This window comes from Microcebus murinus, chromosome 4, assembly GCF_040939455.1.
Source record: "Microcebus murinus isolate Inina chromosome 4, M.murinus_Inina_mat1.0, whole genome shotgun sequence".
NCBI lineage: Eukaryota > Metazoa > Chordata > Mammalia > Primates > Cheirogaleidae > Microcebus > Microcebus murinus.
In genome coordinates, this window is record NC_134107.1 from 52,910,041 (window position 1) to 52,980,360 (window position 70,320).

General features: G+C 51.5%; 1 protein-coding gene across 7 annotated transcripts; it reads left to right on the forward strand.

Annotated features, from left to right (window-relative positions):
* The first annotated feature begins 6,254 nt into the window (after positions 1-6,254).
* Positions 6,255-44,918, forward strand: LMO1 (LIM domain only 1). Of its 7 annotated transcripts, XM_076002198.1 has the most exons (7): positions 6,377-6,439; positions 9,750-9,924; positions 10,879-11,138; positions 30,865-30,927; positions 39,959-40,172; positions 42,849-42,974; positions 44,552-44,918. In XM_076002198.1, the coding sequence occupies exons 3-7, from the start codon at positions 11,114-11,116 to the stop codon at positions 44,655-44,657; spliced, it is 534 nt and encodes a 177-aa protein (XP_075858313.1). In that variant the 5' UTR covers positions 6,377-6,439; positions 9,750-9,924; positions 10,879-11,113; the 3' UTR covers positions 44,658-44,918. The 7 variants fall into 7 exon arrangements, with proteins under 7 accessions (XP_075858318.1, XP_075858314.1, XP_075858313.1 ...); XM_076002199.1 differs by lacking the exon at positions 9,750-9,924 and having other exon boundaries at positions 6,349-6,439; XM_076002197.1 differs by lacking the exons at positions 6,377-6,439; positions 9,750-9,924 and having other exon boundaries at positions 10,577-11,138.
* The last annotated feature ends 25,402 nt before the right edge of the window (positions 44,919-70,320 follow it).

A 70,320-nucleotide genomic window follows, 5' to 3' on the forward strand; every position in this document is an offset into this window, starting at 1 on the left:
GATGTTAAACATCTTTTCAGGTGCTTATTGGCTTATTTGCATATATCCCTTGGAGAATGTCTATTCAGATGGAAATACAATGTATTGATTTTTTCTCTGATGAATTGAAATGTAACTTTAATCATATATAAAATTCCTTTCTGTACTTGAGTCTGTTTATTGGCTCTTTGTTCTTCTCATCTATTTATCTCTTCCTAGCTTACACCATACTGTTAGATGATGGTGGCTTTGTAGTACATTTTATTATCTAGTAATGGAAGTTCTCTTCAATTAGTGTTTCTTTTCATGTGTTTTCTTAACTAGCTTCAGATATTTTTCAATTGAACTTCAAGTTAAAGTTCTAAACTTTTTTATTTGTGATTCTAATTGAAATTGCATTAAATCTGTATATTAATTTTGAAAGGATTGGTGTTTTGTAATACATCTTCTTTTTCTGAAACATAGCTGTCTTTCTATATATTCAGATATTGTTATATGTCTTTCAATATGATTTTATAACTTTCTTCACAGAAGACCTTTACCTTTGTGGTAGTGATTGTTTTTATTATATAAAAACATTATTTTTAATATCTTATTTTTTGGAGACAGGGTCTCACTATGTTTCCCAGACTGAACTTGAACTCCTGGGCTCAAGTGATCCTCCCACCTCAGCCTCCTGAGTAGCTGGGACTATAGGTGGGCCCCACCACACCCAGCTCTGCTTTGTTTTTAAATTATTCCTGGGAGATTTATAGCTTTGTCACTATTTCTTCATTTCTATTTCTAATTTATCATTGCATATAAAAAGAAAACTATAGATCTCTGTCTATTTATCTTTTATTTAAGCTACCTTCCCAATTATCTAGTTAATTCTATTAGCTTTTTTTTTTTTTTTTTTTTTTTTTTGAGACAGAGTCTCGCTTTGTTGCCTAGGCTAGAGTGAGTGCCGTGGCGTCAGCCTAGCTCACAGCAACCTCAAACTCCTGGGCTGGAGCGATCCTTCTGCCTCAGCCTCCCTAGTAGCTGGGACTACAGGCATGTGCCACCATGCCCGGCTAATTTTTTTTTTATATATATATATTAGTTGGCCAATTAATTTCTTTCTATTTATAGTAGAGACGGGGTCTCGCTCTTGCTCAGGCTGGTTTCGAACTCCTGACCTCGAGCAATCCGCCCGCCTCGGCCTCCCAGAGAGCTAGGATTACAGGCGTGAGCCACCGCGCCCGGCCTATTAGCTTTTAAACTAAATTTTATTGGGTTTTTCTTGATACATACTCACATAATTTGTAAATAAACATACTGTTGTCTCTTTAAAAACTAGCTACTTATTCTGAATAGTTCTTTTTTTGTCTTGTTGAATTAAGGTCTCCAAAGATGTTGAATAATAGTGATGACATGGGCATCCTGTTTTGTTCTCAATTTATGGAAATAGCTTCAGAATGTCATTGTTTATATATTTACTATTGGGTTTTGGTAAACAGTCTTAACAAATTGAAGTAGTTTTATTTTATTTCTGTTTTGCTTAATATTTTATTACCAATATGTGTTAAACTTAAATGATTTTTGACATATATTAGTATAATCATATTTTATCCCTTTATTTGTTGATGTAGTGACCTATACTGATAGATTTTCTGATGCTGAATCATGTTTGTGGTGTTAAAATAAACCCTCCTTTGTCATGGTGTATCAATCTTTTGATAATTTTTCCCATATTCAATTAGGTAATATCTTATTTCAGATTTTGCACCAATATCCAAACCATTCTGTAATTTCTTTTCTTTTAAAATTCAATCCTTATAAGGTTTGGTAATTAAGAAAATGTGAGCTTATATAACAAATTAGGAAGCTTTCCAAAGTTTTCTCTTGTGTGGAACAGTGGAAGAGTTTAAATAACATTAAAATCATCTATTATTTAGGTTATATGAAACTCATTTTTAATTTAATCTATGATTTTTTATTTCAATTGTGATAAAATACATGAAACATAAATTTCACCATCCCAACCATTTTTAAGTGTACAGTTCAGTACAGTATGCTAACTACATTCACATTGCTGTGCAGCCAATCTTCAGAACTCTTTTTATTTTGCAAATCAGAAATGCTTACCCATTAAACAATAACTCCCTACTCCCTTCTACCCTCAGCCCCTGGCGACCACCATCCTACTTTCTGTCTGTATGAATTTGATTACTCTAGGTACCACACATAAATGAAATCAAACGTATTTATTTTTTTGTGACTGACTTATTTCGCTTAGCATAATGTTCTCAAGTTTCATCCATGTTATGTGTCAGAAGTTCCTTCCTTTTTAAGGCTGAATAATATCCCATTGTAGATAAATATCACATTTCATCAATTCATCCATTAATGGACATGTGGGTTCCTTCCATCTTTTGGCTACTGTGAATAATGCAGCTAAGAACAAGGGTGTACAAATATCTCTTCCAGAACCTGCATTCTTTTGGGTACATATCCAAAAGTGGAATTGCTGGAGCATATGGTGCCTTGTGATATTTTAATGGCAGAGTTATAATATCTTTTTTAATCTCTTCTGTTTATTAGCCTATTCAGGATTTCAACTTCTTCTATGCTCAATTTTGATAATTTTCTACTTTGCAAGAAGCCATTCATTTCCTCTAGGTTTTCACATTTATTTTCATAGGCTTACACATATTATTGTCATAATTCTTAAATTTTTTCTGTACCTATGATATAACTCTTTTCTTATACCTAATATCATACATTTTTGCTTTCTTTATTTTCTTAACCAGGCTTGCCTAGAGGGGTTTTTATGTTTGGTTACTCATTTCAAAGAACAAGGTTTTGGTTCTAATTTTCCCTTTTAATTATTTTTTTTCTATTATTTGTTTATTTTCTATTTCATTAATTTCTGACTTTAACCTTATTAATTTCCTTCTACTTTTTTTTGGCTTAGTTTGTTCTTTTTCTCATTTCTTAGATTAAATATTTAGTTCATTTGCTTTCAGTCTTTTTTTTTTTTTTTACATAAAAAGCATTTAAGGCTATTTTTTACCCTGTGAGTACAGCTGTGTTCCATAAGTTCTATATAGTGTGCTGGGTTCCTTTTTTCATTACTAGTGTATTTGTAATTTCAGTTTTGATCTTATTTTTGATCCAATGCTAATTTAAGAGGATGTTTCTTAATTTTGCAAGCAGTTTATGCTTTTAGCTTTGAAGTTAGCTTTGTTTGACATTAATATTGCGGCTCCTACTCCCTCTCTGCTTGCATTCTCTTGGTATAGGTTTGCCCATTGCTTTATTTTCAGTCTCTTTTGTCACCTTGTTTTGGGAGTATTTCTTGTAAACAGCATTTGGCTGTATTTTATTTTTAACTCACTCAGGCAATCTGTTTTTTGATAGGGAAATTCACTCTCTTCGTGTTTAGTGTAATATGCTGATGGACTGACCTCCACTGCCGCTGGGCAAAGCTGGCAGTTGCACCAGAGCTGCTCCCCTATGATTGTTCCAGTCCACTCTGGCTCACACAGCCACAAGGCATACAAATGCCAAATACCAGATCTCACACATCACAATAATTAGTCCTAAATTCTGATGCTCTGATTCTCCACTCCAGGATCCTTTTCTCCAAAAAGTCCTAGAAATGCTTGCACTTGTAACCCAAGTGCCCTCTGGACACCAGTAGATTTGGAGTTCTGGATAGTCATGTCCTCTCTAACAATCCTAGGGGTGGGAGGTGGGGGTTGATGGGCTGGGGGAAGAGATACATACCTCCCATATAATTAGAGCTGCTGCCCGATGCCCCGCCATCTTGCAGCCAATGCCACCAAGTTGCTGACCCCAGCTGCTTTTTTCCTTCTTGGCCCAGCAAGGTGACACCTTAGCTTCTAGTGACCAGCTCTTTCAGATGGGGCTCCCATAGCAAAGGGCTCTTCATTTGCACCACTGCCATCTTCTTCTCAGAGTGCTGATCAGGAGTAGGTTAGGCTCAGCCTTGCACTGTATCTAGAACTGTTGCTCCCTCCAAACTACAGGCATGGCTGCTAGGTCCAGTCCACCCAAGATCTCCTCTCAGGAGGCTCATTATCTCTCCCCCAGCAGGACTTGTCCTCAGTCCTTGGGACAGGTCTCTTCATGTCTCATTCCCAGCTGTGGACTGAGTTCAGTGTCTTTCACCAGGCGTTGGGGCCGCTATAAACGCAGAGATGGGGCTGGGCATCTGCTGCAGTATTCCTGACCGCTCCATGATGGTTAATCTCTCTGAATTTTCTCTTGCTCTCTATGAAAATCTCCTGATTTCTTTTAAGAAATCACACAGGGCCTTGCTGCACGAGAGTGGGGGCAGGGAGGCTGGATGATCACCCCTCAGTTTGGCTTCTCTGAGAGTGAACTCTGGCCAAGCAGAGATACCCAATTGCAGGGCCATGCTATTCTATAGGGTGCCTTTGTGGAAATTAGCCAATGATTTCCTCTCTGCGTGGGTGCAGCCTATGCCAAGCACATGGCTTGCAGAGCAGAGAGAGGGCAGACTTTTAGGTCCCACTTGCCCCCTTGACCAGAGCCCTAGTACAAGGAACAGCCAGCACTCATCTAGGCAGTAGCTCAGTGCTAGTGAGGAATTGAGAGCAGCCAGTTTGGGAGATCATTTTGAAGAGTCCCTCTGAGCACTCTCCCTTTTCTTCACTAAATTGTACATAATTCATGCAATCATTTCTCAAACTTTCCCAGATACTATGTGGGTCCATGTGCAAGGATGGAGGAGGGTGGGAGGAATCAGGATGAGCCCCCCCTTTCCACCCCTCAATCAGAATGTGTTTTGATAAGTGGGGGCTTGGGGACAGCATAAGGGTGACTAACCGCGCCTCCCCCACCAATTAAATTTTTTAAAAAGCTGCTATGGAAAGGAGCGAATATTAGTTTCCTGATTTATAAAGCCAAATGGATTAAGCTCATTCATTGCCCGAGGAAACAAAAAGGAAATCTTCAATACCACTGTGCACATTGAGAACAGGAACAATACCAGTCTTTAGAAAGCAGAAACCTAATTTGGGGGAATCAATTACCCTCTGTGTCCCTGCCTCTGTGGGCTCTCTCCCTGGCTCTCTCAATAGAGATTTCCTGGGAGGTAAAATGTGGAGAAGTTGGTCAACCATAGGCACACCCTCAGAACAGCCTTGAGACAGGAGACAGAGAACTAGACGTGGGGTGGAGGAGAGTTGGGGGGAGTGTGCCTGGGTGTCAGGCATGCGTGGAAATGGAGGTAGGGGAGGGCTTTGGGATAAAAGTGGAGAGTGGGGCAGTACTGGGAGGGGGGTGGGAACCTGGGGCTTATAACTGGGGAGTGAGGAGGGGCGGGGCTGGGGGAGAGCAAATCCCAGCCAGTGCATGAACAGGTTATGGGGAGGGGGATGCTGTGGCCCATCCTGGCTTCAGGGGCACCCACAGCCTCCTTATCCTCCGTGATTTCTGTGATCTGCGCTTTCCCCCGTGGGGCTGAGCATGCCGCGGGCAATGATGACAAAGGAAAGGGGATATGGGCGCCTGTCACAGCAGCCATGGAGTCACAGTCGCAAAGTCGCACACAGAAGCACTTTCGAAATCTCACACACTCCTGAACTGGGTCTCCATCCCTGGCCCACAGTCCCCGGACTCAGAGTCACACCCAGCCATCCGAGGTACTAGTGTAGAAATGCAGGCACGGAGTCCCCCCCCCCACAACTTCCCCCCTCACAACACAGGCCCGGAACCGCACACTCCCGCCCCCCCCACGCCCGTCTTAAACTCACACAGGGGTTCACCGCCCCTCACAGCCCTCAGTCTGGCAGGCGGTCACACACACACTGGCACGCTGACACACACGCACACACACACAGAGTCCCTCACGCACACACTCTGGCTGTGCTTTTGTGTTTTGTCAGAATTAATGAGAAAAGTTCCCGTGCCCTGCGGGTAATTAGTGTCCTTGGAGTTAAATAAGCTAATGGCGGGCACCTCTGGCCCAAGCAATTATGTTTGTGTATTGAATAATTGATTCAAAGGGGGGGAAGGGCTGCTAATCAGATCTGAGCATAATGAATTGATTTAATTAACAGGGGAATCTGAGGGGCCCTGGGAAACGCAGCCTTCACTGCGCCGAGGCGAGCGCGGCCGGCGCGGAGGGAGAAGCGCGCGGCTGCGGCTCCGGCTCCGGCCCGGCCCGGGCAGCGGCTGCTCGCGCGGCTCCGGCGACCCCAGCCCGGCCGGCGCGCCCCTGCGCCCGCCCCGGCCGCGCCGCGCCCTCCCCGCCTCCTCTCGCGCTCCCTGCCCGCGGGGCTGCGCTCCCGGCGCCGGTCGGTCGGCCCCGTCGGCGGCCCCGGCTCGCGGGGCGCGGAGCCCGCGCAGGCGGCCGGCGGCGGAGTCGAGCCGCGCGCCCCTCTGCGTCCTCGGCCCGTGTCCGGCTGGAGCGGCCAGGGGACGATGGTGTTGGACCAGGAGGACGGTAGGTGCCCGGCGAGCCGTGCGGGTGTCCCGGGGCGCGGGGGGCGCGGGGCGGGGGCGGCGGCGGGGCCCTGCCGAGGCCACCCCGCTAGCGGCGGCGGCTCCCCCACGCCTGCACCGGCCGCCGCGGGCAGGTTGGCGGCTTCCGGAAGCGCGGCGGCTGGGTACGTGCGCGGGAGCCTGTGTTGGCGGTGCCAGGCTCAGTCCCCGAGGTTCGTCAGCGGCATTAGGAGCCTCACCGCCCCCAGGAGCACGCCAGCCAGCCCCGCAGGCTCCGGACGGGAACTTTCTCACTGGCTCTTGCCGCCTGGCGGGCTTCGGGAGCGACCCGCGCCGCGGGCTTCCAGTCAGTGCCCACTGTCATCCAGTCTCCCGGCCTCTCTGGGTGTCTCCACGACGTCCCGCACTCTACTGCAGAACGGATCCTCCGGGGGATGCCCAGAGAACCTGCAGGTGCAGGGGTGAGGGTGCAGTCAAACCAGCACGGGCCTGGGGTCCCTCCGGTCTGGGACTTAAAGCTGCGGGATGGGTGACATTGTTTCTGCCCCTGGCAAGACTGGGGAGGACGCTGCCATCAGTTCACCCAGTCCTGGTGTTGGGAGGTGCTGCGCTGGCTGGAGTAGGTGGGTGGACCATATAATCCAAAATATCAGGTTGAAACAGAGGCGGGTTTGCCTTGAAGCTAGTGAAGTTCAGGGTCCTTCAGTTGCCAGGTCCCTGGTGGTAATTTTGCATTAGTAATCTTGTGTTCCTTTTCTTAAAGAGCCCCCTAAACTGCAGTAAGCCTCACAAAATCTCGTCCCACCTCTGGGTCCAACTCATGCCCTTTCCACTGACATTCTCTCAGAACTCACAGCCCTGGCTGGCCTGTGGACCATCCTCAGGGCCTGGGACAGTCCATTAGTGCCTGGAAAATGACACAATGGGGCAGGAGGTTGGGAATTTGGGATTGAGAGGCAGCTGCTGGTCTGCGGAGAAAGTGTCTGCCTGCCTGGCCTTCCTCTCTGGCCCCACTGGTCCCTTATCCCACTCTACCACCTCCCACTGTAGTGATCAGCTGTCCTCGTTTGCCCAGGACTGTCTTGGTTTCAGCACTGAAAGTCCTGTATCCTAGGAAGCTCCACAGTCCCAGGGCAAACCTGGACAGTTGGTCAGCCTACACCAACCTTCTCAGGGCTGTTGTGCAGAGGAAGGTTGACCTTTATCAGGGAATGGGGGAGACTTGTTTTCTGGGATAAATATTTGGCTTAGGCTTCCACAAGGCCTAACAGTTTATGGCTGCAGCTTCTGAGAAGGGCTGTCCAGGTTCTTCAGAAACCAAAAGAGGAAAAGTTTGCCAACTGAGCACTTTTCCACTCTAGCTAGTTGCAAATTCCTGTGCATTGGTCACTTTTGTGTAAGTCGGGAGAAAGGCCAGGCATCTGAACATGGCCAGCAGGGCCCCTGATTGCACTGCAAATTCTGTAAGTTCACTCTGTCCTGTCAACTGTGGTGGCCACAGAGAAGAGGCCCTTGTCACCCTGAATACCTCTCTGAGCATCACCTGTAATTCCATCCTGAAGGCAGTCGCACTGTGTTGAGCAGGCCCTGAGGCTGAGGCACACCTGATGGTCTCCACCAAAGCGTTCTGGAATATCTAGTCTGCCTGGGCCCTTGGGCACGAAGTCCCACTATCTCCCACTCCCACCTTCAATCAGGAACTCTTCCTCAGGACTTTCCTGCCAGGTGCAGGGACAGATTGCTGGGACCTGCCCAGAAATTTGTAAGGCAGCCAGTAGCACCCCCTTTCTCCTCAAAGTAACCTCAGGGGTTGATCAACTGGCCTCTCCCTGCTGTCCCCAGAGGCATTTCAAGAGCATTTTGAAGCACTCTTGGCATGTCAAAGTGAGACTACATGCTCATCACCTGTGGAATGTTCTGGGCAAAGACTACCTCCCCCATCCCTGAGGGATCTGAGGATTCCACTCTGATGTGGGCGTGTCCCTGGACCTGGAGGCAGCTTGGGTGGGGGTGAGCAGGGGGTGGGAGTTACTTGCCTGCCTAGCAGTTACCTATGAGCTGAGAAGGAGGCCACCGGATCTGATGAGTGAGGCTCCTATCTGCCTCTGTCAACCCAGCAGGCCGCTTCCAGGCTGGGAACTCAAGCCCCAAACCCTCCAAGACTTACTGAGCAGCTCTGTAACCCAGCTGTGGAGGTCCCCTCCAGATCAGTCTGGGAAAATAATGCTCGCAGCTGGGGGCACAGAGAGAGCTGCCTGTGGGCATAAGCGGCCCTCACACAGCATGAGTTCCCTGCTGAGATTCCCTGCCTGCCTCTGCAGCCCCATTGCTTAGCACCTCAGGCCTGCTCCAGTCTCTGGGTTTGGGGCCCTGACTCCTCAAAGGGGTGCCAGCCATGTGGCTGTTAACTGGGTACCTTGGAGGCTGGGGTGAGCTGGTATTGAAACAAAGAGTCCCAAGCACAACACGTAGACAAAAGAGTGGGAGAGTGGCCATGGCTAGTTGAATCCTGATTTGTGGTTCAGGGCCAGATTCTGAAAGTGAGGAGAAGCCACCCCTGGAAGTCAGAAGTAAGGCTGGTGCCCGTATGGAGTGAATGCCTCCAGGTAGAACAGAGGTTTGTGCAGCAAGAAGCTGCCCTTTGCCAGCTTGTCAGGCCCTGTGCTCACTGTACTCTCTGGCCCCCAGCTCTGGCTAGGGCAAGGGACTGGCACCAAAGATGCTGGTGGCAGTGGTGCCAAAGCCTCCTCCAGACCCTGAGGGCACACCTCTGGCTGCAGTGACAGGGGAGAGATCAAGCTCACAGTCCTGAGGGACGGTGAGTCTGAGCAAAATGATATATTTAACATCAAATATACTCAAGGACTATTAGGATTAAGTATTCAAGATGAAGGGGAAAGTGAAACCTCTGAGCTGCGGATGAAGCATCTCATTAGAAGTAGTGGCTTTCCTGTTTCCTCAAAGCCTGACTTCCCTGCCTAGTAGGGAGGAAGATGAGCAGCAGCCCCCCATTCTCCACCCCTGTCAAGCATTGGGACCTCCCAGGGTCTAAGGGGCAAGCACTAGCCTCCAGGTCTCCTTTGTACAAGATAATCTCCTCCCTCCCCCACCAACTGTCTGGAGTGCCACAGTTTACAAAGCACATTCACATGCATTATCCCACAGCAACCTTGGAGACAGGAAGAGTAGGTCTCCCACTTCACAAACAGGGAAACTGAGGCCCAAAGAGAAAAATTGACTTGCTAAGGCCCACTGTTGGGAATTGGCAGAGATGAAATAAAATCCCAACTGGTGATTCTTCTCTCCTTCAGGGACTTCAGCTTCCTTCTCTTTGCCTGGGTCTAGTCCTCTGAAGTGACTGCTGGGACCAAGCCTCCAAAACATCTGTCTGGAGCCCTCCTTGGCCTGGAGAAAAATCATTATTTCCATTCTACCTAGAACTCTATAGTGTCTAGGGAGAAAAAAAATACCTCTTGGGACTTAAAAGTAGGTGGCCTTCTTGGAATAGGCAGCCTGGACACCAGCCTCAGGGTTCTAGAGGGAAGCAGGGTCCAGGAGGAGAAATGATGGACACTGTCTCCTTTCCTGCCACATGTGTTACAGGGAATGGGGGTTTTGTTCACTGCTGTATGCCTAGTGCCTTAGAATAATGCTTGGCACATAATACATGCTCAGTAAATATTGTGGAATGAAAAAACCCGTGCTTGCTCGGAAAGAAGTTGAGACAAGTTCTCCTACTCCACGGAATCAGGATGCTCTTGGTGGGGTTGGCGGGGTTGGGGGCGGTGCTGGGGTCAGGGATACTCAGGGTGGGAACGTTTGTGCTCTGAAGAGGGTTAACTTTGCCAAACAATGTGGGAAGCAACCGGAAACCCCGGGCAGAGCTGGTAGGAAGGGAAGGGACGCGGATCAGAGAAATATCGCTCAGGCAGAAATCAAGGCTGAGGGGCTGGGAGTAGCAGATGGGGTTGGTCCACCAGACAAACTGCAGACCAGGACCCCGGGACTGGAGCGAGCCACGCGCCTAGCTGGGGCCGAGAGGCCTCCAGGTGGCGCTGCGGAGCCGGACAGCCGCGCGTCTCCACTCCCCATTAACCCGGGAGGGAGGGGGCCTCGGGAAATGTGTGCATTTATTCAGTGGCAGGAGTGCAAACCTCATACATTGAGGGAGAAAGGCAGCGGGAGACGGCCGCCGAGATTCCCCCATCTCTTTGAATATAATTTTAGATTGAGATTCAGATTAAATCCGAGGGGAAAACACTTTATGAGGCTGAAAGCTGTGTCGTTGCCAGAGCCAGGGTTATGAGCTATCAAATGCAATTACATTAAGACAGATTATACTGGGCAAATTGAGCCATTTAGAAGGTGAGAATCAAAGAAACGGCTCTGATCCTCTGTTCCCCCTTCTCTCTCCCTCTCCCCTCCCTCTCTAAATTGCAGTTCGTAGTTCCTTGCAATTCTGAGGCACAAAAGTAGGTGAGACTGCTTTTGTATCCGCGAAGTGCTTCACTCCTGAATGTAATTCTAGCTGAGTGCAATCTAGGTTAAGAGCCGGACAAGCGGGTAATTAGAGCCCGCTCGCTGCTCGAGGACCGGCCGCCCCGCCGAAGCGCGCCCCGAGTCGGCGCCCTTCTCCCAGCCGAGCCGAGCTGCGGCTGGACACGGAGCGCCCGAGATGATGGTGCTGGACAAGGAGGACGGTAGGTGGCGGGCGGGGGTCCCGGGCCCCCCAACCCTCGCCCCCTGCCGCGGCGCGCGGGAACACACACGCGGGGACACAGGCGCACACACGCCCGGCCGCGCGGGGACTGCGGGGCGGGCGGCGCGCGGCGGGCAGGGGCCGGGGGCAGGGGGAGGGCCGGGCGGGACTCGGGCGGGGGCGCGGCGAGCGAGCCCGGGGCCGCGCGTCCCCCGGGCCCCGGCCGCGAGCCGGGGAGCCGCGCGCCGGCCGTGCGATGCGCCGCGGGGCCGCGTGGAGGCTCTGGCTCCCCTCCGGTCTCCGCGCCGTGGCGGTTCGCGTTGAGCCTTTCCTCTCTGCGGCTGCTCCTCTCACCGCAGCCATCAGCCTCGCGCCGGCCGCGTAACCCGAGAGCGCTGAGCGCGGAGCAAATCAGCGGCTTCTGGCGAGAACCGGACTCCAGAGCTTGGGGCGAGTGGGAGCGCGGGAGGACGGCGCGATCCGGAAGGCCAGGTGGGCCCTCCGGAGGACAGCTGCCCGCGAGCGTGGCTTGCTGAGAAAGAGAGAAGCCTGTGTGCTGGCCCACTACCTCCCTGTCTCCCTGAGCGCTGAGGCGAGAGTTTGGCCCGGAGGGAGAAAGTGTCCCACCACTGGCCAGTGGCATTTGTGCAGGAGCGGCCTGCGAAAGTGGCTTGGACCTTTCGTGGTCAAGAGCCTCAGTGCGCCCCAGAAGACTGCAGGGCCCGGGAGAGATCAGAACAGAGGAGCCCATGGCTGCTGGAAACCACTAGCAGGTGGTCTCATAGACCCCAAAGCCTTCCTGGCTGGGAGTGCCTGCAGTAAGTGTCCTAGAAGGCTGGGATCCCAGCCCATTTGGGGGTAAACCAAGTGGGTGCTCTGTGACCCAAGACGAGCCCCCAGGGTCAGGAGAGTGGTAGTTCCATGGCATCCCAGGCCCTCCTGCTCTGTCGGTGTTGTAGGGAGATCTGTGTGTGATTGTTGGCTCCCACCGGTCGCCTGGGTTCTGCCACTGGTGAGGAACCAAAAGGGCCCAAAGCTGTGAGTCAGCGGGAATTCTCCTGGAGTGATGATGGTGGCCACCCTTTGACCTTCTACTCTGGACCCTCCGCTGGGCCTGTGGCCTCTGCCCACGATGTTATTGACATGGTCACTTGGTGAACATGCAAAGTTAAGTGACTTGCTCAAGGTCACACAGAATGTTCAGTTTGCGGCTACCATGTGCTGATGCCGGAGCTTACCCACCACCTCCTGAGACATCTGGCAGGCAGGGGCATTTCAAGTGTCTGGCCTGGGGGTGGCATGTGGGGGGTCCTGTGGCTGGAAAGCCCAATCAGGCCATGTCTTGGTATGCCTAAAGGAAGAGAGGAAAGGGAGGAACTAAGCGCTTCAGGGCTGACTGGAGTGTGACATCTATCTTCAGCACATTCTTATCTATTCATGCCCCTCCTCTGGAGCCCCATTTGGGCCATCAGAAACTTCATAGAGAAAGAAAAGGAACAGAAGGGTTCTGAGGTCAGGCCAGACAGGGAAGGAGGCGGCCTTGATTTAGCACCTTTCATCATGAGCTCTCTGTGTTACCTTGGAACAGTCATGCCCATCTCTAGACTTCACTTTCCCTCTCAGCAGTAATGAAGGGCTTGGAGAAGCCATTGCAGAGGGTCCTTCATTAGTACCGGGGGATATTCTCACTATGGGGCATACGAAGAAATCAGGTACATCTTTAGCAGAGGTTATCTGGCATGCTTGGCTCCCCAGACCCAAGCCAGGAATTCAGAAAACCCAGGCTCTGTACCTGAGAGGCCTCAGGCTAGGGAGATTGGAGTTATGCTGACAAGATGGCACCCCCACCTCCACCCAGGGTCCTGAAGCTAGATCTCTGTCCAGCCACCCCTTGGGCTCTCATACTAAGGGTTTCAGATGAATCCTGAGTGGGAATGGATCTCCAGGGGTCATTTTAGCCAGCTTCCTGCCTCTAGACTGTAGTACACTTCAAGCACCCTGGCATGTTTCCTCTGGTTTCTGCCAGAGCTGTGGAGAGGAGCTTGAGATGCCTCTTTGTCCCCCACTGTGTCCAGTCCACACAATTGGTGCCTGCTACCACTGATGCCACTGGGCTCTGGGGTCCAGTACAGCACAAGGAAGGCAGGCTGCTGGGGTCCTGGCCTGCTGAGCTGTCCTACAAAAGCAACCTTTCTGCCCATAAATCTATGCTCCCCTCCTCATCAAAGTCTGGCCTCCCTGGTTCCAGGAAACCTTGAACGTGGCACCTTCGATTGGGGGAGGGAGAAAGGCTCTGGATCCACTCACCTGCCCCTCCAAACTGACTGCCTAACTTCTTCCTAAACACTTATGCCCTCCAAGCAGGTGGCTATCTGAACTGGGTGGCAGCATTGCCTGCCCCCTCAGGGTCCCAAAGGGTGTGTTCCTCAGGGCTGCACACAGCACCCTTTGTCTGGCTGCAGCAGGGACTCAGCACTCCTATTAACCACCCCCAATGCCTTTTCTCCACCTGACAGCATCTTGTCGGGAGAGGCTGGGGCTCCTCTGGTTGAAGTCGGGTCTGCCAGCTGCCGAGGACCAAAGCTCCCGCTCAGCTGGGCTGCAGGGCTTTCATGTTGTACTTCTGAAAGATAATAAAATATCAATCGTTTGCCGTAGCAACGGGTTTAAGAGACTTTCTGAAGTATTGAATCGTCAGAAAAAAAATTTTTTTTTTGCTTTTAAGCACAGTGCATTATTAATAAAGTAATCCATTAGGTCGAGCAGTGAAGGGTCACCACAGAGATGGAAAGATCTGTTTTGCAAACGGTTAAACTTCGGGTTTTAAGATTAATTGCTTTCATTTGGATGCCTGCTCTTGGCCTAGCCATCTCCACTTTACTGGAACTCAGGGTCCGGGCTTTCTAAATGCTGCCGGGTCTGCCTGTCAGTGAAAGGGAGCCGAGCTGCAACTTTCCGGAGAAACAGCCCTTCTTCCCCTGGCACCTGCGGCTTGCGCTGGTATGAGGCTGTGGGCTTTGGGGGGAGGCTCACAGTCCCAGGGGAGCAGAGGGAGCTACCGCCCTGAACTCTGCCAGTCAAATTAGCCCTTGGGCTGTTGGAGAAGAGGCCCCCCCCAGCAGAGGGTCCCAGAGGCCCCAAGAACAGTGAGAGCCTTGGGCTGTGGGGAACCGGGAAGGAGAGGATGCTGGGGCATCCAGCTGGGGGCGCTGGTGTGTCCCCAGGTGCACTCAGGGAACAGGGCAAGTCTGAGTGTAAACCGCCTCTGCAGAGGCCCAGCACGAAGGCTGCGATGACCAGAGAAAACAGCGGGCAGGTTGTGAAACTGAACACCAGACATGATTCCTAGAGCATTTTTAGTAAGTAAAAATGCCCAAGGAGAGTGGAGCTGGACTGAGGAGGACCAGAAAACAGAGTCTTCCATTGTTAATGACCACCAGGAGCACAGCCTCCACGGCTGAGTCGGTTGATCCTTGATAGCAGGTGCTTGGCTGTGCTTGGGTCCTAACCTGTACCACCAGCAAGACCTTCTGGGCAAGCCCCTCAGATTCTGGCCAGGGCCTTCCCAGTCCTGGAGATGGAGGCAGGGAGTGGGCCCTGATGCTGTCCTGTGCCAGAGACCCCACCCTATCAGCAGGAAGGCAGAGCCAAGCAAGGTAAAGGCTTCATGGGGCTGGCAGGGTGGCACCCAGATCCTGCACTTACCCAGTGCCTGGAAGATGGGGGTGTCACCATCTGCATCTGCCATAACCAAACCCAGCAGCAGCCTTCCTCTGCTGGGAATGAGGAGTCACAAATCTTGAGCAGCATGTACGGCTGCTCTCCTTTCTACCCAAACTCAGCCAGGCAGAGAGTCTGTAAAGATGGGTCTCCCCCCGCCCAGCCTTGGGTAAAGAAGCAGGTGCTTCTCTGTGTTCCCTGCTCTTCCATTCATTTGCCCACACAGAGCACTAAGGGGAACGGGGAAACAACATAAATTGGTCTGTCGTCCAGAATCCATGTCTCGCTAATGTACCCAGATTAACTCAACTGTAAATTGTCTCCTTGGATGGCGGTGTCTTGCTAAAAGTTTCCCATATGATTCATGATTTGGATTGCTTTTAACGGCTATTGGCTAAGCAGGCCGGTGACTGTACAAGGTGATGCAATTGGCATTAGCGAGGGGAGGCACGGGAGCGTGTAATGCAGTCAATACTGCATTAACTACTGATGCCCAATTACAGGGAGCGGGAGAGAGCCTTTCAGGAGCATTAGGACTGGGGGACGCTGAGATCACTGGCCGCTGCTCGCCTAAAAGCTTCACCCTTTGTGTGCCGGGCTCAGCATGGGCATGGCCCCTCACTTGGCCTCTGCAGCTGCGGGAGCTGCCTTTCTCTCTCTCTCTCTGAACACGTCCCACAAAGATGCTTTTAGCACATGGAAATGTGTGTTTTCCTAGAGCTGGGGCCTGCCTCTCGTCCCTCCTGAGAATTGGTCCCCCACCCCATGTCCTGGAGTCAGACCAGACGGCTGCCCTACACACTGCCATTTAAGGAGCCTCTCAGCAGGTACCACTGATGAGCAGGACCAAGAAGAGGTCTGTTTTGGTCACTCACCCTTGGACCAGATGGATGATGTCAGTGAACATCGGCGGCTGAGCCTCTGTGGTCACGGGCAAAGGAGATGTTAGGTTCTGCCATGGCCTGGTGTGAGACTGCCAGAATTGGAAAGTGGCCGTGGCTGGCTGGGCTGGGCTGTCTTTGAGCAGAAGACAGAGCTGTGGTGGTGCAGCTAGGGAGGGTGAGCCATGTTGGGGTCTGAGTAGATGTGGGCCCAGAGAGTTAGGGACTCCCTCCAGAGCTGTGCCCACCAAGGGCAGAGCTGCTCACATGTAGCAGGGAGGTCAAGATTGTTGCTTGGATCCATCTCCAGGGGCCAGAGGGCCTCCCAGAAAGCCCTGATCATGAGCATTAAAAAGATTGAGGGAGTTAGGGCAGAATGTGCACTAAAGAATGAGGGTGTCCCAGTGTGCCAGGTACCGTGTGACCTGCTTCCAGGAATATCAGCTGGACTGGGGCTGCGGATCCCAGTCATGGCCCTAGCCAGCCTGCAGACAGCCCAGGAAATGTGGTTCTATCCTCAGATATAAGTCCTCCTGGAAGGTGCTCACCTGTTCTCGGCCTTTTGGACTGAAGAAGCCCCAGAGGTACATATGGCATGTAGCCCATCTGCCTACCTGCCCTGACCAGAGTTGGAAGACATTGGGGAATGCAAAAGACCCTCCTACCCCTGGCTTAGCTTTTTGTGGTGCTGCTTGAGTTTTCCTGGCAGGTTCTCACTCAGGATAGGACTACTCCAGTGGAGTAAATTTCTACTGGCTTGCAGGAGCTAATTTTGTGCATCTCTTCCCAACTCCGAGTTCAGAGATATCACATTGATAGTTTGAAATCAGCCATGGTGGGAGAATTTGCACCATGGAAATTGGCAAACACTACAGATGAGGGCTTTTGGTGAAACGCTGGTGGTTAAGCATTTATCAGCACACTACTGGATTGCATTCATCTGAGACTCTGGACTTACCTTTTTCTGTTCTGCCACCACCATTGTCCCATCACACCTACCATCTTTCTATTGGTGCTCATTGCAACCAGACTGAGCCAACCTCTGCCACCCTGGCATTCTGCCTGAGATCTGCTACCATTTCAACCATCACGCTCAGCTATGCAGGTCTGGTATGTGGGTTTTGTGTCCCTTGCAGACCCAGCATTTGCCTCTATACCCTTGTCCCCCTTGCCTGGCGTGCTGTGCCCTTTCCCCCTTTAGTTGGCTGTGGCCCCTCACATACCATTCCAGGCCATGCTCAGGGACACATCCATCCAACCTAGCAACAAGCTTGTCCCTCATTCGTCGGAATATATTAATTTTGTGTTCTGTCTAAGGCAGGAGCCCACAGTGGCTGATACAACTGGGGGTGAATTAAAAGCAGGTGGTGTAAGAAGAGTGAGATGGCTGGTCCAGGTTTCAGGGGCAGATGCCAGTGTGAAGGCCTTTCAGGTCAGGTCACAGTCCCTGCCCCATCCCCTGGAGAGCAAGTGGGCTTTCTTGAGTGTCTTGCACTGTCTTCAGGTGCGGTCTGCTAGCATGATTCATAGGACCTAGGTTCTAATTCCAGCTGACTGCTGTGTAATTTCATACAACTTACTGGGCCTCAGTTTTCTCATCCCTTCAATGGGTACAATACCTAACTGGCACCTAATGTCCACATACACGCTTGGTAAACCAGGGAGCCAGATGTCTGTGATTACGGTTGCAGTATGCTCTCTTTGGCTTTAGCCTCTCAGGCTCTAAGGGTCATAAAAAAACTATCATTTTGCTGAACCCCTATTTAAAAGTGAGGCATTGTGCTATGCATTTTTATCAATTAGTTATTATTACATAACCAACTACCCCAAAACTAAGAGGCTCAAAATAATAAGCATTTATTTAGCTTAAAAATCTGTGAGTCAGTGATTTAGGCTAGACTTGGCTTGGCAGTTGTTCTCATCTCAGCTGGGCTCACTCACACCTGGAGGATGGAGGTGGCTGATTGGCTGGATGCTGGGGGTGACAAGACTGAATGTTCCTCATTATCCAGTGGGCTTGTCTGGCTTGTTCTCATGGCAGAGACAGGTCCAGAGGGTGTGGAAACACACAAGGCTTCTTGGGGCCACGGTTTGGCACTGGGGTGTTGTACTTCTGCTGTATTCTGTTGGCCAAAATAAATCACAAAGCCAGCCCAAATGCAAGGGGTGGGAAAACATTCTACTCTTGAATGTAGGAAGTGAAAAGTCAAAGGGTGTGGATGCCAAGGGGGTGGAGAATTGGGGCCATTTCAGTAATCAATCCACCAAGCATTTTCCATGTATGATCTCATTTAATACCTGTAACAACCGGTCTGGCACAGTGGCTCACATCTGTAGTCCTAGCACTTTGGGAGGAGGCTGAGGCAGGAGGATCACTGGAGCCCAGGAGTTGGAGGCTGCAGTGAGTTATGATGATACCACTACACTCTATCCTGGGCAGCAGAGTGAGACACTGTCTCAAAAAAAAAAAAAAAAAAAAAGAGGTTGAGTGATTGGCCCCAGGTCCTACAGCTCATGCTAGAGGTGGGCTGTGAACCCAGGCTGGCTGATTGCCAGAGTCATGCACCTGTTTTCTGTGCTCTGCCTGCTCCCTTTTCTAGCTGTCAGACTTGGGGATAGAGGGTGCCTAGAGAGAGTTTGAGGAAGGGAGTAGAAGCCCAGGAGAAGATGACTTGGGTGGGAGGAAGCTTGCTGCATGGGCAGCTTATCAGTGGCTGCCATCGGAGCCCTGCCCCCTTTCTCCAAGAGCCAGCCTGGAGGGAACCAGCCTGAGTTCAGCCTCCATTGCCTCTTCCATATTTTCCTCTCTGTCCTGCAAAGCCACTGGATAGTTTGAAGGGGTGTGACCCTCTGTGTTGCCAGAGTTGACTTCAACCTGGGCACATATGCAGATGCAGCCAGGTGAAAATCAATTCCGTGGTTGGCCCTCGCCTCAAAACGGGGCAGTGAATGGGCTGGTGAGAGAGGCCTGTGTACATTCATAAACCAGCTGATTGAAAAGCAATATTTCAGATAAATACAAGCCAGCGATCTATCAGTGGTTGTAATAAAACCCAGGCTTCAGGCTGTGATTTTATTTTGAAATAATAAGAATTGCTTGATTCTTTTTACTTGAGTTACCATGGTAATTCCAGCGTGGAGCAGTGTTATATTGATTTAGAAAGTGGACAGTAATATTTCTTTTGTGTTATTCTGTTTCTAGGCCTTGATTTCTAATTTCCACTTGGAGATTACTTTTATAAATTTCTTAAGTCCTTCCACTTTTTTTTCCTCTCACAGTATAATTTTCCTCTCATATGGCGCTATGTTCTGAGCTTATTGGTTTGCTCTTATTTTAAATTAAACTTACTGGTTTCAAATATTGAAATGACATCTTTGTCTGTGTCTGTACTTTGGTTTAGCAAAATATTACAGTCTGACGCTTTCTGCTTAATAATTTAAGGGAGGCATTCTGTCGGCCCTCACTGGGTGCTGATAACTTATGACTCAACCAACGCTGGCCTTAAACTCCTGACATTTTAATATTGTGTGGCAGGATCGGCTGCCCCTCTTCTCTGAGTCTTGGTGGAGAAAAATCCACATGGTACCCCAGAAGGGAGTTTTAATAATTCCACTTTGCTGGTTGATAGGGAGAGAGAGATCCACTCTTCCCAGACACGTGGGAGCAACTCTGGCCAGGGCTCCTACAGTCCTGCCCCACCCTGCCTCTCCTCTCCCCTGGGACTGTAAACACCCCAATACCTAATGACAGCATATCCAGGAAAGATCATGCAGGGCCACCTGTGGGTGCCATAAGAACATTTGAACTTTCTGATTCTCAGTTTTCCTATTTGTAAAAGAAGTTGAACTAGCATGGCCTCTGAGTCAGACAGACTGGGTTCCAGTCCTGCCTCTGCTGCTTATTAATTCTAATGAGTAAATTGTAATAATTCCATCTAGTAGAATGAGTATGATTATGGCCACCTTTTAGGTCTGTTGAGACTTTAACAAGCAAAGCTTCTGACAGTCTTGCAGATGGTTGGTGCAATTTCCCCAACCTTCCTAGGGTTTTGGCGACAGCAGGGGAGAAAGGGGAAGTAGGCGTGCTTGGAAAGCTTGCTCTCCTCCGGACACACGTGGGCTTCCCAGCCCTGGGAGGCTTGCTCTTTGGAAAGAACCCAGGGCTATAGCTGCTTGAGAGTCAGCTCCGTCCACTTTCCTGGTCTGCCCGGCTGAGCGCAGGGGGTGTGGTAGGATGATGGGAGATGGGGCTCTGTCCCCTGGGCCCCCCTCCACACATTGCCCCACACCAAGGCCTGAGCTCTAGGAGGACGCTCACAAGAACTCAGGTTGTGGGGCAGAGATCTGTCTGCAGGGCCTGCTCTCTGTGGCCTGAGGGAAGGTCCCTCTGTTTCCCATGTGTGCCGGTGTGGCGGTGTATTCGTTATCTGTTGCTGCGTAACAAATTGCTTCAAAAATTAGCAGCTCAAGACTACATTGCGGTGGGACAGGAATCCGGGTATTGCTTAACTGGGTCCTCCGCTTCAGGGTTTCTCACAGACTGTAATCAAGGTGTCAGCTGTGCTGTGAGCTCATCCCCAGATTCATCTGGGGAAGCCGCTGCTTTCAAGCTCCTCATGTGCTTGTTGGCAGGACTCAGGTCCTCCCTGGCTGTTCACCCGAGGCTGCCCTCAGTCCCATGCCACGTGGGCCTCTCCAGCACAGCACCTGGCCTCCTTACAGCCATCAGGAGAGGGTGTCTGCTCACAAGAAAGATGTGACAGTCTTTTATAACTTAATGGCAGATGTGACATTCTGTCCCTGTTGCTATGTTTTCTTCCCTGGGAGCGAGTCACTAAAGCCAGCCCCCACTCGAGGTGGGGCAGATTACACAAAGGTGTGAATCCAGGAGATGGGATCACTGGGGACCATCGTGCAAACGTGCAAACTGGCCCGCCGTGAGAGGTCAGCCTCCGGAACAGCCTCTCGGGCCCCTGGTGTCTAACAGTTTAGTTGCCTTCCAGAGAAGAAATCACCAGCTCCATCCCTAGAAGTCCCTGTACCTCTGCCTCTTGGGTCACCTCACACCAGGGAAAGGCACAGCTGTCTCAGAGCCTTTCATTTCATCTTCACAGCACCCTTGGGAGGCAGGGAGGACGAATTCTAGCCCCATTTTGCAAGAAAGCAGTTTGTGTCCAGAGAGGGAATGACCCTTGCCTGGGATACCCCAGCCAGTTGACACGTGGCAGAACTGAGATGAGAACTATGTCGCTGCCTGCCATGTTCCCACAGAGGTGTTGGCAAAGACCCTCCCACGCCCTCCCCTGTGGTGAGGGGACGGTGCCGTGTGTACATGTGAGTGCACATACATGCACAGGCAGACACACGCACATGCTCGGCTGGGCCTGGGGGCTGCTGGATCCCTTTTCTCACAGGCGGTGAGTTGTCCAAGGCCAGTAGGGGCCTGCAAAACAGCCGTCCAGAGGGGCCCATCACCCCAGGGCCTCTCTTCTCACTCGGAGGAGGGGAGGGTGGAGGCTTCCTGCGCCAGCCTCCCCACTGCTGTTGGACTGAGTCCTCAAGTCCTCGCTGGCTGTTGCTGGTGGAGGTGGGGACGGCGTCTGCAAGACAGCCTGGGCAGAGGTGGCTTCAGCAGTTCCTCCTGTGGGAGCAGGCTGGAGGAGCACTCCCCTGGGCTGGAGCACTCCCACAGCAGCCTGGGGAGCATAGAGCTGGGGCCGGAACTGCTGCATCCCTGTCCTGCCTCTGCCCCCACCTCATGGTCATGTGTCCTGGGGCAGGTCCAGTCCCCTCTCTGGGCCTTCGTTTCCCCATGTACAGCCTGGGGGGGCTGCCTGCTTGATGTCTCGGGGCGCTGTGTGTGGAGACGTGGCCGTTGGGGGACTGGTGTGGTGGGCCGAGGCCAGCAGAAGGGAGCCCCCGGTGAGGTCTCTTTCCCTTTCTTTGGTCTTCTGGCATCAGCAGACAGTTTCCTAGGTGAGAGCATTGGTGCCCTCAGCCCTCCACATTCGGTCTTGCCACATTTGAATCCAGGTGGAAGGTTCCTGTCCCCTGCTGTTGAAGCAGAGGGGACCCTGGAGCAGACTCAAAGCCTGGAGGCCAGTGAGTGGAAGTCACAGCCTCGGGCTGAGATGAGCCTGGTCAATTACCTCTTTTTATGCTTGGGGAAACTAAGGCACCAGAAGTGTCTGCTCCCTCTCTCAGCTGAGTGTCTCTGAGATACTTTCTGAGTAGCAAAGTCTGGGCCCAGCGGAGGCTGCACCCAGCCTGGCATGGGACCACGGCCTGCACCCCTTCTCTTTGCCTGCCAGTCAGTCAGAGGCCGTCTTTTCCAGGCAGCTGCTCTCAACCCCGCCAGGAGCTGTTTCCCATCTGTGAGGCGTCTTCTTGGCAGGGGCCAGGGCTCTGGAGAGCAGTGGGCAGGGCTCCCTCAGGCACCTGGTTCCACGCCAGTACTTCACCCAAATGCAGAGTTCGAAGTTTTGACCTGCCTTCATGCCCCAAGGATGTTTTCATGCTACTCTTTGATCCTCAGAATGCTTTATCAGATCACTGCTAAAATATGCCTTATACATGAGAATAATATCTCATTAGTATTATTAAGATCCAGGAAAAAATTAAAATTGGTTGAAATAATTAACACAAAGTAAAACTGGCAACAGCTAAGACTGCACCTGGTAAAATATGTTATTGACTAAAAATTGACAGAAGAATCACATCTTCCTGACAAAATTAGATCTGCCGACGTTGGCTCAGGAAACATTTTCTGATGGAAATAATTGCCAGAAGAGAAATCTCAACAGTGGCAAAAAGCTCTAATTTTTAAGATTCGATGTGAGCCAAAAGCTGATCATGAAACAATAGTCAGTTAAAATTTTAAAAGTAATTGATCCCAGTGAAAATAATCTCAATCAATTAAAAATGGGGAAGGTTGAAGAAATGGTTTAACATTATGCAATGGAAAAGTGATCAAGGAATTAAATTGACTTAATGAAGATCATTATGAGCTACCGTCTTGAAAAATCATCAGTGTTGGTATAATTTTTATCAAAATATATTTGTTAGGGACTAGCCCCTACTAGTAGACACTTAGTGAATATTCTTTGAGTCAACAATGAATCAATGAATGAGTTAAGTGAGGGAGGGGAGCAGAGAGAGTCATAGGATTATTCCTTTGTCCCAGGGAGAGGACGGGCAGCGCTGAGTTCGCGGTTAGAGGTCACGGCTGGAACGTCATCCGCGAGGCTGCGGTGGTGGTCAGGGTGGCAGGGTCACACTGCGCAGAGCCTTGCAGGCCGTGGTTAGGTGTATGCTAAGGGCAATGGGAAGTCTTTGAAGGGCTTTAGGCAGAAGCATGTTCAAATTTACATTTTATTAGGATCATTTGGGCTACTCTGTGGAGAATAAATTGGAGGGGATTAAACTAGAGGCAGAGAAAGCAGCGTGTAAGGCGGGAGGGAGGGGTTCTGCCTTTTCAGCGTCCCAGGGTGACCTCTCCCCACCCCTCCAGCCCCAGACTGCCTGGCACCCTTCCTGCCTGCCTTCAGTTTCCTCGAGCTTGCCTGTCAGGGGAGGGGGTAGATGGGGGTCGGGGTTGGTCGGAGGAGACAGCTGAAGTCTGGAGCTGTGGCATTGGGAATGGGAGCTGATCTGAGGTCCCCTGTGGTCAGGATCCTGGCTGCAGCCTCTCAGCTCCCAGGACCAGGGCCTGGACTTGTGGCCAGAGCCGGAGCTGAGCTCCAGGGAAGGTAGCTCAGAGTCCCTGGCTGCGGGCATGTCCTCACCCACCTTTGTCTCTCAAGCCCCTGCTTGCCCAGCCCAGCTTTGGCCTGAAGGCTTCATCCTCTGTCGCTGCACCCTGGCTGGCCTACAGCCCTGGCTTTCTAGGCTCAGAGGGAGCCTGAACTGACGTCCGTGGGCCTGTGGCAGGCGGGGGCACACCGGGATGGGGAAGCAGCAAGTCCAGACCTGCCCAGCCACTGCACCCGTGGGCCAGTTCCTGACTCCTCTGGCCTTGCATGATCTGTCTGTAAAGTATGTCTTGACCCTCGCACACTCAGCCAGTTTTCTTAGCTTGGCTTCATGAAAGCTCCTGATTCTGGGAAAGAGGCTTAGCTCAGGGTCTCCCTACCCTTCCTACATCTAATACAGTCCTACCCCCTATTTATATGCAACTAGGATTGGCCCAGAGAAGAACAAAACTTTTCCGAGGCCACAGAGCCCCTCCATGCGGTCTGGGAACAAAGGCCTGGCTCTGCAGTGAGCTGTCCCTCAGGGGCACGGCTGCATGGACGCCACTGCTGCCTGGCTGCCCAGGGCTAAAGACCCAGCAGCCTGCTTCATCCTGTCTGAAGGTACGCTGTCCTCTCCCCATGGCCGCACTCCCAGGAGCTCTGCTTCCCTTCCAGGTCTAAGGCTTTGGATTCCCTCCCCCAGGGGCAGAGAACTCCCAAGAGCACCAGCTCAAACACATGCAGATTGGCAATCTTTAGAATTCTTTGAAAGAAATAGCAGCTCCGCAGCCATGAGGGCCTGACTGCTTGCTACAGAGGCAGCTTGATGGGGCTGAGCAGATCATAAGCATGGGCTATAGAGTCCAGTCCTGCTCTGCTGTCCTCACACTGTGAGATCTCAGGCAAGTCTTGCTCTGCCAGCACCACCACTGCTGTGTGTTCCTGGGATAACTAAATAACCTCCCTGAACTATTTTCTCACACGTAAATTAGGGCCCAGAGCATCCTCCTGTCCCCTGTACAGAACGCAAATGAGAGAAGATGCTTCCCTGTGTTTAGCCAGGCAGGCAGCACGTGCCCACCTGAGGAGCTGTTGGTGAGAGCACGGTGGCTGCGTAGAGTGAAGGGACCCTGCACTTGCTCCTGCCACCTACTGCCCCTGAGAAGCCTTCCCTGCCCTAGGCCCCATAGAACTTCAGAAGAGAAATTTAGAGAAGCTTGGGGGTAATTTGCGTAAAGGGCGGCTTCCCAAGATGGCATTTCACAATACATCCACGTAGACTCATGGGACCAACCTCAGGACCAGAAAATGGGCATGTGTCCATTTATTTACCCCAAGGCCCAGGGAGCCCTCTCAGGTGACCCGAGCTGTCCTTCCCCTCCGTGGGGCTCTTTCCGCATGTGGGAGAATTGCAGGCTGGTCTGCCTGTGCTGAGATGAGGCCTGAGCGCGGTAACTACTGTCACCCTAACCCTGGTGGGCGCCCCGACCGCTGGGCAGATGGATGTGCCCTGCCACAGTGTGGTCCTGGCTCCCCCTGCTGGCCACGATGCTTCATCTCTTTGAGTCACCCTCTCAGGGTGCTCTCTCCCTCCAGAGGCAGCCTTGCTGCCTTCCTCCTGGTCTCCGGCTGGATCTGTACGTGCACACCCCTGCCCTGGAGGGACTTGCAGGTCCTGGGAGAGGGCAGCGCTCCTTACCCAACCTTGGCTGGGCCCTGGAAGGCCTGGATATCATCCTGTCCTTTATGCACATACCATTTGCACTTGTAGTATCTAGTGTAGGACAAGCTCAAGGTCCTGAAAGAGGGACCCCTGCCCCACAGGCATGCCTAATTTGCAGGTAGTGCATAGTCCTTGAAGGATGCAGAGACTCCAACAAAGAGGGACCTAGGAAGACAAAACAGTAATACAGTGGTATAAACAAATGGGTGAAACGACAGCAATGGATCCAGTAGGGTGTGAGTTTCCTGGAGAACAGGGCTGGAAGAGTAGATGGAGTGAGATTTCGGGATAAGGGGGTCTGTACTGGGGAAGGAGGCAAGGGGGTGCTCCGGAGCTCTCTCCTCCCTGTGGAGCAGCCCGAAGGAGATAGGGTAACCAGGGCCCCCTCATGAGGGGGCTGCCTCCCAAGCCCCCTCTCTTGGCAGCTTCTAGATACCCCAGGCTATTGGCCCCCTCCCCCGCCCCAGGACTTAATTTTTTATGAACTGGTTTCTCCTGTTCACAAAGGAATATTTATTTTGTTATTGTTTTGTTTTGCTGTATAATAGCTTTATTGAGATACAATTTGCATACCATAAAATTAACCTTTTAAAAATGTACACTTTAGTGGTTTTTAGTATATTCACAGAGTTGTGCAATTATCACTATTATCCAATGTGAGAACATTTTCATCACCCCAAAAAAGAACCTCCATACCCTTTAGCAGTCACTCTTCATTCCTCCCGCCTTGGCAGCCGCTAATCTACTTTCTGTCTCTATGGATTTGCCTGTTCTGGCCATTTCATTTAAACAGAATAACACGATATGTGGTCTTTGTATCTGGCTTCTTTCCTAGAATAATGTTTTCAAGGTTCCTCTGTGTTGTAGCATATGTCAGTACTTCATTGCTTTTTATGGCCAAATAATATTTCATTGAATGTACATACCATATTTTATTTATTCATTTGTCAATTGATAGACATTTGGGTTGTTTCTATTTTTTGGCTGTCGTGAATATTGCTGCTATGAGCATTCGCGTACAAGTTTTTGTTTAGACTTATGTTTTTATTTCTCTTGGGCATGTATTTAGGAGTGGAATTGTTTGGTTATATGAAAACTCTATGTTGAGGGATATGTGTTTTTAAATTCAAACAAATGGTGCAAGAGTATTCAGGAGAGAAACCATCCTTGGATTTCTGAGCTTCTAGAAGGAGATTGCCCATAGCCTGGTCCCAGCCGAGCTCCTGGGGTTCATTGGAACCTTGGGCAAGTCCTTTGCCCTCCTGGCTTTAGTTTTCTGATCTACGAATTGGGGATAGTACTGATCTCTTCTCACCCTGAGGGCTTTTGTAAGTAATTACTACTTGCAGAGCATGTCAAGAATTGCAGAGCACTTCTATTTGCTTTAGCGGCTTTCATTTCTCAGCCCTGGGAGTTGGGCGTTATTGCTCCAGTTCTGCTGACGAGGAAGCTGAAACTCAGAGAGGCTAAAGGACTTGATCAAGTTTACACTGTGGGTCACTAGCAGACCTGTCAGAGTCCAAGTACCTTATATGTGTCAGTGGGCAAGGAAAGGGCCCTGCCTGAGCAGGCCCTGCCTGAGCACTGTATTCTATGCCCCATCCCAGACACTGGGAAATCAGGGCCCAGACATGGCCGGATGTGGGCTCTGAGGCAGAGCGCGCTATCAAAGGAGGAACAGGGACGGCAAAAGTCCACTTTTTAGCTGTGTGACTTTGGGTAAGTTGCTGCACATCTCTGAATGTCTATTTTCTCATCCATAAAATGGAACCAATAATTACAACTCATAGCGCTGGGACAAGGACATGGTGAGATGTTGTATGTGAAGGGCAGGGCATGATGCCAGGCACACAGAAGGTATGTATAAGGTTCTGGAGCACATGAGGAGGGTTGGGGAGAGTGCAGAGTATTGTGGGACCACTGGGGAGATGTGGTTGGCTTCTGGGCTGGTCAGAGCAAGATTTATAAGAAGCAGCTTGGGCTGGCCAGGAAGGTGAGCAGAGAGGTAGGGGGTCCTCCGGGCAGTCCTGGTGTTTTCCAGCCAGTGGCTGCTGGAAACCATGAGGGGTTTCTAGGGGTTTCGAGAGTTTGTGGGCAGACTCTGCTGGTGCCCCAAATTCTGACCCCCAACCCAGCCTGTAGATGCCTGAGGGGGGCTTGCATGACTGCCTCAGTTAGCCCGAATGGTAATAAAACACTTTAAATTTATTGTGACATTTGGATTTAATTAAAAAGTACACACTTAGGGAAGTAGAACATAATGGGGAGAGAGGCAGGGTGGCTTTTCCCCTCCTTTCTTCCCCAAACTAATTAGCGTTGTATTTTAAATTGTTTATGTGCCGCTAATCATCGTAATAAATCATTTATACTGAAAAAGACACACTCGGCTGTGCCCGCCGTGCGGGTTCCGCTCGCCGGGCTCTATCACGAACAAATTGATCTGGAAGTGAATTTATTAACCACTAGGGAAGAAATCATTAGTGCTTTCTCTAAACATTCCCCAGGTACGCTTTATTGCCGCAGTTTATGCTGTAACTAAAAGGAGCATTACCCAGGCCCGTGTTGTAATTTCCTTGCCAAGCCAGCCGCCCACTCCCAAGCTGGGAGGGGCTGGGGAGTCCCTGCTTCCTCTCCCTCATGTGGTCTGGTGACCTCAGTCGCTTTTCCCTGTGCCCCTTGTTCTAGAAGGGGCTCCCTGTGAAGCCTCCGCAGGCCCAAGGCCTTAGTGACTGTTCTGTTGTCTCTCACCTGCAGAGTGCTTCACAGTCACTTGAGTTTGTGTCTCAGGATTGTGGCTTAAAGTTGGGAGGTGGCCTGGGGTTTGGAGAAGGGGGGGGGGGGGCGGTGCTAAGAGGTCACTGGAGCCAGATAGGCTTGTCATAGACCAGCTTCCCCACCCAGAGTTGGGGAGGTATCGGCTGTGAGCTGACTGTAGGTTGGGAGGAACCGATGCGGCTGAGCAGGGACCCAGGCCGGAGCTGGGGGCCACAGCTGGGGCTGCCAGGAGCATCCTCTGTGAGCCGTGCCGCCAAAGGCCTTCCTACTGCAGGCCCTGGGGCCTTCTCCAAGGCTTGGCTGGAGCAGCATGTTCTGCTCAGGTGTTTGGTGAGGCCCACTGGCCTGCGTGTCCTGGAGCACCTCGCAGTGCGGGGCCCAGAACGGACTCAGTACCCCGGGCGTGGTCTGACAGCCGGCGGACAGCATGAGTGTCAGCTCCCTGGCTGCAGACTCCATGCCTTGGAGAATGCAGCCTGCGGCCGGCCTACCTGCTGACTCACACCGGGATGAACTTTCCCTTTGCACTGGGGGGCTTCACACCACTCTCCCCAAGACATTCCCAGCAGACTGTCTCCTGCCAGGTTACCAGAAGGGAAACTCACTTCTGAATGAGGGCCTTCTCCCTGGGAGCCCATGGCTGCTCTAGGATACAGATCCCTAACTGTCTGCTCCAAAGTCCACGCTCTACACGGCTTCACCCACTGGTGCTCCGTGAGCCTCCTCAGCCAGGTGGGGGTGGGGAGAAGGGATCTGGCCCACACAGCCACCCCTTCAGTGCTTCTCATCCTGGTGTGCAAAGGAGGCTCAGCTCTGCAACAGGAAGGCCCAGGGCAGCGCCTCAGGCAGGCACCCCAGGGGCGGTGCTGTCTCAGCCATAGCCAAGGGGCTCCTGTCCCTGAGGACGCTCCCTCCTCGCCTCCTGGCCCTCCCTCCCTCACCCTGCCCAGTGGCTAGCAGATGGGCTCTGGCTGCTTCGAGAAGGGAGAAGGACCCAGCAGCTGGCTAGGCTGAGCCTGCCTGGAGGGTCCCTTCTTTGCGTCTGGAGAATACATTTAAAAGTTTGAATTCAAAATTGATTTTGAAGGGCCCTAATCTCCGATCCCCTGGTGCTCACGGTGTGTCTGCAGTCTCCTGCCAGACTCTCGTTTTCTGGTTCAGTGCGCTGGTGCTCACGTCCCTGCTGCTGTGAAACTGAGGCTCATCTAAGAGTCCAGGTCCTCCTCCTCCTCTGCTGGGGAGCTCGAAGGCCCCTCGGGAGCCCTGTTTCATTAGACGGGTGATGTGGGTTTGCGGATGCCCAGGGAGCAGCTGAGTTTCTGTCAGGGGAACACAGCTTCCAGACGCTTCCCCACTGGGCCCCACAGTGGTGCAGCTCCAAGCAGCATCCTGCTAAGGGACCCGGGGGTTGGCTCCTGCAGCCCAGGGTGCGATGGATGGTGGGTGTGACAGAGAGAGAGAGGCTTGGCAAACTCCAGGGGCCATTTCCTCCCTCTGAACCCCAGAGGCTTAGACTGTGCTGGGAGGGGAGAGTGGTCGTGTTTGTAAGCCAGAAGGACCCTGTGCCAGGAGGAGGGGTGTCCAGGCCCGAGTGCTGACGTTACACGGATGCCTGAGCTCTGGTGCTCTGCCTGCCGTTCCCCAAGGGGTGGGATGGAGTATCTGTGTGTAAAGGGAGGACGAGAGTGGAGGTTTCATTCCTCACGGGTCTGCAGGGGCTGAAGGACAGGACTTTGCCTCTCCTTTATCTCAGGGATGAAGGGTCTATATGGCGTGAGAGCTGTCTCAGCTGGAGCCATAGGATGGGCCTCTCAGAAATCTGGACTGTGGCAGGCAGGGCCTCGGCGCTGCTGCAGATAGATCTGTTTTGTGGGGTGGGGCCACAGAGCTGCCAATGCCTGGGGGGTGTGGCATGGGGCGCAACAGGCTGATTAAGGCGCCATCCCCTGGGAGGCCGCCTGTCTGAATCGGCACACTCTGACCAGCAGACTCGTGCCAGTAATCATCTGGCTAGAATCCGTTCAGTCTCTTCATGCATGAGTGGAACCGATGGCTAAAAAGTGACTGCTGCGACTGCTGTGAGGCCCAACGCTGGGGACACAGTGGTGGGCAAGGCACACAGGACCCCAAGAGTAGGTCTTCGTGAGGCGTGTGTTCTTAGGAGAGAAACCAATCGCTTTTCTTAAACTAACTCCCAGAAAAGTAAAACAACTCCAAATTGTGATTACAAATTCAGAAGGAAATGACTGAGGCAGCATGGTGGGGAAATAAGGAAATAAAGAGGTCCACAAAGCCTTCCCTGAGAGATGACATTTAAGCTGAAGCCTGAAGATGAGAAGAAGCCAACCACATGAAGAGGCAGGGAAGGGCATTCTGGGAAGGACACCTGTGCATGTGCAAAGGCCCTGAGGCAGGAAGAGATCTGGAGTGTGGCTGGAGTGCTGTGTGACAGGGGAGGCAGGGCCCAGACTACACGAGGCTGTCATGGGCTAGATGAAGAGTGTGGGTGCTGTTCTCAGCCCACCGGATGTTATGGGAGACTTTCAAGCTGAGCCGTGATCTGTCCCAATTTATTTGAAAGATTTCTTCAGCTGCTGAGTGAAGGGTGGGTTGTGGGTACCAGACACCTGGAGGCTGGTGGGGGGCTATGCTGACAGTTTGGTGAAAGATGGCGATGGCTCTCGCAATGGGAAGTTGCAGGTGGGGTGGGGAAGGGGGTGAGGATGATGAAAGACCAAGGGTGACACCGAGTTCCTGGCCAGAGCATCTGGGTGGATGATGGCGTGGGTGCCGTGAGGAAGGCTGGGGTAAGGAGGCAGGGACCAGGTTTAGGGGAGGAAACCAGGAGTCCTGTTTTGGACCTGTTGCTTTTGAGCTATGTCTGTGACTTTATAGAGACAACCAAGGAATTGGAAGAGAACGCCTGTACCCATCCTGGAGAGGGAGCACACGCTGCAGGTAACTATGCAATTAACTCAAGCCTCATTCCAAGAAAGACTCCAGTGGGCATGTGCAGCTTCTGATGTTTTTAAGTTTCCCTCACTCGAGAACCACAGAAAGCTGTGTGAGGCTGCAAGAGCAGCCCCCATTTGCACCTGCTCCAGAATCTCTGTAATTGTCCCGGCCTTCCTGCAAGCTCTCAGCTGGGTCCCTGCTATGGTCTGAATGTTTGTGTCCCCTGGAACTCACATGTTGAAACCTAACCCAGTTTGTGATGGTGTTAGGAGATGGGGCCTTTGGGAGGTGATTAGGTCATGAAAGTAGAGCCTCATGAATGGGATTAGTGCCTTTATACAAGGGCCCCAGAGAGCGGCCTCGTGTCTCCTCACACAGTGAGAAGACGGCCATCCCTCCATGATCCAGGAAGTGAGTTCTCACCAGACACAGAATCTGTTAGCACCTTGATCTCGGGCTTCCCAGCCGCCCAAAACGTGACAGATCAATGTTGTTTATAAGCCACCCAGTCAGTGGTGTTCTGTTGTAGCAGCCTGAATGGACTAAGTCAGTCCCTAAGGCTCTAGCCCCAAGCCAGGCTGTGCTGAGTTCAGCTTCCTGCAATAGCCAGACCTGTGGGGTGAGTGTAGACCCTTCTTAGCTGCTTTATCTCTGAGAACTTAAAGGTCATCGAGGGTTCAGGCTATAGACACAAGTTCCTAAGGATAGGTTTTCCTCAACCAAAACATGCTGCAAAAATGCCTCCTGCTCCGCACCCAAGCCCAGGGATGGTCCCCTTGGGGGGCTCTGAGCCACGTGGCCTGGGGGAACATGCTGGGCTCTGGGGATCCGGCCCACCCTGCCCTGGTATGTCCTGCGAGGGGAGTTTCAGCCTCCTCCTTTTGGCCACCGAGTGAATGCTCGCTTGACTCTGCTTCTACATAGCCCTCCTGCCCTTTCCTATCCCTAGCCCCACGTTGTGCTTAGTTTCTGGTCCACATCCCCTTGCTGGCCCCGCCTAGAAGCCCTTTCAAGATTCCACAGAAGCCACAACTTTGGAAGAACCGGTAGGTGAGCAGAAACAGCCTGTGGCCCAGAGCGTGGAGACGATGCCCTACGTCGGTTGTTGTTCCTCCTGGTCTTAGCCCAGGTCCTCTGCTAAGCAAGCCCCTCCCCCACCCCTGCACCAGCTGGCATCCAGGCTGTGTGGGAGGCCACGGGGCGTGCGCTGGATGAGAATTTGAACACTGGAGTTTGACAGATCAGGATTCCAATCCCTGCCCTAAAACCTTTGAGCTATATGACCTTAGATAAGGGCCTAAACCTTCCTGGGCCTCTGTTTTCTCATTTGTGAAATGGGGGTAATCATTAGTACATCAGAATTCATTCCTATGAGGATTCATTGAGATAACAAACGTAAGGTGCTTAATCCAGCACCTGGCAGTGGACGCTGAGTAAATGGTGACTTTTATGAAGAGGCATGCAGTTCTGACTGAGGACATATCCATCTTAGTTATTTTTTTATATGCAATAAAATGATAAGTCTCAAATGTTCGGTTCAATGAATTTTTACACATGTATGCACCTATTTAAACACTCAGATCAAGATATAGGACCTTCTCAGTACCTCAGCAGGTTTCCTCATGCCTCCTCTCAGTTGATAACACATCTCCCCTTTCCCAAGTAATCATTATTCTCACGTCAGATCCGTTTTGCCTATTTGGGAACTACATACAAATGGAATCACACAGTGTGTGCCCTTTCTGTCTGGGTTCCTGCATCTGTGCATCCGATTCATTGCTGCGTATGACTCTGTTGCATGCCTGTACCATGGTTTATTATCTGTCTTACTGTTGATGGACATTTGTGTTGTTTTCAGTTTGAGGCTGTCATGAAGAAAGGACCATCCTTGTGCATCTGCTCTGATGGACATAAGCTCTCATTTCTCTTGGGCATATACCTAGGAACAGAATTTGGGGTCATAAGGTCCACCGTTTTCCTAGCTGATTGCTCTAAGCTACTATGCCAAACATTGTTATAAGCACTTCCTGTCCATTATCTAATTTAATCCTCAGTCCTTTAAAGTAGGCTGTCCTCATTTAGCAGGCAGAAGTGGGAAGTGACAGAGTCAGAGTTCAAGCTGTGCCCCTGTGTCTACAGGGCCTCCCCCGAGCTGACCACCACCTTGTGGGCCGAGCCAGGCCTCCAGCCTTTTTCTCTCCCAGTGGGGAGCTGGAGGCCAGAGGAGCCCCTACTTCTCTCCCTCGTCTGACCCAGTGCACGCGCTGCCTGCAAAGGGGCGCGTGGAGGGCGGTAATGAGCGTGCTCTGGGTGGCTGTAGCCGTGCGTTTCAACAGTTGTTCTCGTTGGCTTTTGATTCCAAATGAGTAGGAAATACTATTAGTTCAGGCCTCGCCTGCCGCACGGCAAGGCCCTGGGATAGGAGTGCAGTGAGACGAGAAATTGTGGAGATAAAACTGGTGTGAAATGGAGGCCTTCTCACAAGGCTGGATGTGTCCGTGTGAAATGAAGTTACTTCTGAGAAAACGAGATTTAAAGAGATTCTGCAGAATTAGATTCCACTTTCAAATTTCCTTATTAAAGGGGATTGATGTCTAGGAGGGGCTGCTGGCAGGCTGCGTTCGGGATCTTGCTCTGCAGCTCCAGGTCTGAGTGTGGGCCGGGGCGGGCAAAGCAGCACACGGGTGGCAGGGACCCAGACCCCTGTGCTCTGTGGAGCCTCCCCCCTCCAGCTGTGGGAGGATTGTAGGGCTGAGTTTCCAGATGATTTCTGACGCTCCACATAGATCCAGGTGGGCAAAACTGAGGGGGCTCATGCTCTTCCATTTCCTGCCGTTTCCAGACCTCTTACTTGTGGGGTTTGTTCAAATCAGAGCTTGGTTTTGAGCTCTAATCTACTTTTTGGAACTGTAGTCTTTTAAGAGATAGTAAGCTCGAATGTGGCTGCTATGTGCGTGTATGTGTGTCTGAGCTTGGGTGCATATTTACATGAGCATACCCAAACATGTGCACACACACACCCGTGCATGTGCCTGCTTGGATGCATGGGTGTGTATTTTCATGCAAGTTACTGAGCACCTACTGTGTGCCAGCACTGTGCTGGGTACTAGAATAAAATTGTTGTGGGGAGAATAAAACAGACACAGTCCCTCCTCACATAGGCCTACAGTACATGTGTGATCACATGTGCATGGGTAAGTATTTGTGTCCTGCATGCCTTCCATGTGTCTCCTGATCTCTATAAAGACTCCTGCCTGGGTCCTTTAGCCCCTCAGCATGCAGCCTTGCAACATAGCGTCTGAGCTAAGTGCTTGGGCACAGGTCCGTCTCCCACAAACTGCGACAAGTTAGTAACCTTTCTTGTGCCCCAGTTTTCCTGTTGTTAAAATGGGAATAATAACAGTACCTGTCTCATAAGGCAGTTGTAAGTAAAGCACTTGGAAGTTGAGCACTGGTAAGTGCACAGGTGAGAAAGGGAAGCCCCGGAACTACACTGGGCGGCTGTGTCTTGCTGAGTGGCCTCTGGGCAGGGCCTGCAGCTAAGTCTCCGCAGCCCAGGCCAGAGAATGCCCAGGTGCTGGTTTGGAACCAGTGCAGAGGCACGTTGAGAGATTATGAGAAATGCCAAGGCTACACCTGCCTGTGCCCCAGGGCTCTCTCCAGAGCAGCCAGAGGGACCTGCCCCTGAGCTGTCAGCCTCTGAGCTGGCACAGCAACTGTTTCCTACTTGACTGGTTATTGGAGCAGCCTGTTGGACAGAGGGGGCTGGCTTCCTTCTGCACATACTCGCCATGATGCTAGATTGTCCTTTGGATAGAGCTGTCTTCTGACCAGTGCCCGTGTGACTCTAACCATGGTGGAACATCCAGATTAGCTTATTGTTCCTTGAAATAAGTGTCCCTCACTATTTTAGGGACCTGTGCTAGAGCTGTGACTGTGGCCACCCTTTCTCATGTGCTGAGTAGGGTGACACTAATCACAGCTAACTTTTGATTGCTGAGCTTAGTCCCAAACACATCACATATAGTGACTCCTTTGTTCCTCGTGGAAACTCTATGAGATGAGTACTGTTTTCATACCCATTTTACAATGAAGAAAACTGAGGTGCAGAATTAAGGTCACACAGTCAAAAGTGTCAAACAAACCCAAATTGATGGATATTCCATAAAATAACTGGACTATACAAAAATGCTAGTGTCTTGAAACACAAGGAAAAGCTTAGGAATACTTCTAGATTTAAGTAAACTAAACTTGACAACTGACTGCAATGTGTGAGCTGGGATTTTGCCATAAAGATATTATTGAAGGAATTGGTGAAATCTGAATGAGGTCTGTAGATTAGATAATAATATTATATCAATGGTAATTTCCTGGTTTTGATCATTGTACTATGGTTATGTAAGAGAATGTCCTCGCTTTTAGCAAAGTATTTACACACCAAAATTATTTAAGGGTATAGAAGCTTCCTGTCTGAAACTGACTTTCAAATGATTGAGGGAAAAAATTAAAGATAAACAGGTAGGTGGCAAGATAGGTAAGTAGTAGATAGATAGAGGAGGATAAAGCAAATTTAGTAAAATGTTTAGGGAATCTAGGTGAAGGGTATACTAGATTTTTTTCTAAATTCTTTCAACTTTTCTGAAAATTTGAAATTATGTCAAGATAAAAGTAAAAAGAAAACAGGTGTCAGAGCAGGCATGGTGTCCTGGGGTGAGTGTTAATAATACTATCAGTTCCTGTTCTTTGTGCCCCTGGGAGCTAGACTCTGCTGTAGCTTCACAGGCATCATTTCAGTCTGTCCTCATCAGTCTGAGTGGAAAGGGACTATTAGGGCCCCATTTCCCAGATGCAAATCAGAAAGGTGGAAGGATTCGCTCCAGGCCCCTCAGCTCCAAGAGCAGTTCCCAGACTTAAAACTAGACTCTTTGACTTTAAGGTCTGGACTCTGCCTCAGCCCTGCTGTTGACTCTGGTCTTTGGGGGAGAGCAGGAGTGGGCAGAAAAAAGGCATTTCTTCCTGGAGCAGTAGTGGAGTGAGGGCCATTTGCAGGATGGAGAGTAGTTTTCCAGGATTCTTCAGGGAACAGATCAAGCAGGACAGGCTGGCATATGGGAGGGGACCTCAGATGCCCAGTGGAGTCACCAGTGGTGGCCACAGTGGCCTCCAGCAGGGCAGCCACAGGGCTTAGCCTGGAGTGCTCTGGGGCTGAGAGAGGTGGACATTCTGGGGTGGAAGACTGGCCTTGGTGGAGCTCATGAGGGAGCTCTGGGAGTGTCCCAGGCCACTGTCCAAGCTGGAGGTACCAGCAGGACTGGGGGCCTGCAGTTTGGAAAAGTCCAGGTGCTAGATCCGAGGAGCAGCCCGGGCTGGGATGGGTGGGCAGGAGTTGCTGAGAGCTTGGGTCAGGGCTAGAAGACCACTCTGGGGTCCACAGGAAAGACAAGGCTTTTCTCTCAGCTGGAGGGAGAGTATGGAAGAGGCAGATGACCTCTGGCAGTCCCTCCCTGTCACCTGGACTGTCTGGCTTTTCCCCAGATTAAAGAACTGAGGGTGAGTGTCTGGCAGCCAGATGAGTCAGACTAGGAGTCTTCTCTGCGCAGCCTCCCGCCAACAGCCCTGCCTCCCCCACCCTGCTGGGGGAAGGGTTGGCATGTGGCTTGTCTCCTCTCAAGTGTCATTCCCCCCACACCTTGGGACTTAGGGGTGACACAGAGGCTGAATGAACTGGTTTATTTCGCTGGGCCCAGTATATGCATCTGAGCATGTGCCCGGGCGGGCATGTGGGCGCAAACATCATCCATTGTAAAATATCAGTGTTTTCATGGGTGAGTAGTAATTACTGGGTAATGCTTTAAAACCTTTCCTGAAGGAGCGCAAAGCTGTTTTTTCCTAAAGTCAGGAGTACATTAAAAGGATTACCATGTAGATTTGATTTTTAGATAACACTAAAATGGATCCCAAATGGACTTCAGCAAAGGGATGCTATCTCCTTAATGGAAAGTGCATGGCCTGAGGCTCAGCTCCCAGAGCCAGGCTGGGGAGGGAGGGAGGGAAGAGGTGTCTGCAGGGGACAGGCTGGCAGACTGGGTGGGGGGCTGGGGAGACAGGCAGGAGTGAGGGCCCCCAGACCTTGTGGGGAGCTTATACCTTCATCTGGGTAGCAGGAGACTGCAGAACCCCCTTAAAGCCCCTTCACCTTTCCTGGTGTGTTTACAAGCCTCCTGGACTAGCCCAGCAAGAGCAAACACAGGAAGGAAGGAGTGACTCCACTGTCCCATTTGACCCCCAGAGCTCTTCTGCCCTCCTGTAAGAAACAAGGGGTTATTTCAATTTTCCTCCTAGGGCAGAGGAGGGAACTAAGGCCCAGAGAGACCAAGGCGTCTGCTCTGGCCCCTACAGCCAGACGGTTGCAGATCTGGAGTCCAGTCCCAGGTCCATCCTGCAGGCGTGCTCTGGCTCTGCCTCAGGCTTTTCTTGAGACATCAGCCTTTCCAGGCGGAGAGAGCTCAAGGGTCTCTAGATGACCTGGGGCCTCCATGTCTCAGTGGACATGGGATACTTGGGAGAAGCTGTGTGGCTTCTGTTAAATAGAAGAGCTCTCCAGAGCCCAGAAGAGGGGTGCCCAGGCTTTACAGACAACCTGCCGGTGCAGTGTTCAGCCGGGGCACAGGCAGAGAAGAGGGGACTTCTCATGTCTTTCGTGGGGTCCTCTAGGTACCATGGCCCCTGGTGAGAGGGTTGCTAGCTAGTGCAGTAGTTTGTAGCCCTGCAGGCTTTATAGCTACGCATGCTGGGGCCTGAGCTTGGAAGGCCAGCCTGTCCAGCTGTCAAGCCAGACAGAGGGAGTGGACAGACGCTCCTAGTGCTGGGATCTCTCACTGCCCCTTTCATTTTGAGGACACTTAGTGGGGAGGTGTACCTGATTGTGGATGTTCCAGCCGCTCATCCACCCACTGGTGATGGTGCAGATATGGTGTCCTGGGAGGGGCTCAGGGCCGCAGGGGTGGGAGCCATGCCTGCTGCAGCTGGGTCACCAAGGGGAGTGAGTGGTAGCCTTGTGAGAGCTGTACCAGAGGCCCCGCCAGAGATCTTGAGTTTGTATTCACATGCATGGCCGTGCTGGCTGGATGCTCCCTCCACAGGACCCAGGGACAATAGTCCCACCCTTGGAGCCCCCACGGTCTTCCCATTCAGCTATTTTAACCCCCTCCCCTTTTCCTTACACCTCCCTGCAGGCCAGGCCTTGGAATGAGCCTCAGGTCTCAGCCCTCAGGGACACCTTCGCCCAGCTGCCCTCCAGGGGCTCCTCAAGAGCTCTGGGCCAGGCCGGGCCCTGCTGGCGAGACAGTGTCGTCCTGGGCCCCATCACTCTCTCAGATCAATTAACCTTTACAGCTGCATTAAGGAAATTAGGCAGCAAACTCCCAGCTAACAGCCCGGCCTGCGGGACTGGGGGGAGGGCAGGGAGAGTCTGCTGGCCTCAGCCCTTACAGCCTGCAGGGGCCACCCCCTGCCCTGGCCTGGCCAGAGGAAGTCTGAGGAGGCAGCTGGGCTGAGGAAGAGCAAGGAGAGGGGAAGGAGTCCCCTGGCTAGCCTGACAGGGGCTGACACTAGCCCCTCTGCCTGCATGGGCCTCGGTTTCCCCATCTGTGAAATGAGAGCATTTGACTGAAGAACTCCTCAGGACTCTATGGGTCCTGAGGCTGAGGCCCTGGTGGCTGGTTCTCCCCTGAAGCCTGAAGGGGAAGCGACAGGAAGTGCAGGGGCCCAGCAGCTCAGACTCTGGGCCGAGGCTGGGAGGGATGTCGGGTGGGAGGGACTCCAGAGGGGGCAGGGCTCCTTGGGAGGGGATGGGCTGGTGGGGAGCCAGGGAGGCAGGCAGGGGTGCCTTAGTCAGGGAAGGGGCACACACCCCTTACTCCTGTCTTCATGAGGGGTTCCCTGGGGATTCTCACAGTCAACCCGCCCTGTGAAGTCTCAGGTCGGGGCTCCTGAGGGCTCCTGCACTTCCCTCCGAGCCTCAAAGACCCACATGGGTGTGCAGACTCCTGACGTCGACGTCTCTCCCCATCTCCTCCTCAATTGCCCGTGTGGTCCCAAGGGCAGGGGAGTAGGAGCTCGTGCCTCTGTGCACACATGTGCCCACACCTGCACATTATGCCTATGTGTGTGGGGTATATGTGGGTGCGCGCTCACCTGCCGGGACGCCCTGCCCCTGCAGCCCCACCACCACATTGAGGTTCCTGCCCTTTGTAATCTGTGCTTTCTTGTGTGTTGGGGACTGGTGTGGGCCCTTGGAGGGGGAATGAGCAAGTATCCAAGGACTCAGAACCTTCCCTCAGGCCAGGGCAGGTGGGAGTTTGACTCCAGCTGAAGGTTCCTGAGCAGGGCCCCAGCCAGGCCAGCCCAGCTGCCTCCCCTCACCTGCCAGGGGCTCCCGAGCCTCCTGCTCCCCCTGGGAGTGTCCCAGGGGCACCTCACTTTTTTCTTGACACATCCACAATTCTATGTGCATAGACCAAGAGGCTGTAGCCTGACTTTTTAGGTTAAGATGGTCAAACACACAAGCAATATGAGGAAGACTCAAGTTGGCAGAAAGATCTGGGAGTTCTAGGGGACTCCGCGTGCATGAGGAGACTCCATTCTCAGGCCACTGCTGGAAGAGTGGGGCCGGATGGTGGTTTTGTGAGGGCGGCTTCGGGCTTACTCTGGATCAGGCCACGTGGGGCAGTGGCCAGGATGGGGAGGAAGAGCTCCAGGACTGGAGCAGAGCAGACTCAGGGATCCCTGTTCTGCCTGAAGCCTCTTCCAGGGACCTTCCCGGCCAGGGGAACAGGCCATGCCATGCAGTCCAAAGGGCAGGAACCATAGCCAGGGGAGGAGGTCACTGGGGAGAACATGAGGGCCCTGGGAACCCCAAACCCGGAAAGAACAGCAGAGAGAAGCAGTGACCTCCTGTTTCCCAGGGGGATGTGGCCCAAGGCCCAGAGCCACAGGGCCCACCCTGTGCTCACATCTGTCTGTCCCTCCGCAGGCGTGCCGATGCTCTCCGTCCAGCCCAAAGGGAAGCAGAAGGGCTGCGCAGGTTGTAACCGCAAGATCAAGGACCGCTACCTGCTGAAGGCGCTGGACAAGTACTGGCACGAGGACTGCCTCAAGTGCGCCTGCTGTGACTGCCGCCTGGGCGAGGTGGGCTCCACCCTCTACACCAAGGCCAATCTCATCCTGTGCCGACGCGACTACCTGAGGTGAGCAGTGGCCGCCCACCCCCCAGCCCCCATCCTGCTCAGCCAGCCAGCCCCCGTCCTTCGAGGCCCAGCATGGCTGCGCCCTGGCTCCAGACCCAGGACCCTGTGATCGCGGCCCATGTGTCCACTCATTCCTGACCCTCCTGCCCTACCCCGCCTGCCCAGACACAGGAGGAGCTGCCTGAGGGTGGGCCTATGTCTTTACCGCCTCGGATTCAGGGCCTGGCACGGGTACCTCAGATACACTTCCTGAGGGCGCCAGCTGGCTCTGCCACTGCCCTTGCCAGGGGCTCCTGCCCTCTTGTTCCTGGAACCTGGGAGGGGACACGCAGAGGGGCTTTGAGGAGCAGGTGGTGAAGCTCTGACTTTCTAGGCCCTCCTCCCTGATGGCATCTCCCCCACCTCTTTCCCAGTGCCCGACACCCTCACTCTCCAAATGGTCCTTGGATTAGGCGTTCCATTTGCCTAGGGGGCCTGGCAGGTAGCCACACACTAGCACAAGGGCCTCTGACGTTGGAGCTTAAAGACCTGGGTTTGTACTCGCTCTGAGCCTTTGGCAGCCAACCTCTCCCAGCCTCAGTTTACTCCTCTGCAAAGTGATGAAAGAGCTGTGCTTCTTTGCCTTGCATTCCTCAGAGCTCTAACTCACCCTCCCCACAAGCTGGATCCTATTCCCTGGGGCCACCTCCCCCAATTAACCCCCCCTTAGGCCATTTATGACATCAACAAGGCTGGAAGGAGGCCATGCAGCAGGGCCTTGGCTGACGCCCAGCGCCTGCATTTGGCTCTGTCACAGGCCATTGGATGGTGGCTGGGCCTTTGGGGAAGGAAGGCCCATTGCGTTAATTAACAGGTCAGGGCAAGGGCTTCAAGGGCTCCCTCTGCTCAGGGCTGGTCATATGGAGCGGGGGTGGGGGGTATGGGGGGGTTGCCAGTGGAAGCTGCTCTACTTCCTGGAAGTCCTCAGACTTACCTGCCTGCACCTTCTCTTTTAACTTCTGCCTCTTGCAGAAGTTTTAAAAAGTGATGCAATAAAACAGGATCGGTGACTTAGTGCTCCTGGCCAGGGCTGGAGGGGAGAGGCCAAGGCCTAGAGGAGGGTTTAAGGAGGGATGCTCCTGGAGGTTTGCCCTCCAGCACCCGGAAGGGGCCTCTAAGTCTGGAGGTTTGGGGCATCACCTGGGGGCTGAACCTGCCAGGTTAGGGAGAGGTGGCAGATGGTCTGACAGGTCCACAGGACTTGGAGAGGGAGGCCCATGGTGCAGTATGGGCTTGTTGGGAGAGTCAACGTACCCACATGCATTCTGGGCCCTGCCAGCTACTAGGGACTCAAGGTATGTTCCTATGTTCTGGCAGAGGCAAGGAATGACTTGGGGCCAGCTAGGACAGTGGGCTGAATGGGGGTGTGGCGTCCTTGAGCTACGGAGCCCGGAGTGTGGCTGTCCAGAGGCTGCTGTCTCTGCAGCCACTGCTCACTGGGCTGGTGGCAAGAGAGGCCCTTCTTGGCAGGCAGATGCTGTTGCCCAGCCTTTGTGTACCTTAATCTGAGCCACCAGGCAGCTCAGGCTGATGAATAATGGAGCCAAGCTCATCTGCAGGCGCCTGAGCTTGAGCTGGACAAATCAGGGATTAGAGGGGCCTCCTGCCCGCCTCTCAGCCCCACCAGTGTGCAGAAAAGAAGCAAGGAGGAGCCAGGTTGGCTCAGACCACTGGGACAAGTATTGGTCTGCATGGCGAGGGAGTGAACTCCCTGACCTGGAGCTTTGCAGCCAGCAGCTAAGAGGAGGGGTGCCTGTCTCAAAGAGGCATTTGTGCCAGATGTCCTTGGAACTTCCTTTGGGCATCAGTTCTGTTTTAGAAACATCTAAAACAGATAATCTTTGAACAAGATCATCCATCCTCATTTTATAGAAGTCCAGCATCTCCATTTTACAGAAGGATAAACTGAGGTTCAGAGAAAGGAAAAATGGACTTAGGCAAGTGACACAGTGAGTTTGTAGCAAAAAAAAAAAAAGATTTAATAAAACACTGTAATTTTAAAGGAGGGAGGCAGCATCATGCAGTGGTTTGGAACATGCTCTCTGGAGCAAGGCTCCATGACTTGGCCAGGTGTTTACTTCTCTGTGACTCATTTTTCTTATCTTATCTTTAAAATGGGGAATAATAACTGTATCCAACCTCCCAGGGTTGTTGTCAGGATTAAATGAGTTAATGTCTGTAAAGCTCTTAGAATAGTGCCTGCCATAGAGTAAACACTACCTAGGCATTTGCTTAGTTCTGACTGAGAATTTACAACAGTTTTCTCAACAACCCTGAGCAGGGCGTATTTTCGTCTTGGTTTTATGGAAGGTAAATAAGGTTCAGAGAGATTCAGTGACTTGCCTGAGGACACACAGCCTCTAAAATTCAGGCTCCTGTGAGTCTGGAACTCTTAGTTGGAGCTAGCCTAGTGCTTTCCTGGTGGCCCCAGGTATTTGAGGGATCCCAGTGGAAACCTGGGAGGGAGGCCTTGGGATGGGCAGTGTCAGCCAACTCCTGACCCTCTCCATGCCCTGCCTGGGGGGATGTGCCTATTTCTCTGAAGCCTGGTCTCTTGGTGGAATCTAGATGCTGTCATCGGTGTTCATACCCTTTGCCCAGGCAGGCCCTGAGTCCTCTGCACCCTTCCCTTGGCAGGCTCTTCGGCACCACCGGAAACTGCGCTGCTTGCAGCAAGCTGATCCCAGCCTTTGAGATGGTGATGCGGGCCCGGGACAATGTGTATCACCTGGACTGCTTCGCCTGCCAGCTCTGCAACCAGAGGTGAGTGCTACACACTAGACCCAACACACTCACCAGACACTAGCCTGAGGCCTGCTGGGGTGGGTCAGCGTGCTGTGGAGGCATGCGTGTGTATCTGGGTTCTGTGTGTGCATGTTGTGAGTGTGCATGCTCTTTATGTGTTTTATGTGTGCCTAAGCCCTGTGGCCGAATGTGTGCATTCCAGTACCGGGTGTGCGCATTTGTGTGGCATACTTCTGTGTGAATGTAATGGATGAGGGGATGCGTGAGTTGGTCATGCATGCATAGTTGGAGTGCTCATGTGCATGTATGAGATTTTTAAATGTCCATGTACAAGTGGGTATGTGTGCATGATGGAATTAATATGCACATATACATGTGTTTTTAAATGTACATGCATAATAGGGATATATGTGTGTGTTTACTGTGTGTGCATGAGGTGAGTACACATGTGCACACGTCTTTTAGATGTGCATGTAGAGGGGTAATGTATCCTTGCACCCCCATATCTGTGTGTATACTACACATATGTGCATGCACATACGTTCTAGTGAGAAGGGTTCCCAAACCTGGATGGCAAAATCCCTCCAGGGAATGGCCACTCGCTCCTGCCCGCACTCCCTGATTCTGGTTCAAGGAGAACCTCTTTTCTGGACTATTGGCCCCTACGCTATGCCCCAGCCCTGTGGGAGGCCCCAGGGACCTAAGGAGCCAGAGCCCTTCAGCCCTGGCTGGGGCCTAGCTCCAGAAGGCAGGCCCTTTTCTCAGGAGCCCCAAGGCAGGTAGGAACTCATAACAAGTGTTCCCAGAGGGTACAGTCCAGAGGGACATAAAGGGAACGCTGGTCTGGCCAGGGGCTCCGGCCAGACCTGCTGCTAGGAGGGCTTGGTGAAGTTACAGCGCCACCTGGTGGTTGGACTGGGATCTGCTGGGACTGGGCCAGTGATCCTTGGGTCTCACTACAAGCTTCAGCCACCTGGGGACATCGTTGGGGAAAGGACTGGAATCATCCAGTATTTGGGGAGGACTCGGGAACCAACATAGGGCCTGCCTTGGGAAGCAGAGAATTAGAGGAACAGGGTTACCTCCCAGTAGGATGCTCTAAACAACCCACAGATTCTGATTGGAGGAAGAATGCCCTTTACTAAGCAGTCTTGTTAGGTTGGGGAGAGGGACAGAGGGCTGGAAAAGCACCCATTTTATCCCTCCCGCCCTCCCCATCTCTGCCTTTCTCCGTCTGTCCTCTCCGTCTTTTCTGTTTCTTTGTGCTCTCTCTCTCCCTCTCTGGGACTGGGGTAAGTTGTTCGCGCACCAGCCCCCTCCTCCCCCGCCAGGGGACCTGACTGTAGATGGCCGTGGCCCAGGCTTGCCTGTCTGTCTGTCCTACCTGCAGGGCCTGGCGGGGGCTGGGCTGACCAGGCTTGCTGCGGGACTCCTGGCCATCCCCTCTGGGAAGCTCAAGGACCAAACTCCCCATCACCGCCTGCCACGTGTCCCCCTCCTGGGCGGGGCTGGGCCCTGTCTGAGCCCCTGCTACCTGCTGGGACCCCTCCCAAGGCTTCTCTCTCTCTCTCCTCTCTCTTGCTTGGATTTTCCAGATTTTGTGTGGGAGACAAATTCTTCCTGAAGAACAACATGATCTTGTGTCAGATGGACTATGAGGAGGGGCAGCTCAATGGCACCTTTGAATCCCAGGTTCAGTAACGCCCGGCGCCTGGCCCCTGGGCCCCTCTGCCCGCCTGCCCACCGCCCGGCGCCGCGCTCCGCCGCCTAGAGCTTCTCCGTCCTCCACGGGAGGGACAGCCCTTCCTCCACCACCGCCACCCGTCTGTGTGTGACCCCTCCTGGGGCCAGGCGGGGCCTGTACAGTCTGTCTTCTGTATATAAATGGGAACATTTATTTTATGAGAAATGTAATGCGATTTTATTACTGGCGTGGATTAAACTTATGAATGTTTCCGGGGAGGTTACTGTGCGTTGTTCACGTGACTGACACCGGCCTGGGGCCGCCCTTTCGCCCCTGAGGGGTAGGCACGGAAAGGGGGCGGGCCTCCAGCGTGTGCTGTTCTGGACAGGGGAGCAATAGGTTGGCTTTAGGGGGAAGAAGCTGGAAGGGGACAACTCGGAACCCCCAGCCAGAGGTGAGACCTGACGTGTCCTCCCCTCCCTGGCAGAACATACACCCTGGCTCCGAGTAGGCCCCCCAGAAGAGGGGCAAGATGAAGCCTTCCTTCTTCCCTCCCTTGTGTTCCTGCAGTCCATTCCCCCAGTGAAACCCCACACTGACTGTCCAGAGGGGGACCTAGCTCTGGCATCCTCTACAGCAGGACCCCAAAGCCTGTGTCCCCTACCATGGGAGCACCATGCTGAAACCCCTCTTCCCTTTCAGGGTGACAGATGGCATTTGTTGTCTCTGCCTAGCAGCTGGGACCTGACCTGGGGCCCTGCTTTCTGCTCTCCTGGGTGAGCGAGAACAATCCTTTACTGTTTCCCTTCAACTTGGCCCACGCAGGCTGGAGGCTTCCATTCACTCAGTGAGCAAACCTCAGTCTACTCTGTGTCTCAACGCTGTGCTGCAGGCAGGGGTGACCCTGAGCAAATCAGACACGAGGATGAATCATAGATCAGACACAGTCCCTGCCCTTGAGGAGCTTGCCGTGGGGGTGAGAAGCAGAAACCAGAGAGGGGGAAAGCCAGGAAAACAAAGCACATGGTAGCAAGAACAGAACACTGTAGGGAGACCTAGAATAGGCCAGTTCCCTCCAGGGCACACAGGGCCACTTGTGATGACTTAGGAGAGTCAGAGGCAGACAAGTCAGTGGACACATGGTCAGGCAGACACATGTACTGGTAGACAGGAGAGATGACACACAAGTAGATGAGTTTCCAGGCAGAGATGGGCAGGAGGGACAGATGGAGACAGGCAAGCCACAGTACTCAGCCAGAACCGCAGCAGGCACTGGGGCGACGTCCACCTCCCTGGCGGAGCTGGGTCCACTCAAGGCAGCAGGGGTGCTGTCTTCGTCTTGTCTGCAGCCATAGTGCCGAGCACAGAGCCCGGAGCTGAAAAGGCATCCTATCTCTGAGCAGTATTAAAAAGAGAAGCTCCCTGGGTCTCAAGCCTGGAGGGAGAAGGCTGTATGGTCAGGCTCCACCACTGTCTGAACACTTGCCCATCCTTCCCCAGGGGCTGTTTTAAGCCTGGCCGCAGTCCAGAGCCCAGCGCAGAAGGAGCCAGACTACCGCCTCAAGCCCTGCCGGCTCCCAGGCAGGGAACTGGCCGTGCTGTGCTGGCTGGGCCTCCGCATCTCGCGGCCCCAGGCCTGCTCCTCCACTGGAAGCGGGAGGATGGCTGTGCTCTCCTGGGTGCTTGCAGGAGGCTGCCTCTCTGAGTTGTGGTTTTGTGGTCAGTGGCTCAGTCTGAGGAAGGGGTGGCTAGGGCCAAGGATCTTGGTGATAGAAATCCTCAACTTTGGGGGCACCCACCTTCTGTGAGGGAGCTGCACCCATGCACGTGCGAGAGCAGAGAGGCAGAAGCCACTGGGTCTGGGTGTAGTGGGTGTGTGTGAGACACGGGACCAATGGGACTGCAAAGCTGGGGGCTGTCTGTAGGTGACCATGTGAGATTGTGAACAAGTTTGGATACAGAGAGACACAGAGGACTGGAGTCCATAATGAGGCATTTTCATTATCTTCCTGGTAGCAGAACCCCCAATGCCAGACCTTCCCTGGGCCTGTAGGTCTGGGCTGGCTGTGCCCACCTCAAGGGCCCCAACTCCTAACTTCAGAGTTTGCTGCAGATAAAGTTGTAACACAAGTTAATTACATGGTTATCGAGAGATAACGGAGCCATTCGAATGCAGTTTCTGGGCAATTACAATTGTTTCCAACAGAGTTACCATATTGCAGCCATGAAATAACATGTCATTTTGCAGTAATTATGTAATTAACTTGTCTCACCACTCTAGGTTGCACAACAATTAATCCACACACAATGAGATAGACTCAAAATCAGGCAGGCAGGGTTTGAAAGCCCCCAAGAGCAAGGCTGGCCTTCTGAGAAGACCTCAGCCCCACCTTGCCCACCCCAAACCTTGTCAGGAGGCTTCCCCAGCTCAACATGGCATGGGACATGCTGAGTCCAGCACCATGGCCCCAGTCATTGCTCTCTCACCATCCTCACCCAGGAAATGGGGATGATCTGAGTCCCAGGTCCGCTACGGGCCTCAGATCTACACGGAAGTGTTGCGCTTACATGTGCTCCTGAGGGCCTGAGAAGAGGCCACACAGGCCTGGCCTTGGCAGGTGAGAAACCCATAGGAGGGCAGAGGTGGAGGAAGCAGGGAGGACACCAAGCTCTCTCTGTAGCAGGGCAACTGAGGCAGGGCAGGAGTGGCTACTGGGGACTGAGGATTGTGCACCTGGAGAGGCTTCATAGCCCCCAGCGGAGAGCCAAGAAAAGCCTTACCTTCCTCCCCACTCACTGCAGAGGAGAAACTTGGTTAAGTGTAGGGTATGAATTGTCTTGGCCTGGTTCTCCTTGGGGCTGCAGCTCACCACAGGTGATGGTGGGGGGTCAGTGGGGGTTGGGGGCTAGGAGACCTCCAAGGCTGCAGGAGCTCACACCTCACTCTGGGGCATGTGGGTGGGGGGTGTGGGCTGGCATTGTACTGTAGCTGTGCACAAACCCTCTATTCCCCAACCAGACCTTGGGACCTCATCTCCTCTGCCCACCTTCCTTGGTGACCTGGTGTCAAAAATACCCCGATGTGGGGCCTAGGACCCATGGAATATGGCACCTGCTATGTCCCCATTCCCTGCCCTGAAGCTTGACTGCACAGTCTGTGTTTGGAAAGAAGTTTGAATCCAACCTTGACATTGCTGCTGGGCCCGTCATGAAATCTCATGTGAATCCTGTCTTCCCCTGGGCCTGCTCCTGGAAGCCTTGCTCCACATCATGGGACACGCAGGGACCATGAGCAGAATCCACATGACAGTCATGCCTGGGAGATCTCATCTCTACAAGGGGGCCGTTGCTCTTTCCCTTAATGCTGTCAGAGCCAGGTCATGGCCAGACTGACTAAATCTTGCCCTGAGTGATGGAGTGACCCCAGCACCACCCATCTGGGGTGCCAAGTGAGGGGAGGGTCAGGGAAGATGCTTGGTAGCTGCAGCTGTGCGTAACCCTTGATGAAAATGCCAGGGAGCCAATGCTATTGGTCTGCAGGTCAATATTCAGCTACGTATTAGCTCTAACACCAGGATTACCTGAAGAGAATGAATGAAGATGTAATGTAAAGATGGGTTGGTCCAGAAAAATATCTGGTCAAGCCTGTTTTATCAAGAGATGATAATTAGATGATAGACACACACACACACATAGCTAAAACCAGAAAAGAGTGCTAATCAGAGACCTCATGAGCAAGCGTCGCCTGTGCACCTGGCCCCTGAGGGCAGACTATCATATTGCTTTATCCCAACAAGGGTGGAAACTTCCTGTCCCTGGGACACGAGGGCCCTGGGTGTCCCAGATCTTTTCAGATTCTTGGTACCACCAAAGTAGATGACTCTTGAACTCTGTCCTGTTGGTGCTATTTTTGTCCCCCAGTGGCAGCCAGCTTGTCCTTCCAGGGGGTCTGCCCCAGCTTAGCAGAACCCCTCTGTTCCCACCTGCTCCTGCTGCCATGCCGTGCTCCCTCCACCCCAGGTCTCCTTGGTCTCCAGCATTGACAAACTGGACTCTCTAAGATGGCTTTTATCCTAGGGCAGCATCCTTCTTCACGAAAGCTACTAGAAACCTCTGTGGTGCTGGGGTTTCCTGGTTTCTCCCTCTCTCCAGACCCCCAGGCTGCACACCACCGCAGACACCCAGTGGGTGTTGCCTAGACCCCAATTCTCTGAGCTCATGTGCTCTGAGCCCAGGACAAACAGCCAGTCCCCAGACTGTCCACTGGCACTGGGTTTTGCAGAGCTTGTTGCCTTTTCAGGGAAAGTCTGGGCCCCTCAGGGGTTCAGGAGCCCTTTGACTGCCTGTACCACCTGGGTTGGGGTCTACACTCCCTTGATCCCCCTGTCTTCTCTGGAACATAACTACATTCCAGAGAGGAGCGGGTCTAGGGGCTCCTGCCTGCAGCTTTATTTACAGACTCTTACCTTCTAGATCTGCTCTGGGAGCAGAGTGAGCCCCTTTGGGGGGCTGGGCTTTCCTACAGTTTCCTACAGCTTTGTCTTCTAGAGCTGGAGTTCTTGGGCCACGCTTCTTATTCTGTGGGTCTCCCCGCTGCACTTTGGGAATTTAGGGGCTCTGTGCATAGGGGGTCAGAGGAGCCTGGCCCTCTTTCTCCTGCCACCCCCCCTCCCGCCCCCATGCCTGAGTCTCTTGGCCCACCTGCCAGCTCAGGTACTGGGTCGGACCAGGGATCAGAGACAGAGCACTGAGACAGAGAGGGATGGAGGGAGAGATGAGAGAGAATATAATGGGGGTGAGGGGACAAAGAGAGGTGGAAAGAGCGCACGAGGGAGAGAAACAGAAAGAGATGAGGCAAAGGGTGGGGGTCAGAGGGAGAAAGAGAATGGGAAACTGTTCTAGGAAGAAACTTCTAACTTCAGGGAAGGCATGGGCTGAGGGCAGCCGTGGTGGAAAGGGCAGTGTGGCATGTGGCTAAGTGTCCAGGCCCAGGAGCTAGAGCATAGCTCCTCCCTGGGGCAGGTAACTTAGCTTTTGTCCCACATATGAGGAGCATCCTCATCTTTACAGGGAGATGTTGACAGCACCTTTTTCTTGGGCTGCCCTGAGCATTCGATGAGTCATCACATGGGCCGCACTCACAGCTGTGGCTGGCTCATGGTGAACACTAGGACGTGGAGTTGCTGCTGAGAACATTCACTTTACACGACCGGCACCAGGTCCACTGGTTCGAGGCCTGGACTCAAATCCAGGGCAGCCCCTGGGACCCTCCTGTAGGGACCACAGGCTGTCCCTGGGCCTCTGCGTGCTCTCCGGAGGGGGGCGCTGCACACTGCACCAGCATGGGAATCTCAGCCCTGACAAAGTGGGCTGTCATCAGTAACAGCATGTCTGACCTGAGTAAGCCTCTCAGCAACCAGATCCCTGTTTTACAGTTGAAGAAACTGAGTAGCAGGATCTAGATTTGAACTCAGGCCTCGTCTGACTCCAGATTCCATGCAGGTAACTCCATGTGAGCCTGCCACATGGAAGCAGCCCCAGGCAGTGGAAGGGTCTAGGAGTCCAGGAGTAGATTTCAGCCGTGACAAAACCTCCCAGCCCCTTGCCCTGCCCCATGGAGGGCTTTGTCCATGGATGGGGAGGGCCCTGGGCCACTTCTGTCCTTCACTGTACTTCCTTAATGAGCATGCCACCAGGCCTGGCCTGCTCTGGCTGCTGGGTGGGGTGAGCAGTTCCAGATGATGTGGGCGGAGGCGGTGCAGGCAGCCTGTCCAGTCCCTGAACCAGAGTCAACAGACATGACTCGGGTGTCTGCTGTGTGCCAGGCATGGGACTGGGAGCTAAGAAATGGAAACACCAGTGGACAAGGCAGATAGGGTCCTTCTCTACGTGGAGTTTACAGTCTGGCAGGGGAGACAGGCAATGAACAAATAGATCAATAGCAAGCTAAAGATAGTGCCAAGTGGCAGGGAGTGGCTGGAGGGAAGCCTATTTAGATAAAGTGGGCAGGGATGATCTTTTCTTGTCCACACTTAAAGACCATCTTATCTAATGAGCTCACTTTGGGGAAATTGAGGCCCAGAGAGCAAGTGATGGCCAGGCCACACTGGAGCCAGCCTGGGTTGGAAGCCTGGTCTCCAGGCCCTCATCCTGTCCCAGGGCTCTGTCTCCTGCACGCTGTGACTTGCATTGCAGCCAAGGATCCTGCTTGGGTGGAGGAATCAGCCTTGACACCAGCTCAGTGCTTCTCTTCCTTTGTTTTCCAGGTTAATAGGAAATATTATTCTTTAAAATGCCAAGAAATTGAGTTTGGGTTCTTGGCTGCCACCACCAGTCTCCCTGCCCCATAATGCCACCAACGTGGGACACATTGACTGGATCTATGGCTTCTGGGGATTCTGGCATGATTGTTCTGGACACTTGGAATTACTGCCCTGCATATAGGATGCCTTAAGAAAGGAGGTTTCTCTGCAGACTCAGCGTGACCAGTGTTCCAGGGAAAAAAAGAATTCACTATAAAAGCAGGAATTTGCAGTGCCCAAAGGGCTGTAGGACATTGGGAACTGGTAGGACCAGCCCTTCTTTTCCTTTGCTCCAGCCCTTGCCTCTTTCAGCCTGGCTGGTTTGTTCTAACGGGGGAGCAGCTGTAGGGCAAGGCTCAGGGCCCCGTTGGATCTTGCTGGCTTTTGGGGTCCAGGGATGGGCCAAGGCAGTGGGATTCCCCTTAGCTGCACTTCACAGCTGAGGCGTGGTGGCTCCTGTCTGCTGCCAATGCATCCGGCCCCTGGGGGAAGGGTTGTTTAGTCTTGCTGTGTGGACACCCCTCTCTGCTTCATTGGGCTTCCACGCAGGGCTGTGCGTTTCTGAAATCCAGTCATGATGACAGTAGACCCTTTGCTCTTGGTCTTGGGACACCAGGCCACCGCCCACTCTCAGCCTCTCTCATAGTGAAGGAGTGAGGGTGACTTTGCACAGAGGGTGGGGCACTGGTTCCATGGGACTCAGGAGGACATGGACCCCCTTCTCCTAGTTCCCGTGGGCCGGCTGCCCCTCAGCCTGGGGCTCAGCTGGCCCAAGCCTGTCCTTCACTCTCCCTCGCACCTGCCTTCTTATTTAGGGCATCTTTGGAAGCTAATCCCTGTGCTCATTAAGTGTCCCCCTCCTCATGCCCCTCTGCTTTCATTAAAGACAAGAGAGCTAATTACAAGCCCCTCTGAGGCCCCACTACACACCATTTTAGAGCTGACACAGCCCTTAAAATGATTTAAAAATTCCATTTCCCTGCAATGAAATGGACCACCCTTCCCTCCTCATTAAGGCTAATTATGAAACACTTCACATCTGAAGAGGGGCCCTGCCCCCACCCTCCCACCTAGCCCCAGCTCAGGCTGTGGCTCCCTGCAAAAGCCTTCCCGGGCTGCTGGGGAGGGAAGGAGTGGAAGCATCAGAGGCTCTTCTCCCACCAGACAGACATCCCAGCGAGTCCAGGAAGGCCAAGCATGAAGGAGGCCGGGACAGGAGAGGCTTGGCCTGGTAGAGTGGGATGGAGATGAGAGGAGGAGAAGGGGAAAGAGAAAACCAGATCTGGGTGATGGGCGCCACCCCTTCGGGGGCTGTCAAGCTGCAAAAGTTCCCCACCCAAGACTACACCACTCCCCAAAAGGCGGAACCAGGTCAGAGATGCAGGTCTCACTGGAGCTCTCCATGGTCCTGGAGCTTCCTAGTTAGGGCGCGTTAGGTTCATGCACAGGTGCACAGAGTGGAAGAGGGGTTGGAAGCACCTCTAAGAGTTATGGTGTGGCCTTCCCCTGGAAAACAAGTGCTCACTGCCTTCAGAAGCAGCTCATCTCTACCAAGGGAGGCCCCTGCCCAGGCGCCTCTGACTCTGGAAAATGATGCCAACACATCACCCCACATTGTGACACTGTCTTCTTCCCTTCTGCCCCCTGTCTTTGGCCAGCAAATTACAAAAACAAATTATAAAATCATACTATCTAAAGAGGAGAATTTTAAAATTTAAGCGTATATGTAAGTTCATCTCATTCCAAAAATATAATTTTGTTTTACACTTTAGATATTTTTATTTTCAATCTCATAGGGAGATACTCTAACATTTTTCTTTAACTTAAAGCCTGTTGACCAAAATTAAGGCTATTGAGGCAGAAATAATTTGATAAAGATGTATTGAAAGCCAAATTTGAGGATGGACACAACAACAAAATTGGGCAAATTCCAAAGTCCGTTACAAGTTGAAATGCTTGTATAAGAAAGTTTAGGAGAAGGGAAGGGTATTTGTCATATAAGAATTGTCTTTTTTCACTGGAAGGTACAATACAGAGGTTATAATCATTGGCTGCAGATGACATCATACAGGCTAACATGTTCTACACACAAGACAATCAGTAAAATTTTACGATTCAGAAGCAAATCAGCAAAACTTTATGATTCAGAAACAAATGAGTATCTTTTTGAATGTCATTAGGTTGTATATTAATCAGTACAGCAACGTTTTGAGGAACTCATGGTAAGACTGGAGGGACTCACAATAAGATTCTTTACTCAGGGACAGGATGTAATCCATGGATCATAAGACCTTCCCTGGCAGTGAGTTTGAAAGTCTGCCAAATGTGACCTGCCACATGTGACCTGTAGATTATCAGTGCCCTAACTTAGACTCTGGACTCCATCTGGTTCTGCTCCCCAGTCTGGTTCACTGGGGGCTATGCTACATAATCCATGTGGTCCCTCCCTTTCCCGCATTCTAGGAGCCTCTGAGTCCCATTCCAAGGGACATTTTTTTGTGAACTGTCCCTGCATGCTTTCTTCCCAGCACCATCATTGGTAGGGGGCTGTAGAATGGTGGTATGCAGTAGATGCACACCAATGTTTAGCTCATAACCAAGCCCTGTTGAAAGAGGGCTATAGGGGAAAGAGTGCCATGATCTTTTCTGTTGGGGAGCCCAAGGCCTTCCTTGGGGTAAGCCCAGAGCCAAGCAGGGATCTAACTTCCACCATTGACCTTGTCTCTGGTGACCCTCCACACCAGCAGTGCTGTGAAGAGTGAGGCACCATGTTCCTCACTCCCCTTCCTAGACTCTCCCAGTTCTGTACCCCTTCAAGTTTTGCTTTCTGATCTTTGCAGGAAAACATTTAGGCCAGAATAAAACCTTCATATGGGGAAGGGGCACAGATTTTAGATTCCCAAAATAGATGTAGGTTCCAGTCTCCTGAGCACATCTGGGAGAGGACCACATTCCCATTATACTTCTGGTTGCCTTTATTCCCTACAGAAATGCACATTTCCACCTACCCCCACTACTGATCAAGTAGCTTTTTGTCCAGCAAAATAATACCTTTGTGCCTGAAGAGACCTTAGAGGCAGGATATCAAAGGCCCCTTGTTCCCAGTGGGCAGTCTATGTTCCTACATTAGTGGTCACAGGTCTCTACCCTCTGGGAACTTACCCACCCAATGGGGCCAATGGCAACCCCCCATTATAGAAATGTTTCTGCTTAATAATCCCTGTCATCCCATCACCATATTGTGTCTCACAACCTCCCTGGGAGTGCACAGGTTAATATCCCCACTTTCCCCATATTACAGGCAAGGAAATAAAATATATATTATAATGTAGCTAAGTCATACAGAGGAGAAAATAGAAGTCAGCTCTTCCTGCTCTGTGGTGCCTTCGGTATAGACCATTAACATAAGCAATACATGGTGAGAGTGAATGGATCGGTATTATGCTGTGAGAATTCTGAAGAGGGGGTGGCCCATATGGCAGAGGAGGCAGGTACTAAGCTGCTTCCTGCAGAAAGAATAGCCAGAAATATGAAAGAAGGCTTTACAGGTAGAGGGGAAGTCTAGAATCTTGACTGGTTGAAACAGAAGAAGGGACACCAGGAAGCAGAATGTGTTTAGAGTTGAAGTGGGGGGACAGAAAATTGGCAGCTGAGTTTAAGCCTTTATGGACTAGGTGACAGAGAGCTATCACAGGTTCTTGATCAGGGCAAAGTACAGAAGTCCTCTGTCCTCCACGTTGTTCTGATCAGACTAAGGACTAACATCCTATGGCTGAAGAGGAGGTTTTCTGTCTTTCTGTATATGAATAAGGAAATAGGTAGTTCTTTTTGTCACTGGAAGCCATCTTATGACCATAAAGGGAACCAGTCTTAGGATGAAAATGACAGCAAGGAAGACAGACTAGAGAAGCAGAAGGCCTATATCCTGTTTTCTAAGTCGTGAATCTCATGGACACTTACAATATGTCCTTTCCCATAGACACCATAGATAACTTCACTGGGTATCACTTATCAAAGCCCCACCTTAGTAAGGGCAGAGAAACCTGTGATGAAGCAACAGTACCAAGAGGAATGCTTTTGGTTGGTCAGGTTGGGGCCCAGGAAGCAGAATTGGTTTATCTGAACTAGGTCTAGGATTTATGTGGGTGGAGATATGGAGAAAAAATACTTCAGGCTGAGACAAAAGCAAGTGCAAAAATCTAGAGGCAAGATAGTGCTTGGGGTGCTTAGGGAGAAGCAGGCAGCCAGATGTGCTGGGGGGGGAGGGAGCTTGCTAGAACTAGTGAAGCAGACTGCAAGTAAAAGGGCTGCAGGTCATGGAACTATTTGGATGGTCTCTGTCTTGGGGCATAAGACATATAACAGGGGTCAGGGGGCACCCTTTACTGGGGAGGACTTTGAGGCCTGATAGACCAGAAAGATTCAGCAGGTGGCAGAGCCCAGCAGAATGGGGTGATATTTTAAAATGCACTTCTGCCAAGGGATAAGAATGCTTACTGCAAGCAGAGGTGACCACTCACTTGCTGAAAAATTGAGCATGGGCTGGGTGTGGTGGCTCACGCCTGTAATCCTAGCACTCTGGGAGGCCGAGGCAGGAGGATTGCCTGAGCTCAGGAGTTCGAGACCAGCCTGAGCAAGAGTGAGACCCTGTCTTTACTATAAATAGAGAGAAATTAGCCAAACAACAATAACAAAAAATAAAATAGAAAAAATTAGCCAACCATGGTGGCACGTGCTTGTAGCCCCAGCTATCCAGGAGGCTGAGGCAGGAGGATCGCTTGAGCCCAGGAGTTTGAGGTTGCTGTGAACTAGGCTGACACCATGGCACTCTAGCCTGGGCAACAGAGTGAGACTCTGTCTCAAAAAAAAAAAAAAAAGGAAAGAAAAGAAAAATTGAGCATGATGTGACCTAGGGCAGTGCCATGTGGCTGGTCACTAGGTACCTCCTATTAGGCTATCATTATTTGGTGCTGTTTGTGTGGTGGTTCTTTAAACAGATGAGTAGTATCATGTTGAATGTAGTTCTCCTTCACAGGAGGATGAGGTTATGAAAGAATTTATCAAAAATCTGGACACCAAAAGGCATCTCTAGTGACCTAGGCAGAAAAACTGAGGTTCATTTAATTCATCCATCCGTGCTTCCATCCATCCATCCATCCCTTCTCCTTTTCCTCCTTCCATCCATGCTTCTATCTATTCGATGTTTGTTGAGTGTCTAATGTAGTGTAAGGCAAGAGAGATGAAAAGACAAATCAAGCAAAGTCCTGCCCTCAAGAAATGTCACAGAAAAGTAGCGAGTCAGGAGCCAGCCTGTTAAAAAGTCATAACTCCGGTTGGTGTGTGGTTGGTGTCATAGCAGAGCTCTGAACAGAGACTCCAGAAAGAAGGGAGAGAAGATGACTAACTCAGTCTGGAAGAAAGAAAAGTTTCTGAGGAAAGGACACTTGAACCATCTAACATGGGAGGATGAGGACATCAGGCAGTGGGTAAAGGCAGAGAAGTAAGAGAAAGTAGGGCTAGGTTAGAGGGTGGCCCAGAGCATGGTGTGCCTGCAACAGGGAAAACAGAGGCCTTGGAGCAGAGCAGCAAGGCTGCTGGCAGAGGCTCTCGTGCCAGGCCAGAGCGATGGGTTTTTATCCTCGAGGTAACTGGGAAATGTCAGAGCTTGTAAGTGGAACAAGGACAAGATCAGATCTGAACTTTTGGAGCGATAACTCTGGAGTGACATAAAGGGTGAATCAGAGGGAGCAGACACCAGGAATGGGGCCAGAGCAGACAACGGGGATGAGGACACCTGCAGCTCCTATTGCCCAAGTGAGGAATGAGTTTTTCACGACTCGCTCTCCATGAGCCCCTGCTGGACTGTTTTGTTTTTATATCCGCTCAATAAATATATACTAGAACACTCTCGGGGATACAGAGGTCAAGCACTCCCATCCAGCTATAACTTCCTAGGTCTTTTTATTTTCCCTTTTTAGAAAACCAAACCTCCCAGAGACTTTTATCCACTCTTTGCTCCTGGGGCATCTTCAAGTGGAGAGAATAAAATGGCCAGAGGAAAGGTGTTCAAATTAGAGCAAAGAACTTAGGAGATGAAATGAACTGTGGTCACATCCTCGGCCCTCTACAACTAGAGAATCTGGGGCTCACTGAGAAATGAATTGAGAATTATGTCAATATCCCAAATATCTCATATTGGAGCATTTTCTGTGAATGGAGGCCCCTCTGCAATACAAACAGAATCAGAAATGAGATAAACATTTAGCACAATAATTTCAGGTAAAAATTACTAGAGATAAAAATCATAACTAGGAGGAATATGCATTCCTCTGGTAAGGATCAGCTTTGTGGCAGCTTTGGCAAATTTCTGCTAGGCAAATCCAGGAGGCAGCAATGCATCCATGCCTGATTTAGAGGTTGAACTAGAACCAAGCATGAACATCATCCTCTCACTCACAGGAACTAGGGAACATGTACCTGAGACACCCTTCATGGTGGACATTTAGGTGACTCCAAATCTCCATTCCAAAGATGATCAGTCTAAAACAAAAAAGTGCACTTGGAACCTATTATTGGTCTTGGGTAAGTAGGTATCCACGTTGTTCTGATCAGACTAAGGACTAACATCTTATGGCTGAAGAGGAGTTTTCTGTCTTTCTGTATATGAATAAGGAAATAGGTAGTTCTTTTTGTCACTGGCAGCCATCTTATGACCATAAAGGAGCCCAGTCTTAGGATGAAGATGACACCAAGAAACACAGAATAGAGGAGCAGAAAGGCCTATGTCCTTGACGGCTTCCTTAAGCTGCTGATAGTATACACTTGGGCCCACCTGCCTCCAGATGCCGTTATTGTTTAAGTCTCTCTGAGACAGGAGTTTCCATTACTTGCAGCTCAAAGCATCTTTAATAATACACCCTACAAGGGGCCCCAAAGATGTAGTCTTGTACCCCTTGTTGTGGTACAAGTGACATTTTTGTCTGCACAAAATCTTATGCCCTGATCTTTTCGGTTTCCTGTATTGATTTGCGAGTACTTAGTTGGAGCCCTCGATAGGAGAACTGCTTATGCCCCATCCACTGGAGTTGAACCTGTGTGGGACCCGGGAAAATTAAGTATGGTGGCACTCAGAGAAAGGGGCAGGACCTTTCCCCTCATCTTCCATGGAGCCTTGGCCCTGCCTTTGAACATCACTGCCCAGGAAGGATTTCAGACCACGGACAGCTCCCTGAGCCTGGGAGACCAAGGGCCAATTTTCCGATTTTCATCTCAAGACAATATTAGCAGATCAGGCACTTGCCTCACCTGAGGGCCAGAAAGGAGAGCCTTGCACTGCAAGTGAGGAGTGGCTGTATATCCTCTCCATATCCAGCGCTGTATTCATTCCCAGCCACGCCTGCATTCCCACCCCCTCCATACCCTATGGCTTGAAGAGAGGAGCCACATACATGCAGGTGGTACCTGGGACCAGGGGCCAGCTGAGCCCCCAGGGCAGTGCTCCAGGCGCCAAATGGCAGGCAGGCAAAACCCAAAGCCCTTTCTCTAGAGCTGAGGCATCAGCCAGGGCAGGCTCTCAGAAGCAGGCCCTGAGGTAGCATGTGCAGTGCAGCCTGCCCTGCCTCCAAGGCATCACCTGGCTGGGACTGCAGGAACCATGAAGCTATTTCCTCCCCTGCCCTGGACACATGAGAGGGACCCTGATGCCCTATGCTGGTCACTTTGACATCCGGCCTTGCCCACTGGAAAGCCCTTTCCCTGGCAATGCTATCTCTCCTCTGTGACTCTGACTCTTCTCCTGTGTGTTCTCTCTTTCTCTCTCTCCCTCTCCCTCCCTTTCAGTCTCTGCCTCCCTTTGACCATCTTCCCCTCTCCTTCCATCTCTCCCTGCTTCTCAGACTCTGTGTAGCTAAGATATGTTTCTTTAAGTAAAATCTGAGTCAACCTGTGTAAGATGGTTGGGCTTAGCCAAGAGTCTACACCAGGGTCTTTGCTGGCCCAAGCCTGTAGATACCTAGCACACACTCTCCTTTCTTAGAAAGAATATGAGTCTTCTGATACTTGGACACTTGTAGGTGGTCCTACCTATGGGAGAAATAGGGAGCCCACTTCTGTGATCCGGGAGGGGGTGGTCCCCCAGGCCCCAGAATATCCCCCAACCCATCTGCCTAAAGCCCACAATTCTACCATTATTAGTCAAGCCATCGGGAGTCCCCTGGCCCCATGCACCAGCTACTTCATGTGGAAGTCTCACAGTTTCCCTCTGAAGGGCCCTGATTATCAAAGGTATCAGGGAGCCTAGGCAGAGTGTGGTCTGCCATATATATGAGATTTTTTTTTAAGTTTCATGTTTTATCTTAAAGATTCACATATATCTTTGTATTCCAGTTTCTATCTTTTTAAAGTATGCTTTTTTATCCAAGTATAACATAAACAAGAGTGCTCATGAATGTTCAACTCAGTGAATTTTCAAAATGAGCATACTGATGTCACCAGCACCCAAAGAAAGGGAACATCATCAGCACCCCACAAGTTCCCAAGGCACCTTTCTTGGCACTACCCACCAAAGGTAACCTCTATCCTGCCAGTCCATAATATGTGCTTCTCAAAATACATGTTTTAAATTCCTTTCTATTTAGTTGAACTATTGCTTAGAGAAGCCCAGGTTTGTCCTGTGGCATTGACTAACTCCAGCATGGCAGTGGGGAAACACAGGCCAATTGAGGAAACACAGGCCATTTTCTTGCTTAATCTTCCCAACAATTTCATGGAATGAGGACTAGCATTATTATTATCATTATTATCACCACTTTACAGTTAACTCAAGTTCAGAGAGATGTGACTTGCCCAAGGCCACCGAGCCTGTGAGTGGTGACTCATGGATTTGAAACCTGTGCCAGGAACCTGAAGCCTGTCAGAGGGGTGGTATTCTTAGGGGGCAGAGATTTGCTTGCTGGAGTCTGGGCTGTCCTGTCTGATGAAGGGATTCCTGCTGACAGCCTTGAGAACATTGGGGCAGGGGTGCAGGGGGCAGAAGGATGGGATTTAAGCAATACTGACTCCCAGAACTTGGCAATGGAAATAAGGGCAGGACTCGAGGCAGTCTGACTGGGGTAGCCAGTGGGCCAGGGGGTGTCCCCTCCAGAGAACCAGGTTCCTGAGAGAGATGACCATAGTCCTCTGAGCCAAGTATGACTGTTGGTTTCCTAGACCCATGATCAAACATGCATCTAGCTCTTCCCTGGGGGCAGAGGAGAACAACAGGGCATGGTCTGGCCCCCGTGGTGTGACTGGGTGGCCTTCGGCAGGTCTCTTCCCCTACCTGAGCCCCCAGTTCTCTTTGCAAAATAAGAAAGTGGAAGGAATGTCCCCAGAAGACCCGAGGCGTGGCTTGTAGACCTCACGGTGGCCAGGAGGAGGCACTCTGTCAGCTCTGGAGGGTCCTGACTGGGTCACATTAATAGAAGGGTAGAGCCAGGTCTGTGCAGCCTCGCTGGCCTCTTGGCTTGAGGCCTCCCTCGCTTACTAATTCCCAGAAGGTTCTAGGTGTCAGCTCACTGGAATCAGAAAAGGGGACCCTGGGCAGATTCTGGGGATGTAGGAAAACCTGTTTGAGGAGGATCCAGCTAAATTCTTCTAAAATCCTGAGGATTGGAGAAGATGTTCTTTTTGGCTCCTTTTTGAAACAGTCTGAATTTTGGAGGGGAGGGGGTCTTGCAGAGGGGCGTGACTCCTTGCTAAGAAGCATATCGCCAACCCAGGCTGCGCTAACGGAGCATAGTGTCTGAAACACAGGAGGTCTGGGCTCACTCTGCTCTCTCCAGGCCAGACCACCTCTGGGCTTTGGACACAGCATCAAGGTCCGGGATGGCAGAGAGGAAGGAGATCTTGTCAGATGAGGAGCATCTCCAGCAAGCGAGCTTGTTTCCCATGCAGAAGAGCAGCCGTGGGGCCATGGTTTCCCAGAGTGTGATGCAGAGTGGTCAAAAGTGGGGGCTCTGGGATCTGGCAATGTCGGGTTTGGTGTCTGGTGCTGTTACCTTTGTCAGTGACCTTGTGTCAGTTATTTCACGTGTCTGTGTCTCAGAATCCCACCTACCTCGCTGGGATGTTAAGAAAACTAAATGAGATGGTGCATGAAAGAAACTAGTACAGTGTGTGGAACATAGTAATTTCTCAGTTAATATCTGTTAAGATTATTACTGTTATTAGCTGAATGGCTGCTGTGGGGAGAGGGAGACCCTGGGGGGACAGAGGGGGAAGCTTGCAGACTGGGTAAGGATGGCCCTTCTCAATATCAAAGCTGCTTTGGTGATAGTGAGCTTCCCAGCCCAGGAGGTTTGCAAACAGAGGCTGAATGACCCCCTCCCCAACTCTAAGAGCTACTTCCCATTCTTAGCTAGACTTGGGGTCCTTCCACAACTTTATTTAAATTGACAATAAAATTGTATGTATTTACCTTGTATGACATGATATCTTGAAGTCTATACGTATTATGAAATGACTAATTCTAGCTTATGAATATATGTATTACCCACATAGTTCCTGCCACAACTTGTGCACCTGGAGGTGGGGATGCCCATGACAGTCTGTCTGTCTGTCTGCTGGACTTTATTCCAGCCCAGAGGCAAGGAAACAGGTGGTTCCAGCCAGTGTCTGCAGAGGAAGACTTGAGAACTCCTTCCTAACTCTTTTCCCTGCTCAGAAAAGCCCTCAGAATTCTTCTTTTTGAGCATAAGCAGCAGGATAGGGACAGGGATGAGGGCAGGAAGAGGTGGCTTAATAAAAAATCCCAATAATGCTCTGCAGCCCCTGGTGGCCAGGGGCAGGTCCTTGGCATAAGCCTTCCTTAGACCCACCCACTGGGGGGCCCTGGCTAATATTCCGGGAGCCTCTGCCTGCCCCTGGCTTCATTAATGATGCTGAAGGGGTTGAGAGGTCCAGCGGGCTCCCCAGCGCTGCCTGACGATATTGCTGAGCCGCCCACACCGCCCCACCCAGGCACTCATAACCCCCCCATTCCAGACCTCCGAGGAGGCATGGGCTTTGTTCAATCAGCCATTTGCCTGTGGGACTGTCTGGTTCAACTTATTATGGAAAGATGCCAGTTCCATGGAGTCGGACAACCCTGGTGTGGTATTTGGAGCAAAGACTTATTAAAGAGTAGCAGAGAGGTGCTGGGATGGGGGTTCCATTCCCCCCGAGCAGCCAGATCCAGGGTAGGCTCCACTGGGGAAGACCAGGACAGGGTACACAGGGGTAGGAAGGTGGGCAGAGGCACAGAGAGTGCCTCTCTGCCAGCCAGAGCTCCTTGCATTGGGAGCACCACCCAGTGGGACGAGCTAAGGCCTTGTTCCCTTTATTCCCTAATATAACGCACAGTGCTTTAAGGATTTAGGCTGAGAAAAGCTAATTCTGGGCAGTTTGAAGACAGCCAGACAAAGGGCTGGTGGGGACTGCGCAGAGGGCCTCGGCCTTCAGCTGCCCACAAAAGGAAGGAAAAAGGAGGGTGGACGTTGCAGTTCAGCTTAAAAAACAAACCTGTGAAGCAGAGACAGCACCCCCTCCCCACATCCCCCTCGCTCCAGCATTAACAGGAGGGGCTGAAAACATTTGTTCGGAGCGAGGGTGGGGGAAAAAACCCTAAGTGCTTCTGCTTCCTTTTTTTTGCCAAATCATGCAGAAGATGCTGGCAGCTGCAAAGATTCAATTATGCACAATGCGAAAAATCATTTACAAAAATAATGGCACTCGAAAAAAATGGCCTCTCCAGAAATGGCGTGGAACAATAAATCCGTTAATTAGCTAATTAATATTCAATTGGGGTCAGTGGGCTTAATAGAACCTTTCTTGGAGACCCAAGAAATTCTAAACTGCCTCGAGGCGCCTGCCCACTGCCATTATCTCAGGCAAGCAGGCCCTTATCGGGCTGCCAGCTGTCCCCGAACAATGCCGGCCCTTATCAGCTGGGGCAGCAGCCTTGGCCGCTTGCTCTGGCTCCCTCCGCCCAGAGGAGCAAGCAGCCTCTTGGTAATTGATATATGGCGCAGCTTTGTCTGGGGCTGTTTGCTCTGCTGGTATTTAAGGCAGCGTGGCCCCCTGATTGATTGCCATTGGCCAAGTTTCTGCCGACAATAACAACCTGTCAACGAGGGACCAGCCAATGGCAGCGGCTAGCACTCTTGATGCCCCAGCCATCTGGGCCAGGCCAGAGCCCCCCACGCAGCAACCTGGGCCTCTTGGGTTTGGCCCAAGTCTTGCCCTCAGAGACTTGAGCGTTTGGGTGGACGGCCAGCCTTGCCTGCCCTACTTTGCTCTCAGTTTGGTCTTTCTCTCGGGAACATGAGAGGCTGGGCCAGACTCTTGCGCCTCCACATTTGGTCCATGGGCTTGCATCACCAGCACCTGGGAGCTTGTTAGAAACACAAGTTCTCAGGCCCACTTCAGACCTCCTGAATATAACTCTCTGGGGAGGGGGGCCAGGAGTCTGTGTTTTCTCAAGCTCTCTAGAAGGTTCTGATGCATGCTGAGGTTTGAGATGCAGTTAACAAGGCCAGGGTTCCCACTCCTGGCTATGTGTTAGAATCCCCTGGGGCGGGGTTAAACATACAAATGCCTGGGTTCTGTGGCGTGGGGTCACTTTCCCCCCAGCCGCTGAAGCAAGGATATGAGCACTGGTGAGCACAAGGCCCTCTGGGAACACTAGGACTGGCCAGCAAATAGGCAGGGACATGGCTGCCATGGTCATGCCCATCAGAGTCCTGTCCAGTGTGGAATAAGTCTACACAAGTCCAACAGTGTAGACAAGCTCTGGCTATACTGGGCTTGGGTCTGGAGGTCCACTGAGAGCCAGAATGCATTTCTGATAGAAACGCTGTTCCACAGGGTTCCCAGGTAGCCCAGATGCTGTGAGGCCCTTAGCAGAGCTGAGTCTTAGCACATCTTCTTAACAGGAGGGACTGTGGATGGGAAAGGAGGAGAAGGAAGTAGAGAAAGTCCAGGGAAAAGAAGAGGAAGGGACTCTAGTCTCTTCCCAGGGCTCCAAGCACAGGGTCAGGCTTTGGTTGCTTTCTCAGGGGCAGTTTCTTCAGCACCCTCCATTCCCGCCCTGCCCCATCTTCTCTTCATCCGGCTGGCCCATTCTGTGGTTGCTCCCTGCTGGCTTCTCAGGTGGAGCTCAGAGTCTCACAGCTCTGCCCCTCCCTGCCTTCCCCATCCCAGCCTCACATGTTCAGAGCTGCAAGCACCCAGAGACCAGCGTGGTTGTGTCTCTGCATTGGAAAGAACCAGGCTGGTTCTCTGGGGCAGAAGGGCTTTAGAGGGATCTGGACTTGGAGTTACCTTAGGATGAGGTGTGTATGGAGAGACCCCATCCTGGTTGCACCCCACCTTCTCTCGGGTGCTACATAGGAGCTGTCAAGCAGTGGGAATAATGAGGCCAGAAGGAGAGGGGCAAACACCAAGCAAACACAGCTCAGCCTCGGGACCCCTGATCCAACACAATGGCTGGGGGACCTTGCTGATCATGGAACTGGTGAGAGGAATTCAGGGATGAGCTTTTCCTAGATCCAGGGCCAGATGCAAGGAGCTCTGGGTATCAGAAGGTGGCAGGACCTCAGCCACGGGGTCCATGGTTGGGCTGGCAGGGAAAAACTGGTCTAAGCAAAGGGCAGCTTGAAGATTAGGAAGATGCTGTCATGGGCAGGTGACCTGACAGCTTTGTGCCCCAAAACAAGTTGGGATAAAGTTGTCATCCCTGGGGTACAGGCAAGGACCAGATGTGAGACCAAGTAAGGGGCTGGAGCTACTGAAGTTCTCCCTGTCTCCAGGCTGCATCCCAAAGGCAGCTCGCTAATCTGATCAGTTCCTTTGTCTCTACTGTGAACCAGCAGCAAAGGCTTCATGCGCTGTTCTTCCTGGGTCATTTACTGCTTTAGCATCAGGGGTCTTCAGTGCTCAGCCCCTGCATGAGAGGATTAACAGCTCTAGAAAGAGCCTGCCCGGGCCTCAGGGGCACCTTGGCTGCATGCTCTGGCTGGTGGGGCTGTCAGAGTCACCAGCAATCAGCCTGAGAGGGAGCATCGCTGATGCTCCAGGTCCCAATCAGATGATCCTTTCATCTGTGCCCTCCCTGGGGCTCTCGGTGTATCAAAAGACTGTGGAAGAAAATCAAAGGCAAGCGTCCATTATCCATCACTCTGCTGAGTTAAATAACTGCTATATTGATGTGTTAACAAATTCTGATGAGGAAAATAGCCTCGTGTTGAGTAAGCAAACCATTGACTTGAGAACCCATGGGTTAGCCCAGGCCCTTAACCTACCAAGTGAGCAGTTAGCTCCCAAAGCTGCCCAGACACCAAAAACATGCTGGTCCTTCCCCTGGCCTATGTTCACACGTGTGACTTCAGCCCTCACGGGGCTCCTTGATCCCTCACTGAGCCAGTCTGCACCTTTGGACAACTTGGGTTTGCCCATCTCACTGAATCTTGGAATTGGAGGCCAAAGGTGCTCTCATCTGGGCTAGAGTCTTGACTCCAACTCTCTGAAGAGTGAACGTGTGATCCCAGGTTGTGGGTACTGCCCTACACAAGCTGGTGCAAGAGTGAGACACCCCAGCCTTCCTTTCCCAGATCAAATCTGCTCTGGTTGTGTTTCAGGAGGCCACTGGATGCTGGCCCCCCCTTGGAGCGGCTCCCACAGCCAGCTGTTGGTGGGAGAGAGAGGCAGTGACAGAATATGGATACAGAGAGAGAGACAATGAGAGGCTCAGAGACACACTTAGGAGAGAGGCAGAGAAAGACCTTGAGAGAGATATGTGAGAGTGAGGGGAACCCCTAATCATTGGTTCAATTATCTGGGACTCTCCTGTGGCTCCAGAGACTTCCTTCCTACTGCTTACAATGACAGTTTCCAGGATGGGCATGGTGGTGAGCTGGGATCCTGTAGGTTTTTCTGACTTCAAATCCCTCTCCTGACCTTGAGTCTCTGGTTTCCACTGAGCCCAAACTGGGTGCTGCCTGAGCTTGCTCCCAATTCCCTTGCCACTTGTCCTCAAAACCCCAGACTATTGGGACTCTCAGACCAGAGTGCATCTCAGCTTTATAGATGGGGAAACTGAAGCTCAGGGCACCACAGCTGCCAAGTGCACACTATACACCTTGAGTCAGGTGCCAGGCCACGACAGCCCAGGAACACACTCACCCTTTCACGTTTAGCTATCTGCCTGCTGCCCGACCCCGAACTCCCCTCACCCGACTGTCTCTGTGCCAGGGTGTCCAGCCCTACATCCAGGGGGAAGAAAGTTTCTGCTAACCTGAAAACAAGCCACATGAGCAGGAGGCCTGAGTGTGCCTGCGCCTGCGGAGTTTGGAGCTCCTTCAACTTCAAGACTAATTGCAGAGAGGCAGTGGGCGGGCTCTTGGCAAGCGATTAGCTGTCCCACTGCATGAATAATTTGCATAGAAAATGCTTTATTTTGGCAATCTATTAAAGGGCCCACAGTGCTGTGGCTTATCTCCGTCTCACAGCAAGGAGAAGGCTTGGCTATCTCGTTAAGTTCTGTTGATGCATAACAATTTGAAATGGGCACAAGCTAGTATGACATTTAAAGATGCCTTCACTTAATTATATTACACAAACATGGGGTTGTTTATCCTTGGGAATAAAGTCTTTTTGAAGTCAAAGTTGGCATGTGCATAAAGGAGGGCATTTTAACTGATTTTTCAAGAGGGGGCCTCCTCACTTCAAACTTGGGGGGGTTGCATTTCCCTGGGGCCTCGTCACACAGAGGGTTCTATGGCTGAGATGCAGACTTTGAGATTGGTTCTCTAGTTCTCCTTCTTCGGGGGTGGCCTACAGTCTGGCACTTAATACAATATTGTGGAAAGAAAAGCTTATTAGAGCAGGGAAAATAGACTTGCTGGGTGACCTTGGGCGAGCCCCTCCCCTTCCCTGAGCCTCCATTCTCGCCCGTGCAACATGTGGGGTGGGGCTTTCCTGCTCTAAGGCAATGACTGGCAAACCACTTATTTTTCCTCTCTCTTTGCCACTCCTCACATTGACTCTGCAAATAAAAATACGGCCTCTTTGTTAAAAGCCCAGGGGAATTCAGGCACCCCACCATCTAAGGACTAGAAATGGGCTGGAGGAGGGAGATGAGGAAATATAGGAAAGGGCTCGCAGCTGCAGCAGGTGTTGGTACATTTTGCTCTGCTAAGTCAGAAGGCCCCAGGAGACTGCAGAGCTAGCAGCCTTGCCTCACTTCCTTGAAAACTAGGAATTGGGTCTTGGCTAGAGGAAATGCAAGAAGAGCCCTAGGGACATTGAGAAATCCATGAAGCCCTGAGAAGCCTGCCTTGCTGACAAGGTGCACGTGGATAGCTGACAGGTGCTAGCTAGCTCTTTCTCTCTGGGCACTGGAGCAGAGACCAGTACTGCCCTGGGAGGAGCTCCGGATATGGGGTCAGGTGGGCTGGTTTCTGGCAGGGCAGAGCTCTCGATGCTTCCAGTGAAAGTGCTGCCTGAGTATATCATTCGACAGAAGAAGATACAGCAAGGAGGAGGGCTTTGTCCAGTGCCCTGGCTTCCAGGTAATTCCTTTGGGATTTAAGCTTTCTGAAAAACAGACTCTAATCCTATCTCCCACTCCCTTCCTGTCCCTCTAGGACTGAGGATTGCACTCTCCTCAGCTCAGAGGCAACATCCTCTTGCTTCTTTCTGTTTCTGGCACTTAAAAAATATATGTTTGTGATTAATGGACACATTATCTCTTATTAAGAACAGAGATAATGCCTACTTCATTATGATTTCCTATAAACAAAACTCTGTTAAAACAATTGAGAGATCATGAATTACCACTAATAGTTAGCTTTATATTTAAATAATGTGAATAAGACTACTTTGAATAAGACCTAAAGAAATGCCAACTCCTAGACACAATTAGGTAGCTTCTTGGCTAGTGTTTAACTGTTGTCAATCACTGCCTGCTCAAACATGCTTGTCCCTTGGTCTTGTGTAAAACTAATCCACTTAGTATGTTAACCTAGAGTCAAAATCTTTCTTGTGGTGCTAGAAAGCTTCCTATCCAAATGTTAGCACTAGACAGACAGGCAATGCCACACACTGTGGGGCTTGTAGCATCTGAATAATAAGAAACAAAGGTGTCACTTACTGAGCAGTTTGTTCTGTACCAAGCACTGTGCTAAAAACTTTGGCAAGTTAAACCATATAACACTGGTGTTTTTGTTGTTCAAAAATGACCAGATGCTAACAGGTTCACATTGTTCAACCCAATATTATCTCATTTAATCCTTACTATACCCTCACCATTGTTATTATTCTTTCCATATTACAAATTTGAAAAATAAGCTAAAGAAGAATTAAATAATTTACCCAAATTACAGAGCTAGTGAGTGGAGCCAGGTGCCATCTTTTGAAAACCAAGAGCTCTGACTCCGTAGGTATCTGGCCTTGACACTCCCTTTTACCAGAATGTTCCCATAAGCATTTCACATGTTTTGGTCAGCATGGTTAAACCGAAACTGGTACACAAATATCAGTTGGGTATACTCTATTAAATAAATGTATGAACAAAGGATTGATTACAGGGGTGCCTGAGGCTCCAATATCAGAATGGAGTATATAGCAGGGGTCCCCAACCTATGGTGAGTTGTATAATTATTTCATTATATGTTACAATGTAGTAATAATAGAAATAAAGTCACAATAAATGTAATGTGCTTGAATCATCCTGAAACCATCCCTCCTGCTCCCTGGTCTGTGGAAAAATTGTCTTCCGTGAAAACAGTCCCTGGTGCCAAAAAGGTTGGGGACCACTGGTGTATAGAAACAGGCTGTCTGGGTATTGCTGAGCATGGAACACCTGGCCTGAGGCTCTCATGTTCTCTTCCAATCTGACCCCCTTACAGCAGGTTCATTCTCAGAGACAAATGTAGGGGCTGGACATGGCTGGAGGAGTGTAGTGGGGAAGGGAGATAGACCCAGAAGCTACATGACTGTCAATGCAGAGCACTGGAGCGGTAGTCTCCCTTGGAGGAGCACAGCAAGGCAGAAGAGTGAGAGCAGACCCACCACGCCATGAGCTACTGCTTTTAGGCTGGGAGAGGTAGAGCCTTCCCGAGTCTGGATTTCTACCCTCGCCTCCATCCAGTCCAGCTGCAAACAGGCTGTAAAATGTCCACTAGCATCAGAGAGTCCTCATGACACATCCATCACTTCCTGTGCACTTTGGACACTTCCTCTGTGAGCCCCAGGTCTATTCTCTGGGTTCAGGTCAAATGTGCCTCTCATAGTCACCTAAATCTACAGCTGCTTCTCTTCCCTTAACATTGCCCTGTAACAACAGTGCCCCAGGCCTGAGGTTGGGCACGCTCAGTGGCCAACTGTGGAGGGAAGGAAAGGCATGTGGGCACTGGTGGGCACTCCAGAGGACACCCCATGATCCCATTCATGGTATGAATCAATAGGCAGGACTGTAATTTATGTATTTATCCATTTGGGGTCAAATATAGCTAAGAAATTGAAAATTATGAAATGACACATGGATGCACAATAATTACAGCCACCCTATTGAATAGCTTCTAATAACAAAAAATGGATGTAGTTAGCATAATTGTTGCTTTCAGTTTTGCATTAAGTAGTGTTTCTAAAAGGGAGTGATTGACTAGCAGGTGCTGATGCTGTGCATCTGCCTCCCTCCGGGTAGCCACTGCACACGGTGACGACACTAACGTCCATGGTGACAGGAGCACAGAAAAGGCACTTGGTAAAGTTGGAGACTTCAGATTCCAGGCTCTTTCCTTGAGGCCCAGAGGGAAGGGTACGTGGATTGTGGCAAAAGGTGGAGTAGCTGGTCCTGGGGAACAGCAGGGGATGGACAACTTCACCTTGCAACCTAAAACCTCCAGATCTGGGTCACTACGAAGGACCTCTGATGAGAGAAGTTCATTTCTATTCAATGACTTATGCAGCATCTATGTGATGCCTTGTGGGCATGCAGAAGAGAATTGCTCCCGTGCTCTGCCCTCAAAGAGCTTGCATTGTCTTAGATGCCACAGTGGATATGATTATCATCATAGTTCTACCACCACCATGCACGATGTTGTATGACCTGCAAAGCTCTTGCAATTCATTAGCACATACAACTTTGCAATAATTCTATAAGGGCAGAGATAAACATCCCCAGGGGAAACTGAAGTCCCAAGGGTAGGTGACCTTCCCAAGCTCGCTTAACAAGTCAGTGATGATAAAGGGACCAGGACACCGGGGTTTAATTCCTAGTCCAGAATTCTGTGGGGGCCGGGCCTAGAACAAAAGATGGATGGAAAGGTGAGCAAGGTGAATAAAGGGACAGGTGAAAACA

Excerpts from the sequence above, each read along its gene's own strand:
- LMO1 (XM_076002199.1), top strand. The coding sequence starts at position 11,114 with ATGATGGTGCTGGACAAGGAGGACG. Across the intron at positions 11,139-30,864 it reads GGTGCTGGACAAGGAGGACG|AGACAACCAAGGAATTGGAA; the intron begins GTAGGTGGCGGG and ends GTGACTTTATAG. Across the intron at positions 42,975-44,551 it reads TGCCAGCTCTGCAACCAGAG|ATTTTGTGTGGGAGACAAAT; the intron begins GTGAGTGCTACA and ends TGGATTTTCCAG.